This window comes from Caloenas nicobarica, chromosome 7 (assembly GCF_036013445.1).
Source record: "Caloenas nicobarica isolate bCalNic1 chromosome 7, bCalNic1.hap1, whole genome shotgun sequence".
NCBI lineage: Eukaryota > Metazoa > Chordata > Aves > Columbiformes > Columbidae > Caloenas > Caloenas nicobarica.
Window position 1 is genome coordinate 10,325,936 of NC_088251.1, and position 71,904 is coordinate 10,397,839.

At 40.6% G+C, this 71,904-nt stretch overlaps 1 protein-coding gene across 4 annotated transcripts; it reads left to right on the forward strand.

The window, feature by feature from the left end:
• Positions 1–6,067: 6,067 nt before the first annotated feature.
• Positions 6,068–39,360, forward strand: GPAM (glycerol-3-phosphate acyltransferase, mitochondrial). 4 transcript variants are annotated; one of them, XM_065638694.1, is made up of 22 exons: positions 6,068–6,126; positions 6,970–7,068; positions 8,426–8,556; positions 10,537–10,659; positions 14,022–14,095; positions 16,674–16,787; positions 18,024–18,173; positions 18,830–18,926; positions 19,901–20,037; positions 21,477–21,576; positions 22,288–22,500; positions 22,890–23,003; positions 24,987–25,072; positions 26,032–26,147; positions 26,886–26,956; positions 28,080–28,344; positions 28,816–28,958; positions 30,536–30,613; positions 33,613–33,753; positions 34,492–34,681; positions 34,792–34,850; positions 36,030–39,360. In XM_065638694.1, exons 3-22 carry the CDS (start codon positions 8,455–8,457, stop codon positions 36,144–36,146), a joined length of 2,490 nt encoding a protein of 829 aa, XP_065494766.1. In that variant the 5' UTR covers positions 6,068–6,126; positions 6,970–7,068; positions 8,426–8,454; the 3' UTR covers positions 36,147–39,360. The 4 variants fall into 4 exon arrangements, with proteins under 4 accessions (XP_065494766.1, XP_065494763.1, XP_065494765.1 ...); XM_065638691.1 differs by lacking the exon at positions 6,068–6,126 and adding an exon at positions 6,417–6,433; XM_065638693.1 differs by lacking the exon at positions 6,068–6,126 and adding an exon at positions 6,417–6,433 and having other exon boundaries at positions 33,616–33,753.
• The last annotated feature ends 32,544 nt before the right edge of the window (positions 39,361–71,904 follow it).

Consider the following 71,904-nt stretch of genomic DNA (forward strand, 5'->3'; position numbering starts at 1 on the left):
GTTGATCAGGTCTTAATGAAAGGCATCAATCATTTCTCTTCCCCAAAAGACCTGGCCAAAAGTGCCTCTACTTTATAGCCCAGGGGTACTTTGCTGCAGGAAATGTGTAGTCTGATCTCACTGCAGGTAAAGGTAAAGCAAACAAGAACCCTCCAGAAACCACTGTTGCTTTATCCCTCCTATGGAGAGAATGAAAGGGGAAAGTGCAGTAAGGATAAACAAGGCATCTATGATCCTGGATTATCCTAAATCTGAAAGAGCTGTGGAGTGACTCAGCCCACAAACAGCTTTATGAAACCACCCTGTTGTGCTATGCCCCGTGAAATTTTCCTGCAGCAAGGGTTGGTCACGTGCAAAATGCCAAGTTAGTAATGTGCACTGTTCTTTTTACAAAGGGGAAAGGACAGAGCTGCAAAACCATCATGTCTTAGCAAGAGATGATATCTTTTTCAAGACCTCTGCTATTCCAGGTGAATATCCTGGAATAATTAAGCAATTTAGTAGTTTAGCGTATACACATAAAAAGATTTCTGCTCTCAGGAAGGTATAAGGTGCTTGGGAAAATATAAGGTTATGCTTCAAACAGTTAAAAAAAGAGAAGGATTTTATATTGTGAGTTGAATATCTGTTATTTTGTAACTGAAAGGTATGCTTTTGCTGGGTCAATTGCTATTGTTTTGCTCAAATGATCCCTGATAGCCTGTGAAATCTAGCACTGTAATATAATTGTTGGCCTGGTCTTAGGACTTAAGTATCTTTTTCTGCAGTTCCCAGATCCAGGAGACACCTAAGTGGGAAAAGAATGCTTTTGTTTGGAAAACACACTGGGAAAATTGCTCAATGTGATTTGAATGTCAGAATTGGCATGTAACAACTGGTGTAGCCAGATTAGTGCAAAGAGAAGGCCAAAGGCAAAAAAATCGCTTTTCTCAGGGTTCTCAGATAATTTTGTAAAGCTGAAACAAAAATTATAATTTACTTTTTGTTAGTTAATAGGTGAAATTTCAGCTACTGTTGATTATATATATCTATGATAAACTAAAGCCTGGAGGCCTTGTATTTTTAGTAAGACCAACTATGGGAAGTTTTAGTTCCTGTTTACTTTTTGCAAAACACAAATCAGTGAATCAATTTTGTTTGCCTGGGCAAACTGAGGTGGTGGGGGTTGCCCTTTGGATCTGGTGCTCTGTTCATCTGCAGAAAAGATAATAAAATAGGAGATTGGAAAATATTTGGGTTGTAAAGCCTGCATTGGAATATACAGCAGTCTGCATCAGGATCATTACATCAGGTCAGAATAGACACCCCGATGCTCTCCTAGTGCTCCCAAGGTGTTTGCAGAAGATGTCCTCAAAATTCTGAGAAAATTTCCCAACCAACAGGTCTTAACGTTTTCCATATCAAAGGCATTAAGCCTCTTCTGGTGGCCCAAATACCTGAAAATGAGGGAAGGGGTGTGACATCATGTGGTTCAACACCTGGGTCATATAATCTGTTGCAAAGACTCTTGTGCACTGGCTCCATGATCCCAACTTCCAATATCTACAGTGCTTTAAATTATAAGATATAACAAATCCTAAAGCCAACAACTGCACAACAGAGCAAACCTGAACAGTGAAAACCACGTCCTTTTAAGATACTGATGAAAGACTTGCCTACGCAGACCCCCAAGGATGAGTCACAGCAAATTTGATAAGATCACAATGTTGTGATTTTTTTTTTTTTTTTAATGAGGCGTTGTGTTTTCAAAACGGTCCATACTGCCCTCAGCTCTCAGGTTTCTTTATTTCTGTTCCTTGATTCTTTGTTTGGAGAGATAGAAAGCAGCTCTGCATTCCTGGAGAGGGAACCAGATGAGAAGAAACTCTTCTGTCTGTCTTCTGTGGGGAAGTTGGCAATGAGTAGAAGTCCATGGGGCTTGACATAAAACTAAGTAATTAGTGAAACTTGAAATACCTACAAACGCAAAACTAGATTTATCCTGTTTATAACCAGAGCCCCCACACATACTGATTTTTAATGATTTGCAAATGAATACTATCTTTGACGTATCTACAAGTATTTACAGCCAGTATACAGTAAATTAGTTGTTTCATCTGTGTTATTTTTTCAGATAAAAACAACTCTTAGAGAAAAGGTCAGCTTTGAAAATACCCTCAACAAACAAAAGCAGAGAACTGAAATAACCACCCTTACAAAATGTACCCCTGACTCACGGCAGGCACAGGGAAGCTTGCGTTGTTATGGCAGATAATTGCTTAAGGTCTGAGTAGGGGAGAATCTTGTTCCAAATTCTCTCATTCAGTATTCCTAAATTTTTAAAAAATGCTGGCATATTCCTTTGGATAGTTAAGATTTTCTGATTTGTATGTAACACAAGTATGTGTGTAATTGCTTGACAGATAAATGGTACTACAAATGTAAAAGTTAGTTTTACTGGTTTTAACCCAGTAATGCTTTCTGTTAGAACAAAAGCCTTTTTTGTACTAATGTGAGTAAGAAGTTCAAGGGAAAAGCTAGGAGCAGCTTGGGCTGAAATGCCCTTATCTTTTTAAAATTACAGTAATAAATACGATATTTGAATGAGAAGAAATTTCAGAAACAAGATGTGCTATATTACATTGGAGAGGATCACTGTACTCTTAATGAGTTTTGCATTTGTTCTCAAGATAAGGCAGATGAAATAGAAGAAATCATTTGTCTTGAAAGGAGATACAAAGTATACCCAAATCATTTCTCTGTACAATCTTATCAGTCCTTTTCATGGCCACTTGCCACTCTCAGATGCTCTTAATATATTGTATACCAAAGGCAATACTGCTGACATTGAGTTCTGCAACTGCCAAATTGCATATTCATCATTGTTCATAGTCATGTGAGGTTGAGTTTGGCGACTGCCAACAAAGAACCTTTGTCTGGATCTTTACTCCCTCCTCACGCAGTTTTCGGTTTCCTAACTTTTGTAGCACTCTCCGGGTTGAAAGTTTCTTTTTAAAGAGGATGCTGTGTACTCTTTTGTAAACATGTCTCCATGATGAAAAGTGACATCATGGGAATCGCTGGAAGCGAGTGGGGAGCACAGACCCGGGCCAGAGGCGATGTAAAAGAAGTCCCCCTCTTCTCTTCTCCCTCCTCCTCCCCACAGCCTTGTCTAGTAAACAGGTACTTTGTTGAACTCCGTTGGAAGCTTTGTGAGGAGTTTAAACATAGGAAGGACTAATCATTATTTAAATTAAAAAAAAGAGTCCTACCAGCTCTTTCTCATCTGCAGGCTGCTATGCATGGTGTGGTCCGCAGCCTATTCACACAAATCCAGGGTTCTGCTGATCTGCCATCATATGCAAATTGGACTCCTTGGCACCATAAACACCTCGGTATAAGAAGTTTAAAAAGACGGATTGCAAAACTCAGGCATGCTCCCACTCCTACTGAGATCAGTGGCAAGCCTCCCATTGGCTTCAATGGAAGGAGGATAGAGTCTCTCTTTTCTGGGAGTGAGACCCGGTGGTATTTGAGCTTTCTGGAGCACATGCAGCTCTGAAAGTTTGTTCCTTTAGGGCATTCCAAAATTTTTCCCATTTGCTTGATTCCATGGCAACACAACATCACCACCAAGCTCTCAATACTGAAATGAGGTTTTACTACTGAGGGTAGCCTGTAAAAAGCTCTTGCAGAGTTGCAGTTGCCATTGGACTAATTCTGCATCCTTTACAGATGACTGGATATATTTTACAATAAACCAAGAATTTACGAAGATTAGAAAAACAAGAAAAATGCTCTACAATCATACCAGAAACAACTTTTTTTTTGTGATTAAGCAGAATTGCTATGTTTGAGTCAAACACTCTATCTGTTTACTGTTCTTTTCAAAACAGTCTAGAGAATAGACTAGGCAGTTTTCTCACAAATGGTACTGAAATCTGACTCTAGCGACTGCAGCAAATTGTGCTAAAGCCACTGAGGCTTTTATTCTGGTTTTTGTATTACCGATATCACAGAAATAACTACTTTTTAACTGGAAACATATAACAATGTGAAACTATGCAAGGAAATATATGCTAAAAGATCCATATTAGATTCTGAATGTACCATAGTTATCTGTTATAGAGGGAAGCAAAGCAGACAAGCTTGCTTTACACTCAGTGCCTCAGACTTTGCTCTGAGTTACATTATAGCATGCTGAAACTGAGTGCACTGTTTGATCTCCTAATTTTATGTGTCAAAGGGGAAAAAAAATCCAAGTAATTCCATACCTAAAGATGGTAAAGTTGTGTGCAAGCAATATTAATGGTTCTTTATAATGTAAAGTACTTACTAAGAAGTTCCCACATAACAATACAGATGCAGTGGAGCAATGAAGTCACTAGACAACACTAACAAGAATTTTAACTTCCTTACGTTTCATGCATTTATTAGACTCTAGATGTAACCATTCATTGTCATCTCTGTTATATTCATTTGTCGAATCATATCCTCTAATGTGGTTTCTGAGGTCAGTTTTGCCACTTAAGTCACAGCTGTGGATTCCCCCATTGCACACAGACTCACGCAGGTAGATGCATCCTAGAAGCAATTTTCTGGATGCGGGCTGCAGCTTTATTTGGGGTTTTGACTACTTTTGTGATCTGCTCTTTACACAAAGAGAGTTACAAAAACACATGCTGTAACACTGAATTTCACTTTTCTGAGTGGAGTTCAGAGTTTCCCCTTCCGATGCTTCTGATGCACCTTGGACAAAGTCCACACAGTCCTGAGTGCGGGACGTGGCCCTGCTGACCAGCTGGGCCACCGGATCGGGGACAGGCATCCCCTTCTCTGGCCTCCATAACTCCCACGAGATGCTCATTATGCAAGTGAAGCTGAGACGAGGATGTAAGAACTGAGGTCACACAAACCTGACAGTAGCACTGTGACTGTCAGTGAAGCCCTCGTGTATTTTCTTTCCATATAGATGGTGTCCTGGGCTAACTCTGATTATCGTAAATCCACTCAGCTGCAGCAGACCCAGATGAAAGCAGAATCTGCCCCTTCTTTCCCAGCTGATCTTCAGTAAATCAGTTCAAGAAAAAGTTGATACGAAGTGAAAAGCTTTCTTTTAAAGCAGGGTGGTTATGGGCTTGTATTTCAGAAGTGGCCAGAGATTCTGGCTATGTTGCTTTTCAAGGCAAAAAATTGAAAGTGGGTGTTTGGCAGTATTTCAACCAACTCTCCTCATGAGAACTGACATAGAGAACCACTAATCAATTCTGAAATTCTTGGCCCAGATGATGAGAAAACTGGGAGAAAACTTTAGTATACGAATGTGTTGTAAGAAATACAATTAGGCATTGTCCTTTATACCAAATACAATGCCCTAGAAAAAAATGGTGCTTTGCTACAAACTGTGCATAAGTGCTGCACTGTATATTATGCAGAAATACAAACTCAATGAGTTGTATATTTCACTAGATCCCATCTTACTGTATTTTTCTGATTTGAAAAGTAAATGTCTTAGATTCCAAAGTCCACCTTGCAACAAAACGGAGTACCTTTTCTTGCTAAACAAAGGAAAATTCAGATCCAAAATCCCTTCTGACCCATAAACTGCAGAACACTCTTCGTAAAGTGTCAGCTCTAACATCCCAGTGATATTCCCTGGGCAGCACTCGGCTGCGGGAAGCACGGCAGCTCACATACGCATGTAGCAGTTTCTTTTTTACCTTCCAAATCTCACGCATTTTTTTTAAGTGTGAAAAGCATTTGTAACTCTTACTTAAAAGTTCTCATTTGTAAGAAATTCAAAATGACATGTAGAAGTGAGACCTCTAGAAGAATACCTCCTTGCATTACTTATATTTGGAAGCAGGCTATTGCCATTAACATAAAATGATGTCATGTACTTTGTCGCTTTATTCCTGTGTTGCACCATTTTAAATAACAGTGAAGATTCGGACGTTCAAAGAAGAAATGTAGTGCAAACTTTTCCATAGATCGGTAACTCGAGCCACAGAAAGACCAGCTTTAAATAGCCCAAGACTGCCAGAGCCAAATAATACTCTCAGCCCATGTTTGTTTGTACGCAGCAACCTCAATAAACATTTACTTTTGCACTCAGCGCAAGGCAAACTGGCACTGCTGCAAGGCCAGGTAGGCAGATCGATGCCTGTCCCCAATTTTCTGCAGTTGTTCTCATTTCAACAGCAACTCAGTTGCGGCTCGGAGTCGCTGTAAACCCATATAAACACGATTGAACGTAACTTTTTGCAGAGTTTTTCTTTTGAGCAGCTCTTATTTGAGAGCAGAATAACCGTTAGTTACTTCTGCCGCCAGAAGGAGAGGGCGGGGGAGGCGGTTCGGTGGTGGAAACGGCCGATGAGCGATGTCCCTGCAGCTGCGGCGGCTGCAGACGGGGACGCCGGGGGCGCAGCGGCCGCGCTGGGCTGCTGGGCTGCAGGTCAGCGCCGGGGCGGCCGGAGCTGCTCGGGGCAGCGCGGCGGGGCCCCGCGCCCGCAGCCGGCGGGGCTGAGCGAGGGCCGGGCGGGAGGCGGCGGCCCCGCAGCGTGGCGGCGGGCGCTCAGGAAGTCGCGTCAGGCCCGGCGCCGCCGCACGGCCCGGCGGGCGGGCAGGGGGGGCAGCGGCTGCGGAGCCCGCGGTGCGGGAGGGGCGGGAGCTGGACGCGGGTGCGGGTCCGTGCGCGGCGGTGCTGCCGCCGGCGGCGGGGCGGGAGGGGGCGGGCCGCGCGTTGCGCTGCGAGGAGGAGCGGCCGGCCCGGGTGCGGAGGGAGCGTGCGGCGGCTGCGCTGCCGGTCCCCGCGGCTGCCGTGGAGCCGAGCGGGCGGGGGGAGCCTTGGCCGGCCCCGCGGGGGCTCCGGAGCTGCCCGCGGCCGGCGCCCGCCCCTCGCAGCGACCGGGGGCGGCTCCTTGGCAGCGGCGTTGCCCGGGGCCGCTCCGCACCCGACCCCGTGCTCAGCCCTCGTGTTTTTATTTATAGCAGATGCTGTGAGCCCGAGCCCGGGAGGATGGGGCGCTGCTGCGGGGCCGCAGCCTGAGAGCCGGGAGCGGGCACTCGGGAGGGCAGGTTTCGTCCGAGGTACGTGTGAAGTTGCTGCTGCTCAAACGGGCTTTTAATTACGTCTTTTTTTTTAAAGTTCATCTTTTATGTATGCCGGTGCAGCCAAGGTCACCTTGAGCGCAATTGGAGGACGCGTTTTGCTTTCACCGTTCAGATGTTTGCGAGCGCTTTTTTTGTATTTATTGGGTGGTTTAAGTATTAATTTGTCAGAGCACTGATTAAAAAAAAAAAGGCAAATTAAATGTAAGAGCCAGCAAAGAAAAAAGCATAACTTATGTACTTAGGCTGTGTAAAGGTAAGTGCATGCAGAGATATAGTAGCTCAAACTCCAGTTTGTACTGGGAACTCTACGTGGTGTTACAGGAGAGGTTTGTGTCTGCCTGGGGAGGGCAGTGAGAAAGACAAGATGTTGGACTAAAGTTTTAGGCCCTGCTCTTGCAAATGCGAGCGTACAGGGTGAGAACAGTCTCATTCCTGATGGCTCGTACCTTGGCTGTAATGTAAGTTTCTTTGCAGTGACGGAAAAGGCGGTATTGCCACTTTACAGATTGTCTAGAGGGAAATGCTGGGATTCCTGTTTCGTGGCTCTTTCTAACAAAGCAGTTTAATTCGTGGACTTTTGCAGATATACCATACAACACTAAGTTGTTCTGATATGTTTGGCCTATTTTATTTTTTTCTTTGGCTGAGGGAGCATTATTTGCTGTGCTTATCATATGAACTTCAGTTTTTAAAACAGTAGTGCAAATTTAGACTTCTTTACTACTTTTTAATCCCACAAGCCCCTGATGTCGCTTGTGTCAGCAGCATGTTTGGAATCAGGGGTGTGCTTTTGTGTAGAGCACTCCTTCCTCCAAGGAGTTTGAAACTGGTTTGACTACAGCTGGATCCGAGGCGTAGAATGCACTGTGAGAGAGGATTGGGTGAGAACATGAACGAATTTTTCTTGTAGATAATGGGTATCCTTGAGAAGCAAATTATGAAAGAGCGAGGTCATGTCGTGCAAGAGAATAGTAAACTTTTGAAAGTGACTGGAATATGTATCCTTGTGGCTGAATGGTTTAAACCATGCAGTGAGGAACAGTGGAAAAGCATAAAGGCTTGATACTGACATAGTGGGAAGAAGAGCAGGGAGAGGGAAAAAAGTGCAGGTGTGCTGCGTTTATGGAAGTTGAATGTGCTGGGGTTTTTTATCATATTAAAATCATGCTGATTTCTGATGGCAATTAAGCTTCTTCAGAACCTAACTTTTACTGGAGAGTGCAAAAATAACTTTGCTAACTTATTGTTAGATACCCGTCACTGAAATCATGTGTGTGCATATGGGTTTCTCTGTGTGTGTGTGTGTATATATCTGTATGCTATTATTTTGCAGCTTCTGATCTTCAGTTCAACTCGTGTGTCATGGATGAAACTTCTTTGTCCCTTGGAACAATAGATGTTTCCTATTTGTCTGCCTCAGCAGAGTGCAGTATCAGTAGATGTAAGCATTCCAGTGAAGAATGGGTAAGTGAAAATCATGAGTGTGACAGGCCATATTTACCTTACTTTTTCTTTGAGTTGAAGGTGGACTTTTTTATTTATTACAAAGAATGAGGACAAGGCATTATCTCTGTCATGCGTGATACGGTTTGATTGTAATTTAATTTGCAATGTAAGGAGGAACCAATAGTTTAGTGCTGTGCCAAAGACTAACATTGCAAGAAAAGAAAAACCTTCATATCAAACCCTATTGAAATACTTAAAGTCTTCTGGTGTGATGTTATTAATCATTTTGTATAGCAGTAAACGTGCAAAATCCTGTTCTAAATAGACTGAGGTCAAACAAAGTCAAATGCAAAGCTCATTGCTGAAATGCATAAGTGAAAAGGAGCATGAGGCTCAAGATGCATGGTCATGTAGCTGTTACAGCTGGAGCTATTCACACAATACAGGAGGCAGAGAAATTTGGTGGATATAAATAAGAAGCCTATTTGAAGTCTGTGTCCTCTGTTAAGTGAATCTTGGGATTTGGAGGATAAAAAGGGGCCGGTGAGCAGGGAGGGCTGGGTGGAGCTGCAAGAGCCACATGGGGACCAGGCTAGTACTGGTTGGTTTAGAAACCTAGGTTAAGAGGAGTTTGAACTTTAAACAGAAGAAGAGTTAGAGACATGGTCAGAGTTGAGGGAGAGGACAGATCTCCTGGCAGGTGGGGTTTTTTGTCTAGCTAGGTGTAGGATTCATCGGACAGCAAGCTGTGGTACCAAGAGATCTGTGAGAGAGTGGGGTAAAGGCGAGCAAGACAAAAGAGATAGGAAAGAGATTTTGTAAGAAAGTGGTGGTGAGTTCAGTCAGGGCTTGGAGGCAAGCCAAAGGAAGACAGGATTGTTACAAAGTTGGTTAATTTCAGAGTTAGCCTTAGGGATGGTGATAGAGAAGGGATTGGGCTGGCCTTAGCATCTTGATGCTTATTTATTTCAGGTAGAAGACCTAGCCGTGGAATAATTGCCAATTCATACTGCTTGCCAAATGTGATAGGTGCACATTTTAGTTTTTAGTCATCTTCAGCATCACCTTTGACTTTCTGGTTGTTTCTCACTGGGCTGGCTTTCTAGCTGGGTATGTGATGATCTGTATTTGTGTTTTCTAACCGTTATGCTGGTTTAAGGTGTTGGTTCTACCCTGCTTCTCTTCCAATTAAATGTGTTATTTTAAACGTACTTCAGTTTATCTTGCAATCATTTTGGTTTATTTCTATAATTTCCTTTTTATTAAAAACTTATAATATGTGGTTCAGAAAACATCAATACATTGTGCATTCTCAGGCAAGCAATAACTCAATAGCCTTTAATGGGAACAGTTAGTGTTTCTGTAAAAATTGTAGTTAAGTACGTTTTCATTATGTCCAACCATAGAGAATGTGTTTTGTAAATGCAGTTATTTCAGAATTCTTGGTTCTGTAATCTTCAAAAAGATAGCCTAACACTGGAGAAGGCACTATGGTTCCTTTTTCATATTGCTTTACATGAAACTGCTGAAAAAGGGCCTACAGAGTCAACAGAGTTGATATTTTGCATACATTCAGTCATCTTGCAGTTTTACAGTGTTGTCCAGTTCAAGCTTAAAATACATTGCTCACATGACAAGCACCCTTACATTATTGAGAGTGTAATTTGCTGTTAATTTCTTCCACTTTTCTCAGCTGTCAGTTTCCTTGCTGTTTCTTAGTAGAGTTATTATTTATTTTAAACTCTTGTGTGTCAGCAAATGCTGTCCTTCTTAAGATACATAAGTACAACACAGTGATTTTGCTTTTATTTTTTGCAATCGCATCATCTGGACGTAGTATTTATTTTAGAAAGAAAAGTTGGAAAAAATTGTATTAGTTTTAGGTAATTTTAGGGGACTAATTTTTTTTGTGTTGGCAACTCCTCTTATTTAAAGTTTTCACATAACCAGTAAAATATATATTTCTGGATATTTACACAGTGGTCTTTTATGTTGCAGGGAGAGTGTAACTCTAGGCCCACTCTCTTCCGATCCGCCACTTTAAAATGGAAAGAGACTTTGTTGAGCAGAAAAAGGCCGTTTGTGGGACGATGTTGCTACGTCTGCACTCCCCAGAGCCGGGTAAGAATGTTACGGACAGGCTTATGTTTGACAATAATGCACAGTTGCAGCGTAATGAAGTTTCAGTGGTTTTCTTACTTTCAGAATTAAGGTCACAGTGTTCTTACTTCATAAAGGAATATAGCTTTCCACCTTTGTTGTTACGTTTTCTTTGTCGTGGAATTGATGGAGGACACAGACCTATTGTGATGCTTCATCTCCCATTTTTCATTGTGGACTTATTCCTTGGACAAAACTCTCCAGCTCCTCGGAATTTGCACTAAGAAATTGTATGGCAAAAAATGTCTGCTCTGTTAGAGTAACAATGAGAATTTGGTGCCTATGAAAGCATTAGTGCTTACTTTTATACTGCTTAATTCTCTATCCACAAAATAATTCCAATTTTGAAAGTGAGCAATATGCTTCCCTTCAACTTGAAGAGATCAATCCAGTGCTTGAGAAGACAGGTTGGTTTTCTACACCTGGATAATTCCTGGGTTCTCTGCCCAGCCTGGAAACGAGGAATGCCAGTTATGATGGAGGGATGTTTATCTGCTGGGAACAGTGTCAAGAGGGTGGCTCTAGCAGGGTCGCGCAAGCTGATTTAAAATGCGAACTTTATTGCACTGCATTGGGCAGGGTTTCTATAAGCTGAAGATACAAAATGATGATAAATGGCGTAATATAATTTGCAACCAGTTCATCGTGTAATTTGACTATTTGTACACCATGGGCTTTCAGTTGCACTCAGTTACGCTTGCATTGAGCTCCATAATTGGCTGGACTAGAGTGAAAATTTACTTGTTCATTTGGCCAAGAAAAAGTTGTTATTTCACTCCTGTCACAGAATGGTTGGGGTTGGAAGGGACCTCTGGAGATCATCCAGTCCAACCCACCTGCTAAAGCAGGTTGACCAGAGCAGATCACACAGGAACGTGTCCAGGTGGGTTTGAATGTTTCCAGAGAAGGAGACTCCACAACCTCTCTGGGCAGCCTGTTCCAGGGCTCTGGCACTCTCAAAGTAAAGAAGTTTTTCCTCGTATTCAGATGGAACCTCCTGTGCTTCAGTCTGTGCCCGTTGCCCCTCATCCTATCGTTGGGCACCACTCATCCGATCCTCTTGACACCCACCCTTGAGATATTTATAAGCATTGATAAGATCCCCCCTCAGCCTTCTCTTATGCCACACCAGAAAATTGCAGCGATGACATAGAAACGTGGGATAGAAATCCAAAAGTATTGTGAAGGCTATGTATGATATGGACAAGAAGACAAGCAATTAGATAAACTGAGAGTACTTCTAACAGACACTTAGGTGTTTTGACTTGTGAAAAGGTGTGTAGGAATCCTCAACTTAGGCCTAATTTATACATTTAGTAATTAGTCTGTTAGTAATTAGGCTGTTTCTCTCAATTTGGGAATGACACTTTAAGAAGAAGAATCTTGTTCTGTATTTTGTCTGTTTAATAAGAAACTAATTACCTGTTCTGAGATCCCACTTAGGAAAGGAGCGTGACCTAATTAAGCCCTTTATTGCCTTCTGCCACAATGAGAAAATACCATCCTTGCAGCAGATGATCACAAACCAGATCCTCTCATTAGACAGCAGATATTTCACTTTTTTTTGAGCTGCCTGTTTTGTTAATTCTCTTAAGGAAAAGGGACGAATGAGTGAGACAGGTTTCCTTCAGTGTGTTGGCCAAACTAACACCTTGCCAGTGCGGGGAGTGGGAAGTTTTGCCTCTCCCTCGTGTTTTCCTTCCTGCTGCCCTGGGGGCTTATCAAGTTCACTAACCAAGCAGAAAGTTACCTGCTTTATTTATTCACTTAGTCTGGCTTAGTTTTCTGCCTTGCCTGAATAAAATTGGCCTGTTAAGGGGTGTGATGAATGCTAGCGGTGGTGTGAGTTAGGAGGTGAGGGTTAGTGTTGGGTGGGGAAGGGCAGGATGTGGTGGTGGGAGCTGGGCTCCTGTCTCACGGTGGCAGGAAGATGCTGTATCAGCTCACTTGGTCTCACAGACCCACATCCTGACATAGAATCGTGGAGAAGTTAAATAAGGAAAAGCTAACGTGTGGTGTTACAGCTGGAGGATGAATTTCATGGGGTGAGGTTATAACCTAATGGAGCACTGGAGTGGACTTGGGCATTGAGTGGTAATTAACTTCGTTGCTGATTTTTTTGGGAGACCAAGAACAAGTCTTTCCGCTTCTTTTTGCCTCAACATTTCATCTAGCTTTGAGATCCACAAAAATTACCAGTGAATAGTGAAAGAAATTAATATTACCTTGAAGTTTCCTCTTAAGAGCCTAGAGCAACAATTTGTTGATTGTATGTACTACGCAGTTATGCTTTAACATGGGGCAAAAGACTGTGTGCTCCCACTGTAGCACATAATTCCTACCTGATTTGCAAATGACATAGGACACTTGTATATTTTAACTTGTGGCAAATTGTGCGTTACACAAAACACAAACAAATGAGACTCTTATCTGACTCCCATTGCAAAATTGGTAGTGAGGCTGTTCTGCAGCTACGAGGTTGCTGGTGACCATATTTCTCCTTCACTGTCCTGTTTTTCCTTTCTTTGATATGCACAGTCCCAGTAGTTTCAGCTGTAATTCACTGTTGGCATGGTACCAGTTTTATAATTAAATATTATTTGGGCAGAAAGAACCTAGCTTCTTGGTCAAGGTACTTACTTGGAATATGGAAGATTAAAGTTTAGCTTCTTACTTCCAGGGAATATTTGTTTATCCAAAGTGGAACTGCTCCTAAACTTATCTCAGGACGGTTAATAGCCTGGCATGTGGAGTCTGTACCAGGGATGCAGAAGGCTGGATTGAGTTGTTTGTTCAGGCAGAGCAGGAACGTGTAGATTTGCCACCTAACCATGGATAGATATCCTGACCTTCGGGCTGGCATTGTCTGGTGCCTGATCTGCCAGAAAACTGGATGTCACAGACTGAGCGTCACAAGGCTCATAATTTTACTAACGATGAATGTGGCTTGGTAAAGTTCTGTCTCTAAGATGAGTTCTGTATTGTGACAAGTCTTGGTTTATATTGCATCAGAATATGATGAAATATTGTGTCTTGAAGAATACAACCAATACAACCATTTCTGTATACAGCAAAGCCTAGAGAAGGCTTTGAAAGTATTGGAGTTGGGAATAGTGACTTTGTGAATTTCATTTTCATTTTGGAACAGTTTGTGTGTACTACATAAGCAAGTTCAGCACTTCTCCGCTTTGGCTTTTTTTTATAATAGAGGTGAAAAACATTGATTATCTTAAAAGCTATGATGAATGTAAAGACACAACTATTATGCAATGAAATAGTCCACCAATTTTTTTTTTTTTTTTTTTTTCTCCTTGATTTTACAGGATAACTTCTTCAATGCCAGTATTCCTTCTTTGGGTCTACGTAATGTCATATATATCAATGAAACACATACAAGGTAATGTAGCAAGTCTTTCTCTTGCTTTTAAAATTTAATGTTTTCTGATCTTATCACAGGGAAATCGATAGGATAGTCCGGACTGAGTGAATATGTATTGCTGTCCTAAAATGCAGGAATTGATGCTGACTTCAGGAAAGTAACATACTCGTTAAATCCAGCTGTGTGTATTTGGGAGCTGGGCAAAGTCCTTTGGGGTTATAGGCAAGGAGCGTAAGGGTCAAACCTGTTTCACAAAATAGACAAAGTATGTTTAAATCCTTTCTCTTTTAGTGCAAATGGCAACATCCATAGCATAATGCTGAGAGGAGCTGTTTTATTCCCGTGCTTAAGAATGACTTCAGGCTGCATTTGAATTTACTGAGCAGATCTGGCTCACAATTTAGGCATTGACTATTACCACTAATGACAATTAAATCTGAACATGTCTTGCTAGACTCTCTCTGCCTCAGCAGATGGCATATATGACCTAAAAATGATGATGTACCTTCGCACTATTGGAAATATGTCTTGTGTTCTGGGATGAAGACACTGGAAGTACACAAAAACCTTTGGAAAGTTAATAATGCTTGCTAAGGTTTTTACAGGAATCATTAGCATAAGCAGATCCTGCAGCGTTTGTCGTAGAGTCAGGGCAAACAAAGAGAGGCCAGCAGCCTGAAAGAAATGAGCCAAAGTGTCTGAGTGGAAGAAAGGCAGCATTGTGCTGTGCTTGAGAGGGAGGAAGCTAATGTGAGAGGCTGTTCTGTCTCCAGTTTGAATTAATTATGTTTTTTTAAGCATTGAGCTTGTAGTTTAAGATGCAGAAAAATAACAGAAATGGGGTTTAATTTTAACTTCTTCAAAAAAAATTAGTTTTGAAAGTCTAATGCCTGGGTGGTTTTGAATGGTTGGAGTTACATTAGAAATATAAGGGCAACAAAATATGGGTTAATGAATTATTCTGAAATAAAATGCCTTTAGCTCAAAATGTTATTATAGTCTGAAAATTGTCAATTTTAATAAAGTTCTGAGATCCCGTGGGGTTACATAGTCACAGTTTCTTGGCCCTAGAAAGTGAGAGAGATTCTTCTTAACTGCTGGTGTACTCTACCGGCATTGAGGTGTCACCACAGCCTTTTTCTGAGTGTATGTCAGATTTATAATATATCTAGACTGGGTCTATTCTGTGTCTTTTTTTGTCTTCTGTCATTGCTACATGATTAGAAAACAGATTTTTCCTGAATATACTATGTTGTATCTAAGCTGTAAAATGAATGTAGAAGCGTTTATACCTTGACAGATCCCTGCAATAGCTGTGTGCTGCTGTGATGTGTTCATAGTTACCAAAACTTGTCAGAAAGAAGCATATCCTTAACTTTGCTTTGTAGAAGAACCAATAAGGCGCTCAGACTTTGATGGGAAGGGGAAAATGGAAAAGCAATTAAAACAGAGACACCAGTCCACTTTGCTGACAGCATGAATGGCGAAATTCTTTGTCCTTCAAGATGGTCTGAATATTTGTGTAACTGTGAGGTGTCAGACTGTGACGATGGCTCGTGCACTCAATTATAGTGCGAGTGGCCTGTGCACTCAGGTGGTTTGGCCTTTTACAGGATAAAAGTTCCTTCTCATCTTTCCTAGCTGGTTTTAACGCATGTATAAATTTACTGAAGCGTAGTAGGGAGGTTTAGGAGCCAAGGTCAGTAACTCGGGTGGTGACAAGGACTGAAGCCTTGGCGACAGTCCAGCATGGAAACCAGCACGAGCGTTGCCACCCATGGTTCGGTTTGGGACGCTCGCTGGACCATCAGCGACGCAATGCACCGGCACTCCCCAGGACAGAGTTTTTGCATAATACCGAGAGCTCTGGTCATTTAATTTCTTCTTCCGCCTTCTGTTTCTGCTCCATCACATCAGCTCTGCTCTTCAGGAGTCCCAGCTCTGTTCGGTTTGTGGAGTGACCCATGTGTGAGTGGTGGCTTGTCCAGTCCTGTCCTAGGACTGGATGTTTAAAAACACTGTAAAGGAAGAAAAGATTACAAAAGAAGTGTTTTTAGTGTCGGTGGCTAAGGCAGGCACGTTTTCAAAAGTCCCTGTGAGAGTTTACCCTGTGTGTACAATGGGAGCAACTTTCCCAAGAGTTCTTAGAGTTTCTTGAAGAAGCCGACAGACCTCTTAGCTGGGCATTTAACATTTCTCACTGGAAAGTCACCAAATCAGAAATGGGCACTACATTTTCTTTTGTCCTCACCGAGCTGGGGGTTTGGTTCCAGTGGACAGATAAAATGTGTGTGCAGTTTTGTAGCTACTTTTCCTGTGATACTATGGATTTTTTAAGGCCAGTGTCATCTTGAGTTGAAGTAATACAGATCTCAGTTGTCTTGGGTATTTTGTGCCATGCATCAGTTATTTCATCCGTAACATTAACGTATTGACAGTTTAATAGAAGATACAGAAGCTGTTGGGCAGCACTTAGTAAAGTTTTGCTTACTATTGCTGCTTAATCGTATTCTTAGGTATTTTTAAAATGCTTTTTTTTTTTTTGGCAGTGTAATATTTTGAGGATCACACTCAAATGCTCATCATGTTTTTGTAGGTACAGAGGGTGGCTTGCAAGGCGCCTTTGTTATGTCCTTTTTGTGCAGGAGAGAGATGTTCACAAGGGTATGTTTGCCAAGAATCTGACAGAAAACGTGCTGAATAACAGCAGGTAAGAAATGCAAATTAAACTATTTTTGTATGACTGATACATTAAAATATGATTTAAGAATCTGGAAACAGCAGGTTTTAAAAATCAGACTATTTAAAATATTAGAAGATAAAGTATCTTCAGCACAGCCCTTCAGGATTGTAGCTTGCATTTTCTGTTAGAATAATAAAAGAGGGGAGATTAAGAATTATGCTTCTCCAAATGAATGACGCAAAGTGGGTGAACAGCAGATGCAGGACACAGAAAAATAAATTGCTACATAGAAACTCTTCAAGCTTTTGTTAATCTAATTCATGTAAATCATTACCACTGAAGTCTTGCTGCAGTCATCAGAAATTGTCAGTGTTTCAGAAATAATAAGAAAGCAGCATTTCAAAGTACCCTGAGTGTACACCAAGAGCGTGAGGCAAAACTGGAAAAAAGCTACAAAATGGAATATCTACCCTTTATTTTGTGGAGCTTGTTTTCTGTTTCATATGCTGCATTTTAAATGGCACATTGAGCCCCTAATTAGCTATTAAGGTATCACTTTTCCCTGGACACAAAGAAATTCAACCGCATGCCCAGTCCTCGAGTCTACTTTTGTCAGAGTCCACACGCTACCTACGTTAACATTCCTAACTTTCCTGAATTTTTAATGTTTGAGTTCCATCTGAAGATGATAATGTTGTTTTTGAAAAGTAAAGCAGACCACATTGTGTCACAGTTTTGGTGTGTTAAACTGCTTAATATTTCCTAAATATGTTTTAAATGGGGAAAACAGCCTTTATAAAATTTAGTTACACTTTGTAAAACGGAGAATTCAAGGGGGAAGATACTGTAGAAGTGCAAAACAGCAACTGCATAAATCTGTCTAATGAGGTACGTGAAATTGCTGTGTCAGGAAAAAGAAAATATTAAGGAAGGGAAGACTTCAGCTGTTATTTTTGCATTTGTAACCTTATTAACTATTTCTGAAAACTGGCAATCACTTAATACCCGTACCTGTGAGCTGCATACATACTCTTTTATATGGTCAACTTTGAGCTCCTGCATCCATCACCCACCTATTTAATCAGAGCTTAGAAAACTACTGAATTAAATTTAATGCATTCAGAGTACACAATACTTCAGTGTGCGTGTTCTTTTATGCCTGCAAGTTACTCCTGTAGTAACAGATAGTTTATTCCCAGCAATTGTTTTCTGTGTCTAGAACTGTTGCAGGATGGTCTCATAAGTTTTACTTTTTAATGTTAGAGTCCAGAAGGCCATTTTAGATGAAGCTTCTGAAACGAGTGTTCCAGGTAGTTTTGCTCAGATGGATCCTAAAGCCGTCAACAAAGTGAAGAAAAAAGCTAGGAAAATTCTCCAGGAAATGGTGGCAACTGTGTCGCCTGCTTTAATCAGGTAAGAAAAGTGGCTCATTGGTATTGTCAATGGGCAGAAGGATGGCCAAGCTTTCTGTCTTATACCAGCAGAGCTTGTAACACATTATTCGTAAATAATGAATAATTATTCTAAAAAAATACATTATTCATTAAAAAAATCTCTTTTCTAATGTTAACTAATGAAATGGTAGTTATTCTTCATTTTCAGATGCAGCAGAAACCATTTCAAGGAATAAATCTTATAAGATTAAGTACAGACTTTTTTTTTTTTCTCCTGAAACTAGACTTGGTGCTAATGCTTAGACCAATTTTGTTGTTTCAAGCAGATATAGGGAGACCAGCTAGATGCAGCATCTTAGACTATAAAAGATCATTTTTTTTTCCAGTAGCACATTGAATATCATAACCTGTAGTTATAAATATGTTTGAGACAGTCTTATCTTAGGTGGTGTCTGTGGTGTCTACTAATAAGTTTTGTGTCATAATTTCAGGATGCTGAAATGTGGTTACTAACCATGGCTTAGCTGATATGAAAAAACTTGCTAAGCAATTTGATTTTGTAATAATTTTGTTTGAATAGAAAGTGATAAGATTCTATGGCTTTGCCTTTAGTCATGTAGAAAACAGAGGGAGTAATGAAAGAAGCTTTTTGAGTTCTGTTTGTTCTTCCTTCAGGCTGACTGGATGGGTGTTACTGAAGTTGTTTAACAGCTTTTTCTGGAATATTCAGATCCACAGAGGTCAAATAGAAATGGTTAAAGCAGCAACAGAGGTAAGGGAGATTTCTGATGTAGTTTGTATGAACACTTACAGCACTTTCTCTTTTTTAGTAGAGTTCTGCTAAGTTTATATGATATCCGATTGTAGATCTGTCTCATATCTATGGAATAGTGTTTCTAATTAAAAATAGTGCTCTTGGAGTTGTGTAACCTAGAGTACTATGTGAACTCTGCTTTTACCATTGTTTCAGGATCAAATTTTAACTATTGGGCTGAATGATTATCTCAGATAACCTGAATCCAGCTATTTTTTTTTTAATTTTTTTTAAAATTTTTTTGTGCTGAGGCAGCCAGTAATAAATCAGTAGGTATATTTAGAATTTTTCATGCTAACCTTAATTTGGACTAAAAATCTGTAAGAAATAAAACTTTCCATATTTCTTACTAGCGATCTGTTCCCAGTCCTCTGATATTTACTGAAATTGATCAAAATAACTCCTAAATGCTACGATTTTCTTTATGCTTAAGGGAATGGATTCTTTTTGCAGGGTTTACCTTAGCAAGAATGATTAGATAAATAAACACAAAAAAATGTTCCCAATGTTTTCAGTTATCTTCTGATTACAGTGTTTGGGAGCCCCGCTGTTCATAGATCCTTGCTGATATCTAATAGAAAGAAATAGCAGTACTTTAGTGACACTGATGATTTGGCCATATCCCTTTAAGTGCTTGTTTGTTGTCTCAGAACTGTGAGTCTGAACAAACTGGGAATATTAATCATTGTTTCTTGTAATGCATACAGCTAATAACTACAGTCCATGAAAATTAAGAAGTACGATTTACTAGAATTTTGTCATCACAACTGAGTGAAAACCAGAAGTAAACAACTGGTAGCTGGAGAATACCATTGGTTCTGATAATACGATGCTAGGAGTCTCAATGATGGATTTTAGAAAAGGAGCAGTATTCCACATTTCTTACCAATTGTCTTCTCTCTCTTTTTTTTTTCTTTCTCACTGCACCGTAGATGAATTTGCCTCTTATCTTCTTACCTGTTCACAAATCACATATTGACTACCTGCTGCTTACATTCATTCTTTTCTGCCATAACATTAAAGCACCCTACATTGCTGCAGGGAACAATCTCAACATCCCCATCTTCAGGTAATACCCTGTTTTTATTTGAAAAAGACTCGGGTGGGGGGATCTTTGGGTGACCTATTGTGCAATATGTTTTATGTTGAAGTGTAAGATAATCTGAGTATTATTGGTCCATCAGGCAGAACTTCTTTGGTTCCTATTATAAGCGCAGAGAGAGAGCATAACAAAGTCCTTCTGAGAAATTCTGTCTTTACCTAAAAGTAGGGTAAGGAAGGATATTCCTTTCTTCTGGGAGTCTCAAAGTGGATAGGTGACTAAGGAAAGATGAGCACATGAAAAAGTGGTGTGAATGGACAACTCTGCTTCATGAAGTTTAATGAGCTGGCTAGTGGGCAGTGACAGTACTGAGTGAATAACTCTTTGTGGGCAAGTACTGCAGTTTGGTCTCTGTTGAAATTATATTTCTGGTGGCTAAAGAACATAAGAAGGTCTTCTAGGTAGTATTCTCCCAGTGAGAATTTGAGGACAAACAATTTCTGAAAACCCACTGGGTATTGCTGGAAATGATGAGGAAAGAAGGGGGTATTTTGACTGAGAGGGTGTTGGTTTGTGATGGTCCCCGTAAGAAAGGCATTCAGACTCTATGAAGCAGGGGTGTCAAACTCATTTTCTCCAGGGGCCACATCAGCCTTGCAGTGACCTTCAAAGGGCCGAATGTAATTTTAGAACTGTATAAATGTAACTACTCCTACACCCCTGCTATAAAGAATCAATTAAAATGCTGTTTATTAGGGCTAGCATTATAAAGAAAGAAAGACTAGCATAGCTAATCTAATGTCCTTTTAGATGCTGGGAATGCCAAATTGTGCGGTGTCCACCAAGCCTCCAACGTACGCACAGCACACTGTGCGGACCCTGCCCACAGAGAGTCACCCCGTTTTGGTCGTTTGAGCTAGTATAGAGCTTTCTGACAAGAAAACAGCTCTATTCATCCTTTCTTCTGTCAAGCAGAAAGGATATTCTCAGGAGAACTTCTTGCTGTGCTGTTAGAGAAAGGCAAGGCCACGCAGGTGGTGTAATTGCTGGTTCCAGGTGAGAGCTGCCTGCAGGCTCCTCTGTTATGATCCTGCGGCCAAGGGCTCTGTGCAGGACAACACGGGCGCAAAGGCCACGCCGTGTGTGCAACACAGACTTGGGTCAGCTCAGGGGAACTGTTATGTGCACCACGAACATCTCAATGTACCACATTCAGGGTCGCTGCAGAGGGTGAGTGGTCTGTCAAGGGAGTGAAATGGAGCAAGACAGTGTAGAGAAGCCTATTTTTAACTTAAACAGAGTAATAGTTGTGTGGTTCCATCGCGTGCAAATAGCGTAACACGTTTTAGTCTTTGGGAATTTCAGTATAATTTCAGTTCCTATTGTGTGGTAATAATGTTGTACTGCGCTTGCAGTAGTTTCCTGCAAACTAAAATCAATTACTATAATTCTTCTTTTTTATGTAGCACGTTGATCCGCAAGCTGGGAGGATTTTTCATTCGTCGAAAGTTAGATCAGAGTCCTGATGGTCGTAAGGACTTCCTCTACAGAGCTTTGCTCTATGTGGTGTGTATTTCTCATCTTTGTTTCTGTAGGTAGTGTTTTGGTTGGGTGGCAGGTGGGAAGTGAGTTCCAGCAGTCTGGGGATGTTTTTTGCTCCTCTGACTTTGTCTTGGGGTTCCTGCTGCAAAAACAAGATAAGTTTTTGTATGAAGCCTTGGATTATGGAATAATAGAATTGAATGCCCAGCACCTTTGGGGATGAGAAGATTTTTCACATTGCATGATCCTTATTAAAGAAAGTGGAATAAATACTCTCTGAATTAATAATAAACTTAAGCCTTATTTATTTGATTTGTACTGGGACATATCTACACTGATTCTGTCAACTTAATGGAAGTCTCTGTTAGATGGGTTGATGTAACCTTCTGTGCCATTCAGTATAATATCTGTATTTGCATCTTGGAAGATGGTATGTTCTGAGGAAGCAGAAGAGATTTATGCAAATCAGCTAGATCAACTGTTGCTAGAGTTGCTGTTCTTGAACAAATGGCATTATACTGCTTGTATATTCATGCAAATTCAATTGCAGTTTGGTCTGGGTTTGTGTCAAGCATTAATTATTGCTTTTGGTTTTTTTTCACAAGTCGTCATGCCAACTCATGATCTTCTGATGTTTTTAAAAGGAAATGGTTGCTGACAATATATTTCGAATGTGGATTTGCCAGTATAATTAGATATTTATTTTTTCCTCTTTTCCAATCTTTTTGTATTCAGCACGTAGAAGAATTGTTGAGACAGCAGCAGTTTTTAGAAATATTCTTGGAAGGCACACGGTCTCGAAGTGGAAAGACATCTGGAGCTAGAGCAGGTCTTTTATCTGTGGTGGTGGATGCGCTCTTCTCAAATGCTACTCCTGATGTCCTAATTATACCTGTGGGAATCTCCTATGATCGCATAATTGAGGGTCACTACAACAGTGAACAGCTGGTAAGAGCAATTGAACAACTTGTTTTGCCTAGGGGATTTTCTGTTCATGTGCAGGAAAATGTGTTACATAGTTGAATTATGTGCTGGTAGTCCTGTGTCACTTGTAGTTGGTGGTAGTGTTGAAGAGTGTAGAGCCATGAATCACAGAACCTCTCTGACAGGGAGTGCTGAGTTATGAGTGACATACTTCCAAATGCAAATTCATGACATAACAAATAATATGTTCAGCTGGGCATAGAAAACAAGAGTTCTCTAGATTTACTTGAAGTTATAAGGTGTGTCAAAAGATTTGGCCTTGTTCTGTCTGCTGTTCTATGCATTTTAATTTTAAACGTAACCTTTTAAATGCAAATTGGAAAAAACCCAGAACAACCACCCATGTTTTCCAGGGCAAGCCTAAGAAGAATGAAAGTCTTTGGAGTATAGCTAGAGGAGTCTTCAGAATGCTGCGGAAGAATTATGGATGTGTCAGAGTAGATTTTGCACAACCATTTTCCTTAAGAGTAAGTTTTATATTTTGAAGATCCTTTTGAAAGTTTGACATTTTTGATATTTCAATAGTGGGACACATTTATTTTGATTTTTCTCTTTGTGGGTTATCATCACTAGCATTGTCTGCTGAAGTCCATTCCAGTGGAACAAAAGTATTGCTGTTTTGCTGAAGGTGTGAGTCTTCGAACAGATGGGTGTTAAGCTGAAATAGTCTCAGAGTTGATATAAAGGATTGTGTTAGTTTTGAAATGGTGTAAATATTCTCACTGGGGTTTTTTGGTTTGTTTGTTTTGTTTTAACAAACAGTCTTTAGCATGATCCTTGTTCCATGTAGTAGTTCTTAAGGTTGTAGAGATATTTGGAGTGGAAGTAAACTGAATACTGTTCTCCAGTTTGAGTAATTGAATGGCTTACACTATTGTTAAGGAGGAGCATTCATCTCGCTGGATTTTTTAAATTGCTAAGTAAATTAGTAGCTATAAAAGTAAAATGGATAACATATCATTAAAATGTGCATATTCTTTGAAAATCATAGTTTGTTATTAGTTTACAACTATTACCTGTACTAATTCACCGAATACTGTTGTGTAGTTTCTCAGGGAATGGGGTGGTGCAGTACGAGCTGCCTTCACTTTTAAATTTCCTCTGATCTCTTTGCAGAATCTGTCAGTACTATACTTATCTGCATTTCACAAATCTGTGTTCTGCTACAGTATACCTTATTTTTAATGTGACTTTAATAAGATTAGCTGCTGTAACCTACTAGAATATTATTCAAATTAATCAGATGCTCTTTCTGCCCTACTTGTCTCAGAACAGCAGTATGTTGGAGGGCTTTGGAGGGTTCAATTACCACAGCATGAAATTATTGTGACCATCTGCGCTGCATTGTGGTTAGTGTAGTAGAGAAAGACATTAATTCACATCCAAAGGAGAAGGCTTGGGCTATTCCCATTAGGGAGTTAAAAATTGTTCTTGGATCAAGATAAGGAAAAGAGGGTTATCTGCCCTCTTAATTTAGTGAAATACTAATCACTCTGTACCTTCCTAGCAGCCTCTGCCAGGTCTCCTTTGTAAGTGTATTCATTTTGGTACTCCAGAAGGGTAATAAATGACATACATTGTTTCTGTACGCCTTACCCAAGTTTTGCAGAAGTGTAACTGTATTCTTAAATTGAGGTAGTTACATCACTGCAGGTTTTTCTAAAGGAGATGAGCGTTGGGGGTTAATTTGGGGCACCTGCAGTTCTGTGAACCCAGGCTTCGCAGAGAGGGAGCTGGCTGTGAAAGGCTTTTAAGCAGCTTTCCCACGAGGGGACTGTTTTCCTGACCAGCAGGTTAAGTGGCTCTTTAGTTTCCCACATGAGTCTTTACAGAAACGGAAAGAACAGAGTGTCCTGAAAGCAGAGTAATGTAAATACTAACCTGTAAGGACAGAAATTTGGGATTCGAGAATTCTGAGCACGCGGTCCCTTGCCTGCTTGCTGGGTGCTGTAGTTCGTGGCACCGTGAGGGGTCTTGCAGCTGGAGTTTCTACACTGGTGTTTACCTGCGGAGAAGTTCCCTGTCCTGGCATTTGAGGAAAGCAGCAGTGAGCAATAATTACATTCTCCGTATTGGTTCTAAAAGGGTATCAGACTTTGCTCTCATTCATGGTAACGAAGGCAGTTCTCATTAATTTAATCATGGAGAAGCGAGGAGCTGTTTCCAGCAGGGTGCGGACAGGGGATACATATTGTTTTTGTTATATTGTTTTCATGAAGTATGGATTCCTTGCTGTGGAAAGTTTGCTTTTTCATAAAATAAAGTCAAAAGTGGAAAACCTGTTGAAAACTTTTAATTTCTGTGACCTTATTATGGCTCTTTTAGTGTGAGCTATTTTTAATCACAGTTGTATTTTGGAATAATTGCCTTTTTCATATAATATTATTATCAGTTGAATGCAAGAGTAAGGTAGAGAAAGTACAGAAAAATAACAAGTCTTCTCTTAACAGGAATACGTAAACAGCCAAAGCCAAAAACCTGTGCCTGCTCCTCTTTCTTTGGAACAAGCTTTGTTACCAGCTATACTTCCGTCAAGGTAGAAATTTTTGGGGTATCGGAGGAGGGAGGACAGGTTGGGGTTAGTGTTTTTAGTGTCTTGCGTTACATTCCAAGAGTTATCTAATTGTGTGCAGAAAAACTAAAAACCTACACAATTGTACCTGTGCGATTTATTATGAGAGTTGCATTCTTTCTGGGGAGCTCTGTTTAAATAAGCTCAAGGAGGCTTTTTTTTCTTTTTAAAAAAATTTTAGTGACCTCTGTTCATTTAAATTTTATGGAATAACTTAGGGGAATAAATGACACATTTAATGAAAAATGAAAGATTTGGTTTTAAACTTTTACAAGAATTTCAGGTGGGTTTTGGTGTCATTCCAAAGCAAATAGGGCTTGTGAGTTGAGTATCTCTTGCTCAAGGAGGTGACTGTAACTCAGAAATGCAAAACTGTGCTCAGGGTCTAGATCTGCATTTGATACACAGATACACGTTTTAGTTGAGGTCTTGGCTTGATTTGTACAAACCTGTGTGGTCCTAGTAGAAAAAAATGTCATTTATATTTAGAAATTTGTAGATCCATAAAAAGACCATTTCTAATTTGTAGAGACTGGTCTGGAAATTGCCTTTTAGGCAGATTTGCTTAATCTACTCTTGTCCATATTCACTGGATGGAAAAGAGCTGTGGGGTGCAAATGACGTAATGACAAAGTCAGGAATAGCCAGTAGGACAAGGTAAATGTTTTGTATTGCGATTTTTATTTTGGTAGTTTTATCTTGGATGATTGTTTAGTGTGAAGAAATAATCCGGAAAAGTTGGTAGATATTAAAATTTGGGGAGGGCATGTTACGCGTGACATTTTTGTGTCCTTACCAGATTGCATATTGGTTTTTTGTGCTGTAGCTCAGTTAGTGTATAAAAAAAGGAAAATCTGTCTGGGTTATTTTGTATTTTGATCAAAATCTGAATGTCATAATATGAGTTTTTATTCTGTATTCAGACCTAGTGATACTGTGGATGAAGGTACAGAGGCCTCAGTGCCCAACTCCAGGGATATCACCAGTGAACCCTTCAGAAGAGAGCTGATATCCAACTTGGCTGAGCATATTTTGTTCAGTAAGTGTTACAGTATCACTATCAGCTACCTGTTTTGTTTTGCTTATTGCATGAACTAACGTGCTGTCTGGTAATGCCATACTTCCCAATTCCCTCCATGCAGGTGATCATCTCATTACCTCAGATGCTCTCTGGATAATTCTCCGTGCTTTGCCTCCCTCCCTCCTCTTCAAAGTTTAATAAACTCTCTTTCTTATTAAGTACAAGATTTTTATTCTGGTTGGTTGGTTGGTGGTTTTTTTTTTTTCACTTTTGTATTCCCTGGACCGAACTTACTGTACTCTCAAGTGTGTGTTTGTCATACTACTGATACACTGATTTCTTATCACTTCATGTAAAAAGTTGTTGCAGTGTCTTAATGGCATTATATAAGGTATTACTCATGTGAACTCGTCTAGCTGCATGGACCGGTGTTGCCAGGTTTTACAGGTTGTACAGTGTCTGCTTCAGTCAGTAGATCTGTGATTTGTGGTATAAGAGACGCATACAAAATGGTACTTTACTTAACTTAGTAAACATGGAAGCTTTAGTCAGGCTTCTTAGTTCAAGTTACTTTAGTTTGATTAATATTGTTACCATATAGACATAATACACTTTGTATTTCATTCAGAAGATACAGTTCAGTGCCAATATCGCTTTTTTTTTTTTTTTTTTTTTTAAAATAATGGGTACTTTTCACTTGTAATGATGTCCTGAACTTCTCAGGCACTTAACAAGTTTATCTTGTTTTGCCTCTAGCTGCGAACAAGTCCTGTGCTGTGATGTCTACCCACATTGTTGCCTGTTTGCTGCTGTACAGACACAGGCAGGTGAGGCTTCCATGCTGCTTAAATAGCTGCATATTACTTTGTTCTTGTTAACTAAAAAAAAATAGCACGCATTTTACTATTGCATGATACTAATAAAAGAAGAAAGATGCATTTAAATTCAAGTGGATTTCAGGTAGTCTGAGTGCTAATATTTTAGTTAGTAGTGGATGCTTGAAGATAAGCCGTTATTGATGGGATGATAATAAACACTCATGTGGAAATAGATTTTTGTAATTCAAAATGTAGTTACACATTTTTAAAAAATGTATCATTTTGGTTCATTGTGTTAAGGTTGTTTTTCAGATCTTAAACACATTCACTGTTGAATATGCTAGCAACTCTTCTGTTAATTTTCAGATGAAATTTGCTCTTCCTTGGTACTAGAATACTCTGCCATGATGGCAAAATGATACTAATGTTTAACTGAAGTCTTGTGGATGGGGCATGAAAGAATTACTTTTTCTCCTACAACTGTGTTTAGCATTTTTTCTGAAATTCCTTCTGCCTCTAATCTGAAACTTTTAATGGACGTAAATCAAGAACAGATTTAAAAGTATTGGTCAGATTGGTAATCTGCTTAGTCCGGGACAGTATTGCTATTCCTATCAGTCCAGTCGTTCCAATTTCCTCAAATAATGGGATAAAAGAAGCATTTTACAGTGTGATCTAAAGCCATCTTGACAAAAACCAAGGAAATAAAGTGCTTGAGGAAAAGCTTTTCCTCATGTCCCCAAAAAAATGGCAGACGAGTTCTGCTAATTACAGTATTCCCAGATAACTGATAATTCATTTTATAGCATAGGTAATGGAAATGTATCTCTAACATGTTCTTAAAGAACAAGTCAGGTCTCTGCAGGTTGTGAAATAAACCAAGAGATGAACAAAAAACTTGGATTCCCAAATAGATGCATGACTTTAAAACATAATTGCATATAAGTAGAAAGTCTGTGGACTATTTTAGCAATATTTCTGTAAAAGAAAGTTTTCTAATACTGCTGTTGTGCTTTGGATTTTTGAAAATTAATGGCCTGTTTATGTGTTTGCTGTATACACGGTTGTGTGGCTTACAGATAAACTCCTGTGCAAAAATTGTTTCACTTTGTGATTCCGATTTTATTTCTAGGGAACTGATCTTTCCAGGTTGGTAGAAGATTTCTTTTCCATGAAGGAGGAGGTCTTAGCCCGTGACTTTGACTTGGGATTTTCAGGGAACTCAGACGATGTTGTCATGCACGCCGTCCACTTGTTGGGGAACTGTGTAACCATCACCAACACTAGCCGAAACAACGAGTTCTTCATCACTCCCAGCACAACCATACCTGCTGTCTTTGAACTCAACTTCTACAGCAACGGAGTACTTCATGTGTTCATTAAAGAGGCCATTATTGGTATGTGTTGGGATTTACCAAGTAAAGTCTTTCTTGTGACCCATGAAGTCAAAGTATCTGCACGGCCCCACGACCCTGTTCCCCTTTCTGCTTCAGCCCATGTTTACCCTAACACAAACTACTTTAAAGTAAACTTGTTTTTTGTTTATGGAATGTTTCCACTCATTTTTTCCACTATCCTTTATCTTTCTTGGAAGTATTTGTGTATTGGTCACTGCCGTGGTCAAGGCACCATCAGAGTGTTGAGCCAACGTGGCAAAACCTATGCTTTGGTCATGAATATTTTCATGAGATTTTGTTTCAATCTGACAGTAATTGGACACAAATGGAATAGTGGTGAATTCTGGCTTTATTCTTCAATTGCATGTGTAATGTTTGACTGCTTTTAGTCCTAGAAAGAGACAGACATTTTAAGTTTGCTATAGAGCTCTTTGGAAAAATAAACTTTGTTTATGCTTGTTTCTGCTTTAGCCTGCAGTCTTCATGCGGTTCAGAGTAGGAGGTACAGAAATGGTACCAACGGTGCTTCTCCCAGTTTGATTAGTCAGGAACACCTGGTCCGAAAAGCTGCCAGCTTGTGTTACTTGCTTTCTAATGAATTTACTGTATCTTTGGTAAGTAATTGCATTAGTTGTCCATGTTTCAAACTTTTGTTCTGCTTATAACTGCGCATTACTTTAAAATGAATTGATGCTTTCTTCGAGTGTCACAGTTCTGATATGTTCCCTGCAAGTACAGTCTGACGGTAATGGGTATCAAAAGATTGAATGTAATTTGAAAAAGATAGATGGTGTTCCTGTTTGCTTCAAGGAAATGTCTGAACATTTGAACAGATGTAGTTCCATCAGAACATTTCATCAAAAAGATGTTTGGCCTAAAATAACCTGCGAATGAACTTGCCAGACTCCTGTCATTACCTTGTTACCTTGCAAGGTGCGACAAAATGTGTGGATGGGGTGGCGGGGACACAGGCTGAGCACAGGGTGCTGCTCGGGCAGGTGCCCACATGGGCGATGGAGGCTGAGCCTGCAGCGTTCCTGCTGCGCTGCCTTCAGGTCTTTCCTGAGGAAGAAAAGCTGCTCACTCTGTCAGCTTCTCACAACTCGAGGCTGGGCATTTTAATGCCTTCTAAAAGATTTTATGTCCCTTACATCATTACAACATCACAACTGTATCTGCATTCTGCCCAAACTATTTAAATAATTTTTTTTTTTTTTTTTTACTTAAACACGAGTCTTTGAGAGTGCCCAGCTCACATGAGTTTGCATAGATGATTGGAATTATGCTGGGAACTAAGGCTCCAGATTCTAAATATATTCTTAATTTACAGAGGAGCGCAATAGGCACAGTATGCCACACCTAGTACTTAGTTTTAAACATGGCCTGACTTTTTAATTTGTGTTACAAAACACTGAAGAGAGCTGATGTTCTCAGTTTTCAGACACTCTGTGTATTTACACTCTGTATACTTGCAATTTTACGTGCTATATGTTTTTTTCTTATATGTAGAAGTTACTTAGAATTCCAGAGGTTCTTGAATTAGTTCTTAAATTTGCACACATTTCTGACTTGTGCCTTTTTAAATTAAGCATAAGCCAAATGTACTATTTTTGTCTGGGCAGTAATGTAGCTCATGTGGTGTGGTTTTTTAGTAGTCTTATCCTTCTGTTTTCAGAGTTAATAACTGACTATTATTTTTTTAACTTAGAAAATGCTTCCTACATGACTGTGAACAATGTAAAAGAGGTTGGTTTTTTTATTCAGAGTTTCAAAACACGTAAGGGAGTCTCTTAGAAGTGTATTTTCCTTTAAATTCCAACTAAATCACTGGTATGAGTCTCAGTGTTTTTAGTTTTATGACTATTTTGTTCCAGAACTGTTAACGAACTGAAATTTGGTTAGAGGTGATTAAAAGGGGAGAATATTTAATGTGGTTTTCTACCAGTGTAGTAATGCATTTCTTCAAAAAGTTGGCCCAATTGAAAATTCTGTATTTCACTGTAATTTTTCTAATGTCTGCCAGGATAAACATAAGAATGGTACATTGGGATTATGCTGGTAAATGTTTAATAACTTGCTTAAAGGAATAATACTCTGTACCTAAGACATTTGTAGTGAACAGGGAACTGGTTTTGCTATAATGGAAATAATGGCTGTGGTGTTTTCAGTGCATTTCTTTTCTGTTGTGCAGCCTTGCCAGGTGATATATCAAGTTTGCCACGAATCTGTGGAAAGGCTGATACAATATGGCATTCTTCTGGTGGCTGAGGTAAGGTGGTAGAGATACTAAATGAGATTTGTTTCTTGTACTTCATTTTAGCCATTTAGTTCTGAGTCGTCTTGTAAATATATGCTGTTACTGAACACTTGTAACAAGTAGTCCAGAACTGATACTACTTCATTCCTGCCTATATAAGCATCAGACATTTTATTGCAGTCATCCTGTGATGCTGTGAATGACCCTGTGTGTAATTTCATGGTACCATTAAGCCTACTAAGCAAGACATACTTTATACTGTCTTGTATTAATCTATTTACTGTCTTTGATTTATCCTCTTATTGGGGCACTTTCAAATTGCAGCATAGCTGCATGGATGTTTATTTTCTACTCTAACGGAGCAGTAGTCCAGATCTTTTGTCATTCTTTGATTCCTTTGCATCAATCTCAGAATTATTGTGAACCTCTTCTGCTGGCACAATGTCCAGTTTCAAGCATGAGCTGGTGGTGCAACCTGCCAGAGGTGACAGTGTAAATAAATCCTGCGGACTGAGGGGCAGCTGGCTCAGCACACCTTTGCTTCCCAAACTTTTTTGTGTGCAGCAAACAAACCTTGGTGCCCAGGAGGAAGCAAAAAATGTAAAGAGCATGTGGAAAAGAGTTATAGATTTGGCTGCTTTCATCTTGCAGCTCTCTGTTTTCAAAAGAGGCCAGAGCTGCTTCTGGTGTATTTGTTCATGGCCACTGCTTCACTCTGGTCTTGCTGCATGCCTTTTGACACATGCTTCTGGTTTTAATACATGCAGCCATAGGTACTATTTACTTGATACACCTGGATATTAAACATTCTTCTCCTTCGGAATTACTACTGCTTGGTTTTTATCTGAAGTACTGACATGTTGTCATGCATTAGATTGTAATCATTATTAGATAAATTGAAAAATGAATGCTCATTAGAGGATTAGGAAGAAACCTGTTTGTTCCATGCCTGGGGACAGATGAGGAAATAGGTGTGGACAGCAGTAGATATGTACCTCTGTCTACTCAAGCATTAAACCTGTCTTGAGGGTTCTTCTGTAAGTTTCAGTTGCTGAGTCTGGTACTTTGCTGTTTATAGCTGGGATGTAGCTAGCTATTAGGCAGTATATAAATATCTGTCTATGTTGTCTGATATACACCACCGGTGCAACACTTGAATCCTTTAAAAAGGAGATGTATTCAGTCAGTAAATTTTTTTAAACTTCAAAAACATCTGTACGTGCCTGCTTCTTTTAACTTATTGTGAGTTGGCATAATCAGCGCAAACACTGTAAGCAACAGTTGTTTCGTAACTTCAGACAGATAGGAAACGTTTGTGGGCTTTTTACAACCTCTTCTCCAATAAAGGTAGCTAGCTTCTGCCCCTTCTAATTATTTCAGTTTACTGCTGACATTAACATATTGATAAATTTCCCATTAAATTGAGCTTGATTGATCCATTTTTTTTTTTCTTTCCAGTTCTTTTCCTGTGATTCTAGTGTCTACTTCAAAACCTAAGAAATATTCCTAACACATAGTGATCTCTTTGGTATTTTTTAAAACTTGTCTTGTGGCCTTTACTTTGTTCAAAATAAAACACTTGATCAGAGTGTAAGATTGGAAGGATGTCATTCTTAATTTTCTGCAGAGGCCTTTTTCTTTGTCATGCATATGATGACAGTAATCACATCTCTGAAGTATCTTTTTTCCATTTGCTTTTAGTCTTGCTTGATTCGCATTTCTGAATGGAATAGCTGTATTTGGAGGGGTCTTTCCTCAGTGACTTAGAACTGGTGACCTTTGAAAAATATTTCTGTTCTACTATTTTGGGCAAAACAAATAATGGTGAATGATTGACACTAAGGGTTCCCTTATTCTTTCAAGTGTATGTTTACTGTCTCTCAAACTAATTTCTGAAGATGTGTTGTTGAAATTGAATGTCACATCAGACATGGATCAGTCAGGTAGAGTATTTCTGTTGCATCTCAGTTACTGTACACCTGAATTTCTGACATACCTGCATTATTGCACAACAGAACACAATCACTGCTCAAGTACATCTGGTATGTACGTATGTGTCGCTTGTGCTTATTGTCTCTGGCAGATTACCTCACTGTGCCCTTGCAAGGGAACTTTACAATACTATACAACTTCACAAAGCACTTTACTAACTAATGGTTTTACTAAAATAGTTGATCTTACTAAATAGATGAAAAGCAAACAATAAACTCTTTTCCCCTCACAATATTCAAGTTAAGAAATTCCAAGTGGCATTGCAGACTCGTCTCAAAAGCCTGCAGAAATGTATATTAGTACATATATTAGACATCTACCTGCTAATAGGTGTAAACCCGTGTCTTGCTCTGAGGGTGGACTACTGTGGGGCATTTGTAGGCTAAACTTGGATGATGCTCGTCAGGGTGATTAGCGGAGGGGAATTGCTGTGATGCAGCAGGTGGAGGGGTCTTAATGTCTCAATGTAATAAAGGTTTAAACATTTTGGGGCCTTTGTGATTAAAACTGGCTTATTACAACCAATAGCTCGCATGGGGACAAATACAAGAACAGCATCGTTAGAGGTAGTGAGTTACCACTCCCAAATAGCAATTTGTGGCATTCTGCGTTATTGAGATTTTAGCTATTGTAATATAATAACACAGAGTTTAATACTCTGTCTGTAAGGCCACAGTAGTACAGAGGTTAACAACATCCACATCCAGAGAGCAACTCGACTTTTTGTCCTAATGCAACTGAAAACACTTTCTTGGAAACTGCTACTGCATGGCCTCTGGTAGGAATATTCAGCAACGCTTGCTAAGATTCTCACTTTTAGGTTATAGGCAAACTAAAAAACAATCTTACTCGCCAAATGTCTCTCCTCTCTTCTATCTCAACCCTAGGGTCTCGCCTGCTTTCATTAAATATTGGTTAGTGAATGGACTGATTAAGTCAGATGAGATGATAAAATAAATGTATTTTTTGCCTGGATATGGGGTTTTTACCTATTTACCACCTTGTATTTCACATTTAAGCAGGATGATCAGGAGGATGTTAGCCCCAGTCTTACAGAGCAGCAGTGGGATAAAAAACTCCCTGAGCCATTATCTTGGAGAAGTGATGAGGAAGATGAAGATAGCGATTTTGGAGAAGAGCAGAGAGATTGCTACCTGAAGGTAATATTCTCCTAAGGCTACTAACATTGAGGCCTGTTGCAAGCGATATAAACTACTTCACTAGCTTGGGACGGGTAATGATTTTTTTTTTTCTGATTTGCAGTGTTAGTCTGTATTTTGCTGGTAAGTAACACCTTTCTCTGCTTCCCATGTGGAAAACAGCTGAAGAAACATCAAATAATCTTACAGGGAGGTGGAAGGGCAGTGGTTAGTGTCATGAAAACTGATAAAGGCTCAAGTATCTTGGCGTCTAAATGTTTTATTCTTTACTAATACTGCACACTCTAAAAGAGGCATATCTGGTTTATATTTTCAGCCTAAATTTCACTTCATAGATTGATCATGTTGATTTCAGACATGACCAATTTTCTCACAGGGCTGACACAAACGCTCTTTAGGGTATCTTACTAACACTCGGAAACTTACGTCTATCTCCATGAGTGTATGGCAGCCCTTCTGTTGGCTGCAGAACAGTGTGCTGTCTTTAATTTTTTATTAGGAAAATAGTTATTAATATCCTGGAGGAGAAAAAAGTAGCATTGATTTGTGATGTGCAGTGCCCATTCTGTCCCTTGTGGTAAACTGCTCCTTTGCTATACTTCCATAATGAGCTGTGCCCCCATATTCCTTTTTGTACTAAGTATTATTTGGGCGGCCGTTTTGCTGTGTGCTGTGTTACAGGTTGTTTCATTTTTTCTGCTAATCTCTGTCACTTAAACTCTGATTGCCCTTTCTCAGGTGAGCCAGTCTCAAGAGCACCAGCAGTACATCACTTTCCTGCAGAGGTTGTTGGGACCTTTACTGGAGGCATATAGCTCTGCTGTCATCTTTGTGCACAATTTTACGGGTCCCGTTGCAGAGTCTGAATATGTTCAGAAGTTACACAGGCACTTAATAAGCAGGACAGAGAAGAATGTTGCTGTATATGGTATGTTTAACTGGTTTTGGAACTGGATTTGATTCATTCTGATCCTCTTAGAACAAAATAGCCCAAATTCAACTGCAGTTTGTTTATCTCTGGGTTTTCTTTCCTTACAGCTGAGAGTGCTACCTATAGTCACGTGAAAAATGCAGTGAAGGTCTTTAAGGAAATTGGGGTAAGTGTTCAGTGATCAAATTTGGAGACTTTTAAGTTTCATTTTAATAATCAGTGCAACTTTGATAATTCATGGAACCTGTTCAGAGTCGGTATAAAATCCGTGAATGTATTTGTGCACATGTGTCGTGGGTTTTGAGCATTTTGCTTTCCTTAAGGCTCAGGGCTTTAGGAGAAGAGCACACACTGCAGAACACAGCACTTCTTGCCCCTGAGAAAGCCTTTGTGGATGAGGGCTAGGCAAATAGGCATTTCTATTCACAGCAAATTAAGTTTCTCTGTTCTAGTCCATCTACTTGTTGGACATCAGTGACAATGCTGGAAGGCTGAGAGCATCCTCTGTGCCTTGTGACAGCTAAATATAAGTTTGAAGGACTACTTAAATGTAAAAGTTTTATTTACTGAATTTTGGCTTAGCAGTGATTGATGCTCCAGCAGAACCATCCTAATAGACCTCCAGTGTCCACCATGAGAATACAAATCATCTTTAAAATAACACATCAGTTTTGCTCTTTTTCACTATCATTTTGAATCTTAAACTGCCTATCTAAATCTTGCAAATGAAGAGTTCCTTTCACCAGAATGACCTGCCTTCCTGAATGCCGGATGGGATTTAATTTTGAAATGATCAGCATTTAGGCAAAGTATTGCTAGACAGGAGTGTTGAAGTCTTTGTCCTTGAATTCTGCTGTGTTAAATAATTCAACAATAGTTAGCCTATAGTAAGGTAGCTTCCTGTGGACTGTGAGAGCTGTGAAGAAAGCACATACCAAATCCATCATTTTAATTCTAGTTTGTTCTACTGTTGGAAAAGTGGAACTAGACAACATCTGCTGAGCATCTATTCAGAGCATAACATCTGAATTCTTGTTTTCAAAGTGCTTACACTTTCAGTTCTTCTGCATTTTGAGTGTGTGTTTTATCCCTCACTGTTGGGAGTTGGCTGTTTATCATACATTGCTTATTTCTCGGTTTCTTTTCTTCCCTACCACTTGAAGGGCTTCAACATTGAGTGAACTTGGATGATAGGCGTTGCCATCTAAGCTGTCAAGAAAGGGGGGAGAAATAAAAGGTCTTGTAAATGAGGGCAAATTTAGTAGAGACCATAAACCTTTCATGACAAAAGAAAGGAGATTACTTGGATGTGGTGATACTCACATATATTCATGCTGTGCTTTAGGTTTTCAATCAGACGAAACAAAGACGAGACATCATTTTGGAACTAAGCACTACGTTCCTACCTCAGCGTAACAGGCAAAAACTACTGGAATTCATCATGAGCTTCATGATATTATAGACCACATATAGCACCTCTGTCCAGGGATGTCAGGACAGGTTTTGAGTCTCTGTCAAAGCCTGGGGACATTTGCTAATCCTTCAAAGTGTAAGGTGCCACTGTCTGGGTAAGGCCTTCTCTGACTTGAACTACTGGAAGACAAGTGCCTTCTTATGTATGCATTTATGGGTTTCTTACAGTCCTGATCCTGTGGTAATAACAGTGATACTCAGATGACACTTTGGATACAAGTAATTAAACATGTTGCAAAAAATAAGATAAATTATTAGAATTAGATTTAAAATGAAGAGTGAAATTTTATCAGTGTTATATTTTAAATATAAAGACTGTGACAGATGCACAAATACACACATTTGTGATCTGTAGCTAACCCTGAGATCTTGAGTTTAGTGGCAACACAGCTTATGGCATAAACAAGTAACTTCTGTTCCAATTCAGTTTTATTGTTTTAAATAAATGGTTTAAAATTTTTGCTTAGGCAATTATGTATTTCATGGATAAAGCCATAGTTTTTGATAAATGTTAACATAAATGCCAAAATTCTAATGAGAATAACAGTTATGGACATCTAAGAATGATGATCATGTAGCAGATGATTGTGAGAAACATTGTTAGCAGGCACACCTTGCACTGTTAGAGCTGTGTAGTGCGGTGATGAATTGCACTCATCACTGTTGTCGTGAAGAATGTGAGAGTAACGTGCTTGTTTTTATTATGGCATCTGTCATTCAGCCAGATGAAAGTCAGGAGTAAGTTGCCTGAATGTGAGTATCTTGTGAAATCATAGATTATTATTTAATTGAAAAAGCTATTCAGTTAGTTTTGTTTTGTTTTTTTTTAATTAATAGGATGTCAGTTTTGCTTTTTCTAAAAGTGGAGTAAACACTTGATTTGGTGAAATAATTTTTAGTTTTGGCTCTAAAAATTTCAGCAATAACTTCTGCATTTCTTTGAAAACAAGTGTTCGTATTCTGTTCTGTTGCTGAGCGGATCTGAATTCGCGTGAAGTAGTAGTCTAGAGAAACACAGAAATATCCTAAACAGTGTACTTTTGACTCTGATCTAAATGAATTACAAAAATTCACAGACAAAACTGAATGGTGAATAAATCCTATCCTGTGAAACAGCACTACGGCCTTGCGATTTGATCTCTTTGCATGGAGGACTTGCACTGTAGACTTCATCTTCTCTTCGTGTAAGTGGAGATTAGATCGCAACCTGTAGTCCTGTATTTTAGTACAGCTGATCTAGCTGAAGCAATAACTTGGTGGTATGTGCAGCTGGTTTGCTTGTGAAATGTGTTTTTCCTCATTTAGATTACCTTCTGTGTGAGGAAAATCAAGCAGTTCAATTACTACAACGTTGCTCGTCATTCTCATGTCCTGCACTTGTGAGCAGGAAATCCCCAGAACTTCATTGTGTAGTTTCTGTTGCTGAACATAAATGTGGAGAAGCAAACTTGAATCCCAGCATTTGCACTGTTATGCCAGCACAAAACTGATGCACACACTTTGAGTTTGTGGCCAAGGAGCTTGCATTTGTACTGCACATTTGTCAACAAGAATATTTCTGTAAATTTTTTTATTAAATGCTATTAATATTTGAAACCTGCAATTTATAGTTTATTAGCATTATACTGTTAGCACTGTGAGATGCATGTGTTTTGTCACTAAACCAGGTGCTCTACAACACTTAAAGAATTTCTGAACCAAAGCTACGTTAATACAGATAGAAACTGACCCCAGGGTCGCTTTTGTTCTTACATCCTTCTGTTGTCTCAGCAGGATAGTGACTACATCGCACATAATTTGTTTTGTGAAGTCTACTAGCTATTTAGAAACCAGTTTCATCTCATACTAGCTAATGTGCGTTGTTTGTTAACCTGATGAATGCTCTGTACAATGGTTGTTGCTGATGGCTTCCATTTAATGTCAGAAAAAGACTAGGTGCTTCTGAATAACGAGCTCTCATAGTTTACTGCATTTCAGTAAATCTGAAGTGTACTAACAGTGAAAATTGTACATTAAAAAGATGTTAAAAGATGAAGCAATATGAAGCAAACAAAACTTGACTCATTTTATTAAGAATGTTCTACCAACTGATGTATTACTTACTGTAAAATCCAGGAGTACTGTGGTCACTGGAGTGTTCTGGCTAGGTGTTGCAACCTAGGTAACGTATGGCTTCCATTAAAAAAAAAAATCAGTGAGTTGGTAAGATAATGCATGTGAATACACATTAATGAATACATTTAGTATGCAGAGGGAGGGGGCACCTTTAAAACGGGCTTGGTTTTGTGTGAAAAAAACCTGCATGTGAGAAGTTAGTATTATGAACCATATGCCACTGGAAGCCTTTGCATTCTGCAGCAAGTGTGTATGTATACATATATATGCAAGCGTGTATGTTATGACACACAACAACTATGCTTTTCCCCGAAAATAAAGCACAGAATATAAAATTATCAGGCTGTAACAGTCAAAAACTAAAACCAACACTTTTGCACTGTATTTACACCTTCAGTGTCTTCTGATTTTATTAACCTGTCATGTTTCCCTTGCTGATAGAATGCCAGGTTGAGTTAATTTCAGTAAAGTTAACCAGTAATGAAGAAAGGATTGGCCCTGAATTACCAGAAGTGTATTTTAAGACTCTCCTCTTACACAGACTTACACGAGTCTCTTCATTCTTTTGACCGCATTACTCAGGTGTGCAAGTCTTTTTGGGCCAGGATCTTTCATGATATGAGAAACTTAATCTTTCCATATGCATCCTATAGGTCTCGCATTTTTTAGAGTGATGGAAATGTAGAATTCCGCTTCCCATGCTGCCACAGATACCCAGGCCCCCCAGGGGTCATAGACTTGTTAATACATTTACTTTCTACTCACAATGACATCAGAGACAGACCTGCCTTCTCTTTGATAGTATAGGGCTTTATTCATCAATCTTTGATTAGGAAGCATGTACACACGTGCTCACCTGGCTGCCTGCTCCACAGACAAGTGTCAGAATCACCATGTGAAGCAGGTTGAGCTGGGAGCTGATGTAAGATACTGTTGCTCTTGTGTTTCTGTGCTAATGAGCCTGATACTGCTTCCTTGAGAATGTCACCACGTTTTACCTGTTATGTGTAATGCTGTGTCTGTTGTAGAAACACAGAGGTGTACTGGAGTAATTTTAATAAATTAAACGGTTTGCTAATGACATTTAACGAGCTCTTCTAGTGTCTTTTGTTTGCGTGGTTTTGGGATTTTTTTGTTGTGTTTGGGTTTTTTGTTGTTGTTTGTTTGGTTTTGTTTGTTTGGTTTTGGTGTTTTTTGTTTTTTGTTTTTTTTTAAATAACCTGCTAAGATAATTCATTTGATAACTTCGTCCCATTCCACGTAGTTTCTGAAATAAAATGTTGAAAAGCCTTCATCGTAGATCTGTCTCTACCAGTCTATGTGCTGGAGCAGAACTATCTAAGAAGCAGATTGAGGTGACAACCTGACTCCTGAGTCACCGTCTGTTTTTTTGTTGCAATGTGGAGGTGCCATTTTGCTTCTGTGTCCCCAGCCCCACAAGGCTCTTGGACGTGGCTGCTTCTTTTATAGGCACTAAAAGTTCTGTTGCTTCACAGGGAGAGCTGGGTCGTTCCAGAGTCTGGGATGTCTCTCTGATACTGCAGACTGTCCCTTCTCGTGGCGATTTCCAGCTGACCTGGGGTGCAATAAGCACCTGTCAGCAATTCTGACAGCGTCTGGCAAATGTGAATCAATTGGAGCAGGGCGGTAATGGAATAAAACCTGCACAGATGATCATTACTTAAATTGAGAAGGAGGGATGCTGCTTCACCCTTCAGAAAAAAAATGAAAGTTGTAATCAACCGATTCTTTAAGAGGCCTCTAGCAATGTTCATATGCAAGCAAGGCTTGACTAATTGACAACTCTAGGCTGAGGCAGGAAACTAAAATTCAATTATTGACAATAGCTTGAATAAAACCCAATTCTTACGGGTGATGACCTTACGTGTTATTCTTTCTGTAAATGTCTTCCTATTTCTCAGTCTTTTAAAATCCCAGGTGTCAGATAAAGCACTTATCTCCGGTTTTTGCTTAATTCAGTTTTCTTGTAATAAAAGCTTGTCAGGCTTATTTAGAAGGATCACTTGATTTGAGCGCTCTGCTTTGTTCCCTCTTATGGTACACCAAGTTTTCAGCAGCCCTGCATTTTGAAGGTAAGATCCACACTGATCTGACTTGCTGCTTGAAACATTTATTTTTTAGTCTTTTATAGATGTTCATTGTACTTTGCATTTGCTGGGTGAGACCTATTGTCCTTATTAATTCTTCTGTAAAGCTGGCCCGCAGTGTAATTGTCCTTGAAGTATCAGAGTTGATGCTGTCATTAGAACAAAGAACTTTCTTGCTTTTGGGAAGAAACGTATGAAATGTTCATCGCTGCATTTTATGCTGGAATTCAGACCTGAGAGACCAGAAATCCCGAAGAGATTTATAGTTTTCATCTGTCATAAAGCATTGACAGTTACGGAAACAAAATGTATTTAAATAATTATCGTAAAAGTATTAGTTATACAAATACATGTGTATGTGATTATGCAATGCAAAATTTCAATAGAAGATGCATGGAATAATTGCTATGAGTAATTCGCAGAAAAAGGATGTTCTCCAGCATAGTAATAATACTGGTTCTTAACCTGATAGTATTTGCAGTCTCTTGGTCTGAAATATTTTACAGAGTGACAAGCTGACAGACAAGGAAACCTAGACATGGAGATTTGATAACGCGTCTAAGGCTATGCATGGGTTAGTCACAGTTTTGTTCCCAACTTACGTGTCACTTCTGATGCTGTCTTGTATTTTCACTAGCAAGTGATGGTAGTTTGAGGAAGGCTGCATATATACAGGTACTAAGTGGATTTTTTTTTTTCTTTCTCCTTAAAGGACAATTCACAGTTGGAAGAATTATGGAGTGGAAGAATTACTATTAGTAGTGGACATGATTCTACCAGCATCTGTTCTGACTCTTATCTATTCAGTATCTTCATTAGTGACCTGGGGAATGGAAGAGAGAGTTTGCTCTTTACATTTGTAGATAACAAGATCTGGGAGAGCCGGGTAGTACACTGGAGGTTCTCGTGATCCCAATGGTAATGATACATTTTTGGACAGATCTGAAGGCAAAAAGGCGAATCATCCAGTGAACTATGAGGTATTACAACTGAGAGGAGAAAAAACAAATGTGTGCAGGCACAGGAGAGTCAATAAACTGGCTGTGTAGCAATTCTTTGGAGAAAACTCCAATTTACAGGTAGATCACAAGCAGAACAGGACACAAAAGTGGTGTGCTGTTATAAAAAAGGCAGATGTCATGCAGAGACACCTTACACCTGCACATGAATGACAATCACAGGGCAAAACTTCCCAGTCCATTCAGGTTGATAAGGTCTCAGCTGGGACACCATATTCTGTTTGATGAGCTCTATTTCAAGGATGATATGGGCAAGATGGAAGGGGAAAAAAAAAAAAAGGCTTTTATTTTCTCCCTTGTGGAAAAGAAGAATCTGGATTATTCCCTAGATATGGGAGTACCCAGGTTGGATGAAAGTAGTGAATTTAGTCTTGAGTTCCAGTGAAAAGAGTCAAGTCAGATACTGTACAGTCCCTTTACTGTGAGTATGAAGAAGCACTGAAGTAGATGGCCTGAGCAGGCTGATATTTCCCTTGGTCTGGCTGTTGGGTCCCTGTCGATTGTGCTGTGCTGGGTGGTGGAGAGCAGGATGTCGGGACGTGTAGTGCTGCCTTCCAGGTCTGGATGCCTTTTCTAGCTGAAACAGAAATGTGTTTGTGCAGAAGCAGCTGGGTCAGGCTGCTCTGGTGATCTGTCTGGCTCTTCATTTCCGAATCCCGAGATCAGGAGCAGCTCTAATATAAATTATGCTTCTTTTTCCCTATAATCATTCAGGAATAAAATACATGAGGGCTTTATTAATATTGTGTAAATTGTTTGCTTAGTGTCTCTGCTCGTCAAAAAGGACATAGAGGGCAAGCAGTGATCAGGAAAGGAATAAACCAGATAATGTCACCTTGCCATTGCACTGCATCTTGAGTGTTGCGTGAGCATTTTCATGCAGAGATGTGTAGGAGCCTCCTATGTCTGCAGTGGTAAAATCCCTGGTGACTGGAGAACGGGTGAGGAGTCCTGCCCCTGGCATTTTCACCTTCCAGACTGTTCCTGGCAGATCATAGTAACAGATTACAAATTAACCCTGTAATCTGTTAAGAGATTACAGTTGAACTCTGACCCTGCTTTGGAAGTGCTGAAAGCCGAGTGGTATTTCCTGAGTTTTGGCTTTACTGCTGCCTTGACTATTGTGTTATCTCAGGAGTTCTGGCTCCAGTGATCATATCTATCAAGAAGAAAACAACAACGTTTGTAAATGCCATGGAATTGATAGTAGCACTATTTTAGCATAATGTATTTTCTTTGGAAGACTTTCCAGGATCCCCAAAAAACACTTCAGCAATCTCTGAAGTGAGCTCTGTACTGTGTGATGGCTGCTGTGTAACTGGTACCTGAGATGGTTTGTTAACCGCTAGTTGCAGCGTGTCTGGAAAACAAATGTCTCACCTTTGATATGTTGTCCTACTTCAGATGAGGCTAAGGAAGGGCTGATGGGTTGGTTTTGTTCCCCAGTTAAGCATTTTGCATATCTGTGGAAAGTTTTACAGGTTCACCTTATGGCTACGTTAATATATGCGTTCTCTAAATTTAGCTGAAGCCTAATTTTAGCTGTGGTGCTGGGTGTCTTTTTGAATCAGCCTTCCTCTGTCTCTGCAGGATGGAGAAGGCCAATTAAACGACTACCGGTCCGAAAGCTGTAAAAGCCTTTTTCAATGTTAATATTTCCCATTCATTAAACTTAGTTATTATAATTCAGCACCTTTGCCTACAAATCTCACCCTTTATCTCCCTGTCTGTCTGGCCATTTATAGCCTCTATTTTCCCGTTTTCTCTTCCTGTGTGCTGCAGGTTTAGACACTCGTCATCTTCGTGACCATTCCTGTTCCCAGGTGCTTCTCATCGTCCTCCTTAACAGCAGCTCTCAGGTTGGGTGACTCAGATTTCTCATTCAAACAGAGCCCCCAAAATATAAAAACAAGCTCCTTGAAAATCCAGACATGGTAATTAAAATTAATGATTTTTTTTTTCCCCTATCGGAAGATTATGTTTCCTTAAAAACTGACGTGTTAAAAAGCAGGCATATTTCTGTCTGTACTTACTTATTTTGGCAAGGCATCTGTGAAAGAATTAAATTTGGAGAAAGACTTGGCATTGAGGTAGTGGCTTTGTTCAGTTTGGGGTTTTGAAAGTGAAGGTAGAACAAACATCTGTCAAAAAAGTTTTTCATAAAAACTTTCAACAAAATTTTATTTGAAATGTTTGTGATGTTTCATTCAGCTGTCACTGAAATGTTATTAATCTCCTTTTTGCAGACTAGCTTGATTAATCCAGTAATATTTGTTCTAATGTTATTTGTTATTTTTTAAAATGGTCAGCCTGACTCAATGAGATGAAATTCATGCTGCAGAATAATATGTTCTGTGCAAGGAAATTCTGTTTCGAGGAAGCCATACCATAGGGCAGAGTTCTTGAAAAATGTTCTTTACATTCCCAAAACAAATCATTACATACAATAAACTGAATGTTCCCTGCTTCTCGGACATAGGTAAGTTTAGACCTATCTTGTGTTCACATTTTTATTACACTTAGATATACTGTGAATTAATTCTAGTGCTAGGTTTTATAACTCCTCCATTCTTCCCTCAAAACTGCAGATTCTGTCCCGTTTACCCCCAAATGTTTCTTTTTGTCTAAGAGCCTGGGAAAACTGTTTTAGATATTAGGAGAAGCCTATCCCTCTGCTAGCTGTAATCATTAACCCAAGCTGCAGTTTAAGGACGTCTGAAGCAGAGAAGCGTAGAAATATTAGAAGCTGGTGTTTCTGGATACACTCCAGAGAGTTCGGAGAGTGAACCCGGGCAGGGAGTTGTGTGTGTGGTTTTGTCTTTTAATTGGTTTATGTGATGTTATCCCTTTGCTGATGCAGAAGGCAGTAAAAATGAAAAATGTTGGAACCAGTGACACATGTAGTTAATTTTCTGAACTAAGTAAATTAAGTACAAATTAGTTATTAATAATTCAAGCAAAATGCTCGATAAGAAATTAGAGCAGCTTGTCTATCATTTTCAACCATGAAAACATTAGTCTGGGCAAGGCAGTCCAAGGCTCCCTTATCTCTTATTAAAGCCTCACTTTTTCATTTATTAAAGAATCAGATCTAAATGGTGCAGCAGTCTTGAGACGTTGCTGTTGCAATAGCCTGGCATGTCGTGCCCTGCTGCAGATTGGCATGAACTGGAAGGTGGGTTCGGTGCAGGAAATTTTGGGTACGTGGGACGTCCTGGAGATGGCCTGGGCATTTCCTTGGGGGTTATTGTAGGTTACGTGAAGAGGTGAGGAGGTGAAGGTGCAATGGGATGAGCCAAGAGGGAAATCTCTCCCTGGGGGTGAGGGTGGGTGCTATGGCTGGCGCAGGGGAGCAACGAGGGTGCCAGCTTCAGCTGGGGGGTGGGGAGAGGCAGGAGGGAGAACAGCCCTGACTCCTTACCAGAACATAAAGGACTCAGCTCCTGGTTCTGAAAAGGTCTCCAAATGTGACCCTGGGAAGACCACTTAATGCTTTATGTTTGTTACAAGGTCCTTCAGTGCCTGGGAGGTGATGATGTGGTGGATGGACCTGTCCCTCCGTAGTGCTGCAGATATTAATGTGCACGGTGCTACGTCCTACCGTGCTGGCAGCCCCGTGGTGCCTCTCTGCACTGGGCACCTCTGCTCCATCCCCTGAGCAGGACCAGCAGCACCGGCTCAGTCGCCCCACAGCAGGGACGGAACGTGTGGGGAGCAGCTGGGGCTGCCAGCCTGGGCAGGTCCTGCCCACCCAGCAGCACCACAGCAGGTAGGAATAAATGGGAGGAGGGGAGGCACAGTGAGACTCCCGGTCCAACTAGCTCACGGTGGTCGTCTTTAATACAAAAAAATTCAGTTCTCCCTGTTATTGCTATGTAACTATAACAATTTCCACAGTATGCATAGGCTCTGGTACAGTGATTTCTTTCTCCCAACTCATTCTCATACAGGGGGTTAACCTTGAGCCTGGCTGCTCCCTACTGTGTAAACCACATAAGGTTTTTTTGTTTTTTAAATTGCCTGAGAAAACGGTCTTTCCCCACTTTTCCTGCTTTTGCATTCAGACTGTACTTCACAAGGTAAGAATTGCCTCTCAAATGTACCAGGGCTACAATAACATGCAATAAAGACAGCCTTTCCAAAGGAGATGTGTAGTTGCCACTTATGTCCATGGGTAGAAAAATTCCTGATGGCTGGAAAACAGTGGGGTAAGGACTTTGGCCTCAGCACTTTTAACCACCTTTTTCTTTAAGGGGATTTTGCCATTTCACCAGTAAACAAACACGAATGAGTCCAGCTCCATTTTCAGTATGTCCAGCAGATGGTGGTGGAGTTTCATCTACAGCTGTGATTCCCACGGAGGGTCTGGACACCACCATTCCCACATCTCAGCCCCCAGGCTGTACATCAGGAACAAAACATCATTTCCTTGTCAGCCAGATGCAATGTTTGCTTAACATTGAAAGCACTTTGTTTGGAGCTGATTTTTTCTGTTGCTGTGATTGATTTTTATAGTTGCAGGGGTCAGGCTGTGTTTGGTACCTGACACAAACACCACCCCCTTGAAAGACCATCGTTAATGCATGTGGGCACAGAGTGGTGTTTACACTGCTTCAGGAGAAAACTTGCATTAGGAGAGCAGCTCTTTACCTCACCTTCCTCCTGCAAGCTCTGGTCCCAACAGGCACTTTAAAGACATCACTCTTAAGTCTAGACCTGAGCATGCTTCAAGTTTGGAAGTGTCCCAGATGCAAGACCAGACTTGTGGGTTGCAGACCCATGTCAGATCCACCTATCCTTCTGCCCCATGCAAATAAATGCCCCTCTACAGCTGTGGAAGGCAGCCAACTGGATCTTCTGCAAGGTAGATATAAAGTAGAGGCTGTCTTTCAGGTTTTTCGGAGAGCCTGGCAGGGCTGCCAGCTTAGCTTATCCCCCTTGAGTTGTAAACCTTCCTCTGATGCTGGAGGGGAACTCCAAGACTTTGGCTGAATATGGGTACAGGGTGTCCTCACAGCATCACTACATCTCTTAAATATTCTGCAAAGCATTACAAGCATTAATTTAATTTTAAACTATTCTGCAGGCCTTTCCTTTTGAAGATAACCTTCCTGAACTCAAGTGTCTCAGGAAGAAGAGTCATTAAAACACCCGTGGACAGTCTAATTCATCAGCACACAGTGTTTTTTACTCAACAACCTCCTAATGCACCAGTGCAAAGCAGATTCGAACCTGCCCTAAATACTGAGCAGTCCTCTGAGTTTAACAAATCCTTCAGGGTAGGTGAGACAGTGCGGTTTGCTCTCCAGCGCAGTGCGTTGGTGTGGGGTCTGGACAGGGAGATGACTGGTGCTCTGTTGAGCACCTCTTTCCCAATGTCCAGATGGCTTTGTGGAGCCCAGGAGATGTGGTTCATGTGCATTTCTTGACAACTGTAGTGATGCTGACAAATCCTGCCCTTTCCCCTCCCCTGTCTCTGCTCAGTCCCTCCTTAGTGCCTGTGTCCCCTGTTTGTACGCGGCTGCTTTGGGGCTTTGCTGGGGGTGTAGCTGAAGGAAATTCTGCAGCTTCCTACCCATTCATCCCCTCTTCTGGATTATTTTTCAAGCGGATCAAAGTGCCAGTTTGTGGTGCTCCTCGTGAAGCACTGCTGGCCACTGTCAATACGGTGGAGGGAGCCAAGCTGGTGACAGGAACAAATGACACAGGCTGAAAGGAGGGCAGGAATACCTTCCGCTGGTATTTTTAAGGTCCTCTTACCTCATAGGCTTTAAGTTTCTATGGCAATTCAAGCACTTTCCAGTTAGCCCAAAAAGCAAGGTGTGGGGAATGAAGCAACAGCAACAGGATCCTTAGGTCCCTTTGTTCCCCCAATATGATGTGGCAGGCAGAGCTTACACCTGGGCTTGGATTTGAGAAAAGAGTGATTGCCTTTGAGATGGTTTAAAAATGAGAAGGAGCATGGTTCTGGATGCCAACTCAGAAATCATAAATCCAAAGACATGCTCTGAGCTGGAAGAGGCTGTGCCTGTCCTCTGCAGCCTGGTCTGTTGACTGTTCTAGTAGCAATACCATTTTTATTATCTGCCACTAAACTCTTTGTGATCAGAATTTGATTCCTTTAATCCAAATGACAAGGAATCAATTCTGCTGTCTTAAACTGCTTGTAAGAGAAGTGGTTACTCTGACACAAGTAAAACTCTCTAAAAGAACTTCTTCCACATCTGAAATATTAGCTAATCCACTCTGGGGGAGATTTACAGATGCTGACACAGCCACTGGAGGGCAGCTGTAAAACCCACAACTGCCCTTGTATCAGTTTATCTGTCCCCTGATGATTCTCTCCAGGCTTATCTTGTTGCAGCTGACATTTCCCTTTTGCTTGCCTACATCCTTTTTCCTCTTGCTCTGTTATTCTCAGATCCAGCAGCTTTTTGAGCACCCAGGACAGCAGCTCCCTGTGCTTACCTGCCGGCCGGCAGCAGTGCAGCAGATGCTACTAGTAACACCAGGTTGGACAAATGCCCACTCTTCCCCCATCTCCAAGCATCTGCCCGCTCAGTCCATGCACCAGCTCTCCCTGCTGCTCCTGCCAGAGGTGCTGGCTCTGCGACCCAACAGGGCATTGAGCACGATGGGCAATTTGGGTATTCAGGATGAAAAGACTTTTACAGCTCTGAAGCTTCTTTTCAGAGAGGCTGAATGCATCCCAACAGGGAGAAGAGGGACAAAAACATCATGCGTGCCATGGTGAAGATTGGCTGCAGCACGTTGCAGCCTGGCAGGAGATGCCAAACAGTGGCAGGGCCACCAGCAGCAGAGGTGACTGGTGAGACCAGTGACCAACAGCAGGGCGATACTGGTGGTGAGGCAGGCAGGACCCTCACACGACGGTCAACCTGCCTTTGTAGGCACAGCAGGAAAGGAGTGTTCTGGGGAGGCACACAGACGGGGACAAGAGGATGGACTCGACCATGTGTGAAAACAAACCCAGCAAAACAAACCAGCAGAGAATTCTCTAGCATCTCCCCATGCTGAAATAGCCCAGCACTGGGGCAGAAACACACTGGAACTGGCACCGGGAGAGGAAAGCGAAGGCAAGATGGGGTCATGAGTGCCGAGGCACTGCAGTTCAGGAGCTCAGCCGCAGCAATCCCTCGATTTGCTACTGAGCAGGGATACCATCATTTCGATGTCTCTGTGAAACAGTTGTAGGCATTGCACATTAAGAAGTAAAACAACTTCTAACTTTCTGTAGTAGGAGCAGCTGCTTCACCACCCCTCAGGGCCCAAGAGGGGTGAGCACAGCGTTTGGATGAAGCAGCAGGAGGTGGCAGCTGGGGAGAGGTGGCTGCATCCCTGAGGAGCGGGTGGGCTGGGGGGTGACAGCACCGCGCTGCTGGGCTGCTGCGGGAGGAGATTGCCTCGGGGTACTCACTGAATTACACCATATGCCATTAAATCATTCCACATTAGACAAATCTGTGCTCTGGATGATTTCCCTTTACTGGCACGGTTGAGTGGAGATACAAACACACACAGATGCTCTCTCTATAATTTTCCTCTACATGGTAGACGAGACCTGAAAAAGTAAACACGCGTGTTTCCCTATAGGCTATGATGCTCCTCTAACTGGTGCTGTTGTTTGCCAGCTGTAACACATCCCTCCAGCCTCGTGCCTTTGCTGTTGTCACTGTGATCCCTATTGCATCTGTTTGCACTGCCCTGCAGCAGGGTGGGACAGTTGCCACTCTGCTCCAGCCTCAGTTCAGCAGTTTTTTATTTTTCTGCTGGCAGCAATAGCTGTTTGCAAGAATGAGACATAGGTAGAAACTAGACATCATGGGGAGGCCTCGAGAGCCTCAGTCCGGTCTGCTCTGCTTGGGGCTGTGCTTGGCAATTTCAAGAAATGATGTTCTTCAGACAGCTGGCGTATTTGTCTTCTCTTCCAGACAATTTCAACCAACTTGCACAAGTCAGAGTGATTGCAGATGTAATAACAAGCTATAATCTCATCACTATGCAGTTCAACTCGTTCGCTGTTCAAGATGCAGCAGTGGGGTGGCCGAACAGCCTGCATCAGCTGACCGGCCCCTTGGTGGCTTCAGATCAGTTGCTACTTGCACCATTGTGTGCCCTGTGAGAGATGTAAGTGCTGCAGGAAGATGTACGATGAGGTGGTGGTTATTGGAGACAAGACACAAATTCACAGGAAAAAATGTTTCCTTGGTTTTGCTGTTCATGGGATGCCATCCTTTACAAGTATAAATAGGTTACCCTGTCTTTTTAAATTCCCTGTGTTACTTGCTTCGGGGCATTGACTGTTCCTACGCAACCCACAAGGGACAGAATTACTGTAGGAAAATGAAAGGGAAAAATGAGTCTTTAACTTGACCTGAAACATCAGAGAATTTGAAAAATTGTGAATGTTTCTGTAAAGCTTTTATATCATCACCCTTTTCAACTGAGCATCCTGAATGCTTTATAAATATTAATTAAGTCTCATGTGGCTTCTCTGCATTACATACAGACAGAATTGCCTCATCCATCAGAAGAGAGGATCCAGAAGCTGCTTAACAATTTGACACAGTGTTAAATGACACCAGCTCAGTGAAAAAGAACACAACACCCGCTTGAAACTTCTGGGCAGGAGAAAAATTTGAGCAACTGGACTGTATCATCTTTCTACCCTTGCAAAAAAAGTAGTGTTGGATCACGAAGGGCTACACAAGGACCTCTTTTCCCATGCCCTCCTTCTGTCTCTCTTTTTGCTTTGTGAAAAAACCCCTCATTTCCCTGGGTTAACTTTATCTAAGATTAGAGCTTTGGAAAGGAAGCAACCTAAAGGGAAAATGCTCATAAAATCCTCACCCTCTCTCCCAGTTATTGACAGCTGAGAGATGCTGACACCAGGAACTGCTGGAAGACAGAGCTGGACCAGAAGTAGTATCAGTGCACAGGGGATGCTGCTTGTTTGGGAAGGAATTTCAAGATTATTTCCAGTCATTAGGATCACAGAGCCTCACCCAAAGAGATAAGAATGAACTGCCTGCCAATTACGTATCAGGTGCTGGGTAAATTACATACCATACCCAGCTGAATAATTTGGATTTGAATTCCAGTCCATTAAAAACTAACTCAAAGTAGAGACTGACACCTAATAAATGCAGAGGGCATCAGTTATTTACTCAAATTTCTCATGTCCTACTGAAATTATTCTCATTTTTTTCTTTCAAATGCCTGACAAAGGCACTGGATTAATTGTTTCTCCTGACGGACTTCTTCAGATGTGTCTTCTGAAACCATTCTGAATCAATAGTTTCTAATAAGACAACTAGAGACTAGGAAAAAAATAAAGTACAGTGAAAAAATTGGTTTTGTTGGAAAATTTTGAGGGTTTTGTTGGTGGTGGCGGTGGTTTTGGTTTTTACTGGTATACCAGATACCCCAAGGCAATCTTGGAATACTCTAAAATTTCAGTGAACACAGAAGACATGCTAAACGTGTTATTTATTTCTCAGTGTCACTAACTGACCTTTTATGTAGAAATTAGTTATGGAAAAGGACCTGCATGGCCTGGTGTGCGTCAAGCTGCCAATGTGCCGCAATGCTTGCCCAGGTCATAAGGCTGAGCTGCACTGTTAGCAGCATTTTCCAAAGCCCAGGTGATGCTTCCCCTCTACTGAGCACTTCAGAAGAATAATGTGCCAAATTTCCCCACTCTACCTGCAACACAAAGGCTTGCTTGATCCTGCTCTCAAGAGGCAACAGACAAGGTAAAACAAGGGTAATTCATATCGGATACCAGGGAAAAAATGCACAGTGAGGGCAGTGAAGCCTGGAGCAAGGGCTGAAGGAGACTGTTGAAAACCTTCGTCCTTGGAGGTGTCAGACACTAGACTGGAAAAGGTGCTGAGCAACCTGTCCTGGTCCTGTTTCAAGGCAGGATGGGGTGGAGCTGGACCACCTGACTTCCAGAGGTCCCTCCCACCCTGAATTATTCCATTATTTTGTTTCCATTGAGAACTGCAGCAGACCTGTGGGATTTATATTTTTAGTTCTCTAGCCCATACTTAAACAAATTAACAGGCATGACCAGCCTTTGAGACACTATGGTTTGTGTTGCTATTATGATCATTGTAAGGTCAGGATTGTTCTGCTTTTTTGAAAATGTAAAAGTGAAACTGGTTTTCTTACTTTAATTCCTTTCTTCACCACATATGAATTCACTCCTGCTGAGTTGTAATCTACTGTGAATTTTCTGGCTTTGTTTCCTGCAGAACTTCTTCTGAAGAGCCCTCGTGAAGAATTGCATGGGCTTTGAATAGAAATTAAAGGTAATTCAAAACATAGGTCTGTTAATTCTGAGAGTCTCAGTACTACCTCTTAATAAACATGAATAAAATATGCAAAATTATATCAATCAATTACAGCATGGCTGCAATTAATATGTTATTAACTCATGCAAGGCACACTGTATGAAGATTGATGAAGGAGGAAGGCAGTGAAAGTAAAATTATTTTTATTTAAGTGGTCCTGGTTCAATGTGTTCTTGGCACGATAACCAAATCAATGATCAGCTGTGTGAAATAAGAGGACCGAGACTGGTTTAATGCATTGTATTTTACAGCAGTTGTTTTCCTACATACAATATTTGTACAGGAAAACTAACAACACTTGACTAAGTAAGTGAATATGTAGATAATTATTAGGTAGATTTCTCTGTGTTCATCCTCTTTAGGATCTGTATATAAACTCCAGTCTCTTGCCTTTCCAGTCAGGAAAAAAAGGGGATACGGCAGCACATTGCAAAGAAACAAATGGCACTCATGGTAAAGCACAATGCGGAGAGCGGCTCAGGGGGCTTGTAACTTTGTCCTCATCCAAAGGAGTTTTTGAAGACCACTATTAGTTTCCAGTGACATGAAGGAAGATTTCAGCAGTGATTTCACCATTTGTCTTTTTTTCAGTTCATGGGTTTGCTTCCAGGTGAAATAACAGAAAATACATACTTACAGTACCCAGCAAATTCTTTCTCTTCATGTTTTTCCCCTTTTTGTTTTTAACATTGCCAGTTCCCTTTATAGTTAACGATGTGTCGGAATTGTCATTAAAAAACCCTGGTTCTGTTTTTATATATGAACTGTAAAAAAAATTGCTTCAGGCTTTGAATTTGGTTTCTAGGGTCTTGTTCATGAGTATTGTAAAACATTTTATGAATTCATAAAAATATGTTAGGCTCTGCTCCAGCTCTTGGATTCAGTCCATTGAATCTCCACCACAAAACTTTACTAAATATGTTTTTAGTACACTTTTAGTAGTGATTTTCTTATAGACCATATTATAATTTTGTTATCAGAGTTTCTTTATAGCTTTATTTCTGCTCATCACAAATTAAAAAGAAAGCTTGCTGTTTCTGCTGGTTTAGAAATTGGTTCTTTACTTGGATAATCAACACACTCCTAGGACTCTCAGAAAGGTTACTGCATACTTGCGTACCTGCACAACTCTCACATTTCCCTGACTTCAACTTCTCCGGTCTGCTTCTTTGAAGTATTTCCAGAAGGATTTTGAATGATGTGAGCTAGCTGGCAGGGATCTTTAAACAGTGTTACTGTACCCACAGAATCTCCCTGGGGAGGATTTTGATTCTGCAGAGTACCTATCCAAAGTGGTTGAGGGAATCAGGTTTCCAGAGAAGGGCAAGAACCCAGGATTTTCATTTGCTCAGAAGAGCTGAAACAAAGTGAATTATCTGTGATATTGTAGAGTTAATAAACACAGCTCTTGACACAGCTCTTTAGTGAAGTATAGAAATGCAGATTTGTCCTGCTGGAAGAAACCTGGTCTGTGTCATCCCGCCTCTGACAGCTGCCAGGGGCATGTGCTGTGAGACAAGCCTGGGGAAACTTGCAGTAAAATAACTCGCCCAAAGGGGAAGTTTATTCCCAGATCTCCAAGTCCATGGCTGAGAACACAGGCTGGAACACAGGCCGAAACGCAGGATAGCTTTTATTGTGTGATGCAATGAGTTTCAAAGGCTCATTAGCATTTGCATGAATTGGTTCTCCCCAGCACAAACTGACGTGCATTTCCTCGGAGCAGTTTGCAATGGGTTCTCAATTCACAGTAACTAGATTACCTCCTTCCTTTCGTAAGAGCGTGTGCAGGAGAACTCTCTTTTTCTTTCCATGTGCCACTTGATATTTTGCCTATTACAGTACTATATCTCCCCCACCCTCTTTTAACTGCTGTTCCGGCTCTGCAGCTGATCCTTTGGATTAGATGCTGCGTGCCCATCAGTGTATGTGAAAGCAATATTTGGTGTGGAATAAGCTTTTTGATAGCCTATATAGATCAGGTGAAATTTATTGTTTCTGAGAGTCAAATCTTCTCACAGGCTGCCCTGTGCCCCATATTGCTGCGGGAGTATTTTTAAGCAATGTTATCCTTTACTTTTGCAACAGAGAAGGATTTAAGTAATGATGGGAAATGCATCTCAGTCAGTCAAAAGATACATAAGAGGAATCAGCTCTCACTGAGAGATGAGATTTGGGCAATGTGGATGTGCCCTGTATGTGATGGCTTTGTGTGTGCAGGAACAAACAGTCCCTCCCAATCCCCCTACGGTAAGCTGTATCATGACCCCTTAAACCTGGCTGATGTTACACTTTTGCTTTCATAAAGCAGCATTATTACGTGCCGCTAGATTTAGGAAGGAATTAGGCCTTCTTTCAAAAATCAAAGTTTGAATTCAGAAATATGCTGTTCCCTCGTCATTTTCTTCCCCTCTGCCTCCTCAGAAACACCCGGTGAGGGTTTCATTGGTCTAACAGGCTGCAGATGTCCCTGTCCTGCTTCCCAACAGCGGAGTGTGAGTGACAGTCACAGGGTCAGATCTCTGCCCGGTGTCAGGCCACAGCGATGTCAGATGGGATGTGGTGAGTGCATCCCTCCTACTGACCATAATACCTAATGCCTAAGAAAGGTCTTTTCTCCCCTCTTGTTCAGGAGTCAGGCACTTGGGTTACCTTCCTGGCTTTGCCACTGAACTGACGTACTCAATGACTGTAATTCTGCATGCAGAGAACTCTGCAAACCATCCAGGATATTGGAGGTACCCCGGACCCTTTTTCATGTGAAAAGTTTGTCTGGCAGAAAGAAATTTAAAAAAAAATTATTACTATCTGTTCCATAATAAAACCTTGTTTAGGTTTTTTTATGAAGAAAGGGGCTTTGTATTTTTTCTTTCAGTTTTGCTCATGTGGGAATCAACTGAAAGCGCCGACTGAAACTACCCTGAGAGACAAAAGACATGGGAGCATATTTCTTGTCACCTGGACAAGGAAGGAGGTGAGGTTACTGCCACTGGGACTTCACAACACCTGTCTGCTAAGGTTATAGAATGCTTCAAACCACATCTCAAGTTTGCTTTTATGTAGAATATGAAAAACCACCTAATAGAATCACATGAAAGCTGTGTCCTCTAGCAAGCCTCTTGTGATTGCCTGCACCAGTAAGGTGCTCGGTCCCTGAGAGCAGAGGTAAGATTACCCTGGAGAGGGAGCAGAGGGTTGGAGGGGAGGCACGGCACTGCTGAGCAGAGTGATGGGCTTCAGAATTATCTGTGCACAGCTGTGATGCAGGAGCCCCCCGGTGAGTCCCTTTAGTGTGCCAGGCTTCACAGCACATCAGAAAGACCTGTATTATGTAGAGTCATCCCTCTGCATCTGTGATGGGACTGAGGAAAGTACCATAATCCTAGTAAATTCCTGTAAAATCTCTTATGACTGACTTGGGAGCTCAATGGCAAGTGTCGCTGTCCTGGCTAATTCCCATTTTTAGCATACGCTGAACACCCATGCTCCTTGAATCATTAGGATAAACATCTGAAGGCTGTGGTGGTGCCCTGTGTCCATCAGCAACAAAATATCTGTGTGAGCTTGTGCTGTCATTTGCTTCATTTCTAGTAGCACTTCACCTGGTGGAAGCAAGTAGAGAGAGAATGGCCAAAAGCGATAAATTGCTATGTTAGAGAGTCAGTAAATTTTAGCCAGAATCCTTCTGCTTGTCATAGGCAAGTGATTGAAAACTTTTATGCCTTAGCTTCTGATAACACACTTTGCACATTCTTCACTCTGCCTTACAGCTGTTAACTGCAACATAGGGCCCAGAGGTGATACAAAAATCACCTAGACACAGGACACAGGACACAGGACACAGGACTAACAAGACAGCACAAAGAAACCCCATGCAGTCACTGTTGGTAGTGACCAGTTCTCTCCAGCAATAGCTGCAAATCAGTGCTTTCCCCCATTGTATTTCTTACCGAAAGCTTTACTTGAAAGAAAATCTTAGGCATGGAAATGAGGGTAAAATGCTTGACTGTCCCTAAGGTTTTGAAGCATTCACTTCCTTCTAAAATTAATGGAATTTGGGGCTGCAAATCCCTTATATGGCTTTGAACATCCCCCTTGACTAATATTTAAACTTCTGAAGTTCACTGCAAACTCCCCAGAGTGAGGACTGGCAGGAGCTCCAGGGAGCTAAGAATACCAGCAGCCACAAGAAGGAAGATGTGCTCCTTCAAATGTACATGAAATGCTTCGCTTTCACAGCTTCTGAGCCACAGCAGTTACAAATCTGGCACTTGCAAGTCTTCCATTTCATATATTCATGTGTTACTGAAGTCTTCACTTACTTAATTAGACAATTATCTTTCAATGGCACTTTTCACACCCATCAGCTGCTCTGGGTTACACATGACCCTTTGGTTGTCTGCCGTGTGACTTTGTCTGAGGATCAAACCTTCTATTTTTAAATTTAGCGGTGCTTAGAGACCTTATTCACCCCAGGACCACCTTGTCTTCATTGCAGACAGTCCCAGCTGGGGGAATTAGTGGGCATTACTGCCATAAGAAGCAACGGGGCAATTATTAAGGCCACATTTCATGTAAACTTTGGAATGAGAACTCCGCCTGCGAATATCTGGGTATCAACTGACAATTTTCTTGTAGCTTCTGTGAAATCTACTCCAATGCCCACAGTATTGGTTAATGTTCAATACTCCAGTTTGTTGCATTTGAAGTGGCAGTACTGCATGTCCATTTATGATGCCTGCTTCGAAGATGTGACTGAACAGATTGTGTCTTGTCCGGTTTCCACTGCTAGAGGCTTCTGTAATAAGAAACATGTTGTTCAGAACCACTCCTTGCAGCATGATGGAAATAGCAGAACAAATCTTGGGAAAACTTGGCAAAAATTGTGGACTTTCATCTCCAAGATGAAATGTATTTGTTTTAATAGCTGGTCTGGAAGGTTTTGAACTTATTCTTGAAAAAGGCTTGTATTATGACTATGAAAGATTGCATTCCTGCAGATTTCATATTGATCTCCTGTCATTTGAGGTTTTAAAAATAGAACTGTTTCTTTTTGCTACTTCCAGAAAGTCCAAATTTGCTACTTTCAGAAAGTCCAGGAGCAGAAAAATGCAACAGCCCTAGGATGCATCATGCTACCAATGGCAGTCTCTAAATAGGACTTTTGAAAACAGAGAATAGTTTGTTCCATGCAAATCTGTCTCCTCATACCGGAGGGAATATTCGATGATGCAGCTCTCTTTTGGGAAATCTTACAGTCTCAATCCCACAATGTTAGAGACGATTTTTCTCCATCAAAACACCCATGACAATTTGAAAAAAGCAAGCACTCTGTGATGGACTATGCAAAATCAGCCCAATGGCTGATAACTTTGCATTCTGCAGAATAGGAGAGTTAGAACTGAATAATAATATTTGTGACTTCCTTTGTATCTTTTATGTTAGGTTTGCAAAACATTCTATAAGTTTGCCATGTCTTTGCAATAGGTTGTTAAATATTTGTATTCTTATGTCGTGGGCAATGGTGAATGAAGTCACTGAATTCAGAGGCATGAGAGAGGCCTGAGGATACCTGGAAAGTCAGAGGCAAAGAATGGAAACCAGCTCCTGTAGCTTCTAACCTCTGACCCATACAGGTCTGCCAGCTCTGAGGAAATCTTTTTATACACCTGGTACTGGACAGAAACCATAGTGGATGTTGCCCTGTTCACAAAGTCTTCACCTGGAAAATGCAGATTTGATGTTTTGCATGTTAATTCACGAAAGACTTTGTATTCTCAAGCATAGGTTGTCTCACACAAATCAAGGGGAACTTCTCCCAGCTTTGTAAATCTTAAAGAAATAAGATTTTGTTTAAGAAAACCTGATGTAGAGCAGGGAAAAGAAAATCAGCATGATTTAGATTGACCTTCCAGTTCTGAGAGAAGACTTCAGAGATGTCAGCAATTTAATTGTGCCTTAATTACCTGTATAATGGGACATGGATACTTTGGAATATGCATTTCACTCCAGCTAGGGGTCAGAACTAGCAATGTAAATGACGCAAAGAGTGTGAGATATGGTAGAATAAAGCATTTCTGTGAGCTCAATACTCTGATGTCTTACAATTAAAGATGGAGAAATTAAAGTACATTGATTCAAACAGCCCAAAATACCCTGCAAAGGCTAATCAATCTGAAAGTACTCACAAACAATAATTCAGTCATCTGGTGAAATGAGTCCTAATGACGAGTGAGGAAGACTCCCTGCATTTGTGAGCTATTAGCTGGATGATCTAATCTGGTACTGAAGATAATTGTCTACCAATATAAATGAAAAAACAAAGTATAAAAAAAAATATAATCCCAGTAGGTGTTCATGTAGTTGAGGGGGATCTCAGAAAGCTGCTGAGATCATAAAATTGAAGGTAATTTGTTGTTGGCTTTTATATTGACAATGACATTTGCAAATGTCATCTTTCAAATGAAGGGATGGGTCACACCATCAGACCCCTTAGGGCACTAATGGCCCTTCATGTCCCTGCCCAGCCTTCCCTGGGGCCTCCCCCTCCCCTGCCCATGGCCCAGGAGACCCATTTCAGCTCAGCGAGGGCTGTCAGTGCCCATCTGTATATGTGCCTGCCTGTAACCCTGGATGGACTCGGACCCGCACTGTAGGTACTGTCTCCTGGATGGACTCCTTGGGAATATCTCATAGCCTTGGCTCCAGTCCCATCTTTCTGAAACAGCCACTACTATCCTAGATGTAGGAGAAGTCCACTAAACTGTACCTCCAGTGCTTTCTGGGATGGTTGCTTGTTTCTGTCTGTTTTCCTCTTTTGAGGCTAAAATACCATGGAACAGATGCTCCTAAGTGCTGTGGAACGAAAGGCCATGGCCGACACTCAGAGCTCACTGTGGGTTCATTATGGACAGACAGTAAGACCACTTGGGATGGGAAACAGTGGCTCAGACACAGACCAGGCTTAAGCAGGGAGTAGAAGGAGACATTATCAAAGTTTCCAGGTTCTGGGGAAATAGGCCAGTTGTTTAACTGTTCTAGCCAGTTTTCAGCAGAGACTAAGGTGATGGAAAGGACCAATGAATCACAGTCTGTGAAGCACAGTTGTAGCTGCCCAGGAGTTGGGTGGAGGGAGCTTCTGCCCACTTGGTCACCTCTCGCGCCCCTGGGGGGAAACCTGACACCCCACAGCAAGGAACTGCACGGACCTGGTCATTCCTGTTCTCCTTTTGAGATGAATGGTGGGTGCTTTGATGAAGCCACTTCTGGATGGGATTTTACCAAATGTTTGTTAGTATTTGAATTTTCAACTGGCCTCTTATGTCAATGGAACTCTCCTCAGTTACAGTGAGTGGAAGGCCAAGCATATGCTTCTTATCGAAGACACCTGTAGTACCTGGAAAGAATAGGAAGTTTTAAAAATATCTTAAAGAAAGAAAAGAAACTTCAGAAGAGCAGCAAATTAATTAAAAAGTGACACTTCCACAAAAATGAAAGGTGATGTTTCTAGGAACTGGGACAAAATGAAATAACTTTAAGAACAATGAAAGAAGGGAATTTTTTTGTTTGGTTTGGTTTCGGTTTCGGTTTCGTTTGTTGTTGGTTTTGTTTTGCTTCTTTCGTGCGTGTGTGTGTGTGTGTGTGTGTGTGTGTGTGTGTGTTTCGTCTGGATTTTTTTGTTTGGTCTGTTTGTTTGTTTTGTTTTGTTTTTACACTAAACCTTCATTTAATTTTTAGTGAAACACCGTACATCAAAAATGCATCTTTCCCTTCCACAGAATAATTAATGCTGAAACACATCTAACAACACATCTGCTTGCCCAGCACCTGGCTTTCCTCAGATGCTGCAGATCTTCACTCTGGTCCAAACGCAGATGATGGCGCCTGTGTTAGCGGGGTGGAGAAACACAAGTTTCCTTGTGTTCTGCCTGCAGCTGCAGGAGACATCTCTGAGCTCTCTCCTACTTTCAAAGAAGAGCAAAATTACAAGTACAGGAGAGTTAGACTGTGTGTCTTTGTCACAACAGGCTATTTATTATCATTTCATAGCAAAGAAAGATAATCTTTGCTTTTAATTTAATTACAGTAGATATACAGCAAATGAGTTAATGTTTTAAAGGGAGCTCACACTAAATCTCTGCGGTAATTTTCTCTGCCTCTTTGGGATCGAGACCTTAGGAAGGTTTAGGCAAATAGTTTCAAAATCCATTCTCGTGTAGATGGCTAGACTTTTTGTGATGTCATTTGCTATCCTAATTCCTACTTGCTGCATAATGTGCTAATTACTTTTGAAAACAATTTCACACTTTACTGGGAAAACACAAGGGAAATTGTTTCAGATATCATTTAGAAAAATAGCGTGGACAGGACTGGTGACTGAAGATTTGTCCATAATGTTTAAAGTGTCAGATTGATGTTTTAACAGCAGCAGTGGCAAGTGCCACTGAAAGATCAAACAAACAAAAAGACCTTAACTTTAATGATTTAGGACTGAAACTCCAGGTGCAACACATTTAACATACACCTGTTCAATTCTTTCAGAATAAATTAGCTCTGTTATCTGTGCATGCAGACTGAGTTCATACAGCCATACATCTTTTGATATCTGAGCCTCTGTCTCACACCAATCTTGGTTTAAGAATTGTATTTTTTTTTCTCCTTTCTGGGGGCCAAACTTGGGGTTTTAAAGGTGCTTGGACTTTACAGTTCTTCTGACTGGTTTTGTTGTATAAATCCTTCAGTTTTCCTTATCCAGAGGTGAGTTTCAAGGCATACAAGACTGGCAGTGATCAGACCACTGGAGGAAGGCTGGTTCCGGAAGGCTGGTCTGTGAAGACATGGGACAGGTGTGACTCCATGCAGACCTTGGGTGATCAAGACTAGGCAGAAGATGAATTAAGACACATGTCGAAACTAGCTCCTTCCCAAGGAAAGGAAGCACAAGCTTCTGTTGAAGCACAGAGGTTTGTTTTCATTGCGCTGGCATGCCCAAAACACCTGTTGCAAGCTATGGCATTTACAGCTGAAGGCATTGCCATAGTCAAGTTTAAGGATGATAATTGTGGGGCCTATCTATATCCAACAGGAATAAGACATTTGTTTGCTCATGTGGGGCAAAGTTGACATAATCACCAATGTGTGAAATATGATATCCAATATTTATGATGAGTCTTTCCAAGAAGCAGACTGAGCCTGAAAGATGCGAGACTTCAGCTGTATTTCAAATGCTGCAAGGCTCAGGTCATACTGAGGTCTGTTGTTTATGCTTTGAACCCCTGCACCTAGAATAGCAATGCACATAGGATTTAAATTTATCCATTGAATGTTAAATTATCTACATCAACTCAGACAACGTGTAGGCAACCTCCCACATTTCTATTATGTCACAAAAGAGCACACTGCGTTTAAATTCAGCAACAGTAATAACAGGAAAAAAAGCTAAATTCCTTGGGTAATGCTAGTGTGTCATGACATTCCTCATAACTGATGGCACTGCTGTTAGTTTTGCTACAATATTAACCAGTTTATATTAATTTTCAATTCTGTTTTGTAGTTCATAAGTGAACTGCACATTTGCCAGATAATATCCAGAACACAAAATGCTATTTAGTAGAAAACAGCAATAAAATTACTGTATAGCTTCCTGTGTGTGTGTTTTAATTAATCAAAGAAAATACCCTGTGTGTAGCATAAAACAATTAATTCTGGCTAGAAGACAAAGATGAAACATTTAACTACTCTTTTAGATAATCACAAGGAAAAGGCACATGAAGCTGAGAGAAAGGGACAGAGGAAAGCTTCTCCATGAGCACAGGGAAAACTTAAAGGGGACGTCATCTGAAAAAGAGAGTTGGGTGGGTTGAGCCCAGAGGAGAAAAGATTGATAATGATATTTGGGGGGGCTTTAGGGTTCTATTTCTATGGTGAGATCTTCTGTTTGTAATGCACAGAAATCAGTCCTAACCAAAACCAAGTTCATTCTGATATTATTGAAATGCTTAAGGTATTCTTTACCATACAGACAAGCTCATCAGTAGGAAAGAAAACATCTTGATGGGTACTAAGAAAAAGACCCACTGTCAGTCTCACAGCTGGAGAATTTGAGCCTTAATTTGAGATCCCACTGGCAGCAGATGGAGCATGAGTTCACAGAGGTCGCAGGGTCCTATAAAAACCTGAGTCATTTTCAAAGGGTTTGGGGTTCCCAGGAGAGGTAAAGACACCTCAGAAATCCTAATGGTTTATTTAGGACTAAGACCCAGGAAAATCTGTTGAAATGTTTGTGTTGTCTCTAGTGGACTCAGAAGGATCCAAAATATTTCCTCTACGAAACACATTCATGGCACTTAAAAAGAAAGCGTGCAGCTAACTATGCAGAGTTAACTCTTGGAAGTAAACCTGGAGAATAAAGATTTACACAGGTGAATCATAGTCCACCCACTGCTTGTCCCCTCTCTGTCATGCCTGGCCCTTGAGGACAAAAAGTACCATCAAATTACCTAACCTGACATCTGCCATCCAGTCATCCTTATTGAACCTATAAATTCCAGCTGATCAGCCAGTATTGTGACATTGCTTTGATTTAGTTGCTAACTTCATCCAAAGAACATCTTTCCTTCAGGGAAAGAAAATACAAAGCTTTTTTGAGAGGTCAGCTGCTCTGGGAACTTCTTTCCTTTTAATCCAATCCAATCTTATGCCTCTTGGGAAGGGCATATCTGTATCTAACTCATACGTCCTAAGTCCTATGAGTATGAACAGTGACAGATCTAGATCTTTTCTCCTAAGATCACCTTTCAATGCACTTCACCCTTAGTTCTGTCAAAAAAAGACTCATATTTATCTCCCAGATTACCTCATTGCTCTCACCTGCAAAATGAGACCTCCCCTCATCCAACCCAGGTGAAGTTGAGCTCCTGCCTTAATAAACCAGTACACTGAAGAAGAAGAAGATAAAATTCAAAGGAAGAAGTTGAGGGATTTTTTTTGCTGTGAAAGAAAGACTGTGTTTTCTAATAGGCTTCTGAGGGAAGAAGGTGCCCTTTGGACAAGGCCTGGTTGAAGGTAAGTGGTCTGCATGATTGAGAGGGAGTGGGGGCTGGTGGAAGTTGACTGAAACTGTGGTATGGCTGGGGTTTAGGTACTTAGAGACATTACAGGTCTGGATACTCTTAGGAGATACTGATTTCTGGAGACATGTGCAATCTGTTTGTTAAGTATTGCTGAATGGTATAGATGTAAAAACTGTGCCTTGGTTGGGTGATGGTGGTGAACTACAGCTAATCCATAATTAGTCTTGAGGAAAATTAGATGCTATATCTTGCTATGGAATTGATTTGAAAGTCTGGTTTGGAGCTCTTTACCCAGCATCAAAAGAGTAATGGGCAAAACTCCACACATGTATGTATGCTTTGTATGCTGCTGAATATAGGAGATCTAGTTCTCCTCTCCTTTCATTAAAACAGTCATTTCTAGAGAAGCTGTCCTAACTAGGAGGCCTGTTTTGGAGCCCTGCTTGCTTTGGATTGTATTTGGATTGTTTTCAAGCATTGTGTTTTGTTTGTTTCTTAGTAGAGAAGAAATTCTGTAACTAAGATCTATTTGTCTCGAGGTGCTCTTTATAGTCTACTTAGTGCAAGCATCTTCTTGTTATATTACTGCCTGCCTCTCTGCATAGCTCCAAAATAGTGACTAAAACCTGCAGTGACTCAAGGGATCTCTAGGCTTTCCCTTGGGAAGAAAAAAATACACAAAAAAACCCCCAAACCAGCCTTGTTTCAGTAAGAGTATTTATACGAAGATTAATTGGGGTAGTGCTGAATCTCAGCAAACTCTGTAGGAGATAGCTTTGGGTAAAGCTTGCAATGTGGGTTACCATCTGCTGTCTGGTCTTTCAGATTCTCCTGTTAGGATGGTGCATCAGTGGTCCTGGAAGGAAGCTTTCACTTAGACAGGGCCTTTTAATAAAGGCAATGGATCAAATAGTTTATCAGCAAAACCTATGCCAGGAACATCACAGGAAGTTCTTGTTGTCCCACATACTTTTATTCTCTTGGAATAGAAAATAAACTGTTATGGAATTTGTGCTGAAGGTCTGTTTTACCTGGGATTTGTGGTGAAAGCTGCAGAAGTAGTGCTATTCAAGAATGTAGGCCTTACTTCCATTCTAAGTATTTCTTGGGGTTTTTTTGTTTGTTTGGTAGTGTGGGTGGTGGTGTGTCTTTTGTGTTTGTTTGGTTGTTGGTGGTTGGTGTTTTTTTTAATCATTAGGTTTGTACTTCAGTTGTGATTTGAAACCTTTGTTTGGAAAGGATAAAACTTTGGAAGAAACAATATGGATTCTGAGTTGGAGTTTGGCAAATGAACCAAGTAGTTATATGCTGTCCACTGAACCTGGCAGACTGAAACTTGTTCTAGTTTCAGAGTGGTGGCTGTAAAACCTGGATTGGGTCATGCTTTATAGGAAGTGAAGAGCAAAGAATGTAACTAACTACTTTTCAAAAGTGAATGTAGAACTCAATGAGTGCAAATTAATTATTAGTTATAGAATATAATTATTGCATGGTATATAGAAAAAACTAACAGCACAAAATTCCTTTCCCTCTTGTATGCTAAATGACTCTTCACTTTCTTGTCAATGGATTCATGAATCATTCATTCACAACCAAATAAAGCCTTTATTTTATTAACATGTGAGTTACAGTAGTAGCCAGTGGTTTTTGACTACATAGTACGAGGAGCCCAAACTTGCATCCAAGTTACGGTTTAGTGGAATGTAATAGACACCTTTCAAGTTTGCAGTTTGACTATTCAGGTGATTGATAGATGAAAGGAGATGTGCTAAACATTAGGTATAATTGATTATATACTTGCACTCATCTGTAACCTGCAGAGCAGACAGTGGGGTACTGCAACATAGAGCCAAGTCCTGTGACAGGGTTATCTGCAGGCTGTGATGGATGGAGCGTGTTACCCAGCAGGGAGGAAGGGTAATGCAATGAAAGTGAGGGGAAATAAGGTTATTTTTTTTGTGTGTATGTGGTAGGGCTGCTTTTAATCTAGTACGTATCAAGTGGCCTCAGAAAGAAGTAAATCATAAAAAATGTCAGTCTTGTGCCCAATTTCAGGAAAATGCTGTGCTAGGCTAAATAGAAAAAATGAGGTGCTGGAAGGGTGAAGCTGAATGGCAGAACTCAGTGTGAATAATATGTTGTTTTGTTTTCTAAAAAACACTGCTGTGTGAGTAATGGTCTTTGGGTGAAGATCTTACTCAGCAAGCAAGCTTTGCAAAGTTGAGCAAATAGGGAAATACTCAAGTGACACTTATAAAGAAGTATTGCCTGATAAAAAAAAGTGTTGCCTGAAGGAGTGGATGCCTGTAGGTATGGTTGTTAGACTCGAATGGGAATCTTGGCAGATATTAAGCATGGACAAGAAGAGGTTTGCAGAGCTTCTGGGAGAGAAGTCCTCCCACATGTCTGGTTATCCAGCTGTGGAGGACTGTACCTGCAGCTCTCCTCCACACACTGTGGATTGGTACTTCTTTCTTCTGGTTTATTGAAGTTAGTGATCACCAGAGTGGTTACATATGTGAGTGGATGGAAGGAGGGTAAGTTTGGGCAGAGCCAGCTCTATTTCAGGGGGAGATATGTAGCAGTGGCAGCCTGTTCAGCGCACATCAGTTCACTAAGTTTTGAAGAAAAGGTCTTTATGGGTAGGTAAGATTGGGCCCAAATATAATAATACAAATGAAGACGGGGAAGTGCATCTTGCAATGTGTTTGTTCAGTTGTGTGTGTTTAGGAGAGGTTGAAGTGTCTGTGGTACACAGGCTGGAGGTGCAATGCAGGGAATAGTTAACTTTTGTGGGTATTTTGCAGGGATCTGCTTGGAAAATGCAGCTGGTTAAAATTAGCTGAATGTAGCAGGTGATAGTGTGGGTAGCCTTGTTTCAAAAGGAAATAAGTGGTAAGCACAGATGTCTCCCTCTTTCTTTATTATCTGAAAAGGTACTTTCAGTATCATAGTATCACATTAAATCTTCATTGCATTAATTGTAGGTGTGTTTTATGTTTATGTAGTGGGGATTTTTGTTTGTGGTGGGTTATTTTTGTGTGTGTGTGGTTTTTGTTGTTGGTTTGTTTTGTTTTGGGTTTTTGGGGTTGTTTTGTTTTTTTTTTTGAAAGGGTTGACTTTAGCTTGCTGAAGGTAATTATTTTTCATCCTGTCTATAAGCGAACAATCTGGTTGCATGGAGGAAAAAAAAGTCTTTAGCTTCGATGCTTCTCAGACATGACTTCTGAATAGATGCTTAATTGAAAATTCCTTTAAGAAATGTAGGGGTTTTTTCTATCCCTCTGGCAAGGATTTGTTTAATGTGATCTTACTCTTCTGTGTTTCTACCTAGAATTGTTCAGTAAAATGAGGCTTTGCTCTGGAATGTGATTCTAGCAGCAAGTGATCTGTTTATATCTTATCCATTGCCTAAGCTATACCAAGCTAAATGTCCATCCTTTAGTAGTACAAGGTGTATGTTAATCAGAGAGTCACTTAGATTTTTCCTGAGCTAGCAGGAGGCTTGTACTAAATTCTTTACCTTGTGTAGGTCTCCTAATAAACTAGGGATCTGCCTGCTAAGTTAATTGCATCTCCTTTATTTTCTAATAATGCATGCTATCTGTGTAGCTTCTTCCATCTGATGTTTTTCAGGCTCTTTCACAAAGAGGGAGGAAGGAATCTCTTTGTACTTGAGTTTTGGGGGATTTGATTGCAGCTGGGAGGTGCTGTGTGGTGGTGTTGGCTGTAATGCTCATGCTCTGCCTGTGTTGATGGGGCGTTTGATGTATAATTCTGTTGTATTCCTCTGCTGTGGCTCCATTTTCCTCTCCTTGTGTTCTGCTCTGTGTGTTTGTCTTGACTTCAAGAGCAGGTTTTACGTGTTCGTCTTTTAGTCTCTTTCATCTGGATCACAAGTGACCTGTAATTATTCAGACACTCAGATGCCGGGGCCTTGGGACATGTGCTTTTTAATGTACAACAAAACCTTACGGTGTATTTGTGGGAGTTACGTTCTTCAAAGAAATTAAAAAATTTCAGATTGGAGGAATACCTCATGTGGTGGCTATGTAGGCAGGAACAAGATGAAGAGTGGCAGTGGAGGGGTTTTTTTATGCCTTTTCTCTTAGAAGAGACCTCAAGGATCATCTGATTCAACCTTTTTTGGCTTATGCACAGTCTAGACAAGATGACCTAGCACCCTGTCCAGCTGAATCTTAAAAAGTGTCCAATGTCGAGGAATTTGCCACTTCCTTGGGGAGATTATTCTAATGGCTGATTGTTCTCATTGTGAAAAATTCCCCTGTTGTGTCTAACCTGAATCTCCCCAGGATTAACTTGTACTCATGACCCCTTGCCTTTTCTGTGTGACTTTTTGTAAAAAGGGAGTCTCCATCTTCCTTGTAGCTACCCTATAAATACTGGAACGTGGTGACGAGGTCTCCCCTAAGCTTTCCTTTCTCAAGGATGAACCAGTCCAGCTTTCTTTAGCCTTTCCCCATGCGGCAGGTTTCCCAGTCCTTTGTGGTCCTTCTATGGACCCTCTCCAACCTGTCCACTTTTTTTGTATAGTGAGGACTAAAACTGATCACAGTATTCCAGGTGGAGCCTGACAAGCACTGCGTAGAGCAGGATAACTCATTTGTCTCTGCTGGTGATACTCTTGCTAATGCAGCCCAGAATCCTGCTGGCTTTCTTTGCTGAAGCAGCACACTGTTCACTCATATTGACCTTGTTGTCTACTGGGATCCCCAAGTCCCTTTCCACAGAGCTGCTCCCCAGCCAGGTAGGTCCCAGCCTGTGGGATCCTGGATTGTGTTTTCCCAGTTGCAAGCCCTTAGACTTGTCCTTGTTGAACTTCATAAGGTTCTTGTTAGCCCACTTTTTAGATGGCTTCAAAGCTGAAAGAATTCATTATGGGGGATATTCAGGGATTATGTGGCAGTGCTCCTCCCATTTAATAGATATGGCAAATTGTGGCCTGGATGCTCAGTATGAGGTTACAATAGGAAATTCTGAATTGTGGTCTAGGCTGATGGAGTTTGGCTGGGTTAGAAGCTTCTTGCATTGACTAGCTGAATTTTGATGAAGTTTTTCCTCTTTAACTGCAATAGGGTTAAAATGCAGTTAGCTACACTTTGATCCCAGTTATGTGTGTTTGTTACAGATGTACAACAAATCATTATCAATATCTTACTTTCAGTCTGGCTTCTGCTATTCTCTAATGGGTCTCAATCAAACCACAAAATAGAGGATTTTTTTCCTCTTTCCCCTCAAGTGACTGGAAACAGGTGCTTAAGCCTATGAAGCACTACTGGTAGAATGTGTGGTGTGCTCGTGTTTTGGTTTTTAGCAAACACGATACCCTCCTGAAGGGACATACACAAAAAACCCCACCCTGCACCACAAATAATTAAATTTAAAAAACCTCCCACAATGCACAACAAAAAAGCAAAGAAACAACCAAATCCTTGGAATCTTTTTCTTGCCTTCAGTATGAGAAGTTAGGCAATGGACTATATTTTGAAAAGCCTATTTGTTTTTCCCTGTTCGAACCTTCCTCATGGGGAATTTAGGTACTTGTTTCTTGTGAACTAAACAACATGGCTCAACACTAAGCAACTTGGTAAACTTTGTGTTTCAGCCTAACCTACACTGAATAGACAATTGATCGAGATTCTTTTTTTTAAGAAATTAATCATCATTAGTGGTAGCCCTGTCCAGGGGATTGATCATCACTGGTTTTCATCAAGATACTGAGACTTGCTAAAAAAAGTCCTAAAGGAAATGTTTCTTAGTGAAAGTTCTTAACTACCTTCTGTTTCACACTTACTCTACAACTTGATTTTTTTTTTAAATTTTTGTATTTTTTTTTTTTTACAGCAAGCAAGTGTTATGGTTTGCTTCCAGGAAATTAGGATTGTGGCCTTTCCCTTGGGGACATCTGGGGAGGCACAGGCAATTACAGCTACCATTAAACTTCTTGCAGCAATCAAAATTGAAAATACAAGAAGGCAGGAAAAGTGTCTTGCAATTATCTTTGAGTCACAAACTTGCAGCAATGCTTAATTCACTTCTAAATTAGAAAGGAGATGTTCTGGTGCTGAGAAACATGCCTGCATATTTTAGCAATGTGATGAATTGCTTAGAAGCTTTCAATCTAGTGTCACAGTGACTCTATCTGCATACAGTATTTTAATTAGTACAAACAATAATTGAAAATGGTGAAGTTTTTAGCAAGTATGAATCAGTATATATGTTTATACACCTTACTAGATTCTTGCATGGGAAATAGTGCAGGAAACCCTTAATAGCCTCTGAAGGAGAAAACAAAGCCTTCAGTCTGAAAGTGGTGATGCAATTTGTAGATAATAGATGTAAGAGCTTGTCTTGAACAATTCCTTTCTTGCTCTTCTGATGGGAACAGGTGTGTGTGGTTGTTTTTCTTCTGGCAGCTGGATAACTAGCATTACATCCCCCTTTGAATGCTGTAGCTATGCCATTGAAAGCATTTTGTACTCTGAATGCAGTTATGTTTCTGGAAATCAGCATCATCTTTTTATAAAAATCCAGCTGGGGGCAGAGAAAATTTATGATTTGAGATAAAAACAACTTAATAAGTAAAGCAAAAGCTGTACATGCAAGCAAAGCAAACAAGGAATGAATTCTCTACTTCACACCCACAGATATATGTTCAGCCATTTCTGAGAAAGCAGGGCTCTGTCACATGTGACAGTTACTTGGGAAGAGAAACACCGTCACTCTGAATGTGTCCCCCCCTTCCTTTTTCTTCCTCCAGCTTCATATGCTGAGCATGATGCCATGTGCTATGAGATATCCCTTTGGTCAGCTGTCCCAGCTGTGTCCCCTCCCAACTTCTTGTGGCTCTCCAGCCTACTTGCTGGTGGGGTTGGTGTGAGGAGCAGAAAAGGCCTTGAGTCTGTGCCAGTCCTGCTCAGAAATAAAGTGATATCAACACTTTTCAGCACAAACCCAAAACATAGCCCCATACAATCTGCTATGAAGAAAATTAACTGTATGAGCTCAGAGGCTTTGGCCGCGCGTGAGCTACAAGAGAGCACTGGGTGTCGAGTACAGCCCTGCTGCTGTCTAATGCCACTGGGCCTAGTGCGTGGAGCTGCTGCTCACAGGGGATGCCAGGAAACAAGATAAACATCGTATAATTTGGAGTAACTCCAAAATCATAATGCCAGCAGCTCTGTATTTGCCTGAAGTGCTGTCAAGTCATTACTCCTCATGGGAAGGTTTCCTGTTTGTTACTATCTAGAAAGGCCACTGTTTCTTCCTGCTGGCTGTGGATTGTCCCTACACAACTTCAGCTATGTGTGCGGATCTTAGGAAAGTTTCCCGTACAAGAAATGGCATCTGTCAAGCATGTATTGACTGTGTGAATGTGGATAGACTCCACAGTGCTGGAACTGGAAGGAGTACAACTCCCTCTTGTTACTCCATGACCTGCCTGAAGCTTTACTGCTGATTTGTGTGCATTTAATTCTCTGTATGAAACTAATTTCCTATCCCTTCCCACCCCCCCACCCTGAGTAACATTCCTCTGAACTTGGTCAATCCTGTAAATTGCTGGAACAAAACAAACAAACCCCACAAACACACACAAATCCTGTAGTCTGTGTTAAACAGTGTGTATGAATGATAATGGGGTGGTCAGGGACACTTTAAGACTGACCTGATTTGGAAATGACTGCTGAACTAGGCGAATTAGTGCATTCGCTGATAACTGCAGTGCGGAATCACTAATGCCTTTTGTGACTTACTCCTCGAGAGTATGGGATTTAGTTCTCAAGGAAAAAACACCAGGAATAATAGTCCTTACCAATTCCCTGGGTGACAGGTAACTTTAAGCCTGAATTTCAACTGTATAAAACAATACCTGAACTGAAATAAATCTTTAGGCGTACTCTGGGAGGAATCTGTCTATTAGAGCAATTTAAAATGGAAGCAATAGTAATTACTGCTTTTGCCCTTAAAGAAAAACTCTGCATGCCCATTAAATAATTACTCTCCTACCTGCTGATATTAAACTTAATGCAGAAACATTGCATTCATAACCATAGCTGCCATTTTTGTCTGAAAATAATTTTAATTATGCACACAGAAAATTATAAGGCACTTGCAATGTGCACAGAGTACTGAGATTTAATTATTACTTGATTGCATGTAAAGAAGGAGCTTGGAGTAAACAACTCTAAAAACCTAGACCAAAGCATACAATGGTGCTTCTAAAAAACAAGTATTTTTGTAGCCCCAGTGATTTAAGTCAGGCTGTGACACTTGATTATTTTATTTACTTTTTCTACTTTAACTGCTTTCCAGTTGAAAATTCAGGCTGTGTTTTCTGTTAGAATTTTCCTGCTGAAATGAATTAAAATAAGCTCTACTGCTCGCAGAGCAACCTGATGTTTTCCATGGTTTTCTGTGATGTCTAATAAGATACAAATTCCCACCTGAAGCTTTTCTCATAGCTTTCTTGCTTGTATCTTCTTTCTCCTGGACAGATTCCAGAATCTTCCACTTAAACACTCCGTAATAAGTTTTGCACAACCCCGAAGTGCACTTCACCCAGCCCCCTACAAAAAGTCATAGAACAGTAGTCCTACCCCTTGAGGCAATAACCTCCTTCAGTTTGCAGGAGAGCTTCTTTCCTTGGCTCATCCTTGAGGGTTTCACACAAGGACACAGGTGTAATCACTCTCCTTTGTCTTCAGAGAAACTGTGTACTTCTCAGTGTGCTCCAGCTCTTACTGATGAGGTTGCTGGGCTGTTTCTGATTCCTCAGTCTGTGCTTGTTCTGATGGACCTTTAGTTATGTAGCCTAACAGCCTTGGCTCTAAAGATTATGGATATATGTAACCTGATAGAAATGGTAACTGATGTGTCATTTCAAGGGGTAGCCTGATGTTTTTTAAATCAAAGTAGGGAAAATAAGTGGCAAACTTTTAAATCTTCTGTCTCAGAGGTGTGATATTTCAGGCCATGGGGTTTTTTTTCTGCAAAATACTACTTGTTTTTAGACCCAGCACAGGGTTTGAGTTA

Bases quoted from the DNA above. Each gene is read 5' to 3' on its own strand.
- GPAM (XM_065638694.1), top strand. From the start codon at position 8,455: ATGGATGAAACTTCTTTGTCCCTTGGAACAATAGATGTTTCCTATTTG. The intron at 28,959-30,535 runs GTAAGTAATTGC...TCTGTTGTGCAG, and splicing joins ATGAATTTACTGTATCTTTG to CCTTGCCAGGTGATATATCA. The intron at 34,851-36,029 runs GTAAGTGTTCAG...GCTGTGCTTTAG, and splicing joins AGGTCTTTAAGGAAATTGGG to GTTTTCAATCAGACGAAACA.